Raw genomic sequence first — 72,089 nt, forward strand, 5'->3', positions numbered from 1 at the left:
TGATCTTAATCAGAAATGCTCTTTCCAATACGGCTAGTTTTTCTTGGCCCTGATCTGGAAAGAAATGCTCCTTGGGTAGGAACTTCTGTCTTTCCCCAGATCTCCTTCTTAGTCCCAGCATACGTTCAGGTGAAAAGGACAGTGGCCTAACTTTGCTTAAACCCCTTATAGTTAGTTATTGCTTTCCAACCAGTGAGTTGGGGCTTCTTGGTAGGTCCCAATGTTTTATTTGATCAAATAACAAGAATTTTCTCATTTTCCGTAGCTTATTTTTTTTATTATGGACATGGAAGATGATATTGATTAAAAAGAAAGGAGCAAAATAGCTGGTGTGTATGCACATGTACTAGTACATGTATGCACACATAAGTGCATATAACAATGACTCCACATAAAATTATGAATGATCTCAATCTTTCTTTCCTGAAATTTCTTCCTCCTTTCTGGCATTTTATGGGAACTGGAACCTGGTTCCTTTTGGCTATTGGGTCTTACCACATGGTCCCTGTATCTGGGATTGCCCTCCTGGGACGACAGAACTACAGACTTCATATATTCCTCTGTTTATCTGCTCAGGATTTTACTAATTGAAGTGGGGGAGTAGGGGAGAGATCTCTACTTGGGCATTCCATCCCTCAAATGTAGAAATTTATTTGTATCTAGTTGACTCTGAATAGGGATGCATGTTGTCTGAGAACAAAGATGTGGTCCAGTTTGAAGGAACATTCTCTCTGTTTTCTCTTGTGTCTCAACAAGTTCCAGAGATTAAATTCAATTAACTTAAGCTTTTATTGAGCCTATGGTTCTGTCCTCAAGAAACTCAGTATCAAAGGACTGAGTACACCTAGGAAGCAATGGTACAAGCTACCAGCAGGCTTGCAGGGACCCGCCATGAATGCAGCGAGTAGAAAGAAACTCTGGAGCATTTCCAGATTAGGTATTCAGGAGGCCAGGGAGCTGATTCTCATAGCCTCTGAGAATTGTGAGGACATTATGCACTCAGTCTAGACAGAAGCATTAACCTGAAAATTGCTTCTGAAGATACCAAAGTTAATATAACAGAAAAAAATAGCCAAGAAATGCAAACCTGCCACCCAAGGAATTTGGAAACCCTTATGAAAGTTTCATGGAGAGTGAGGCTCTTGGGAATTTGTATGTAAAGGCTCAGAGTTTAAATATTCCACATAGGGAAAAATGCTGTGTTCAAAATGGTCTATCAGAACACTACGTCAGAAGTAAAAGCTGAGGTATGTTAAAGAAAAGTATGGACAATTTTGAAGGGTGATAATTTTACAAAGCAGAGGCATCTGAAGAAGGTAGAGTTGGGGTCAGGGGCAGAGAAAAAAAACCCCACAATAATAGAGAAAGTCAACTTAACATTCTGCCTTTTAAAAAGAGAAATATGGATCAAAAGTTCAAATCAATGGATTCTGGAGTCAAATGAGAAATGTCAGTAGGAAAGAAAGCTGACTGATAGATGTTCCAATGGGGGTGGCAGGGGAGGAATGACACTGAGCTGTTATGTGCTGCCTCATTCTCTTCTCCCCCAGAGGTAACCCAGCATCTGGCTTCCCCTTGTATCAGTCAAGGTCCAATCAAGAGGTAGAAACACACGGTGATTTTAATCAGGGACGACCTCACAGAGAGTGGTCAGTGTATGCACACAGGGCCCATGATCAGAAGGGTTTACACATGGAATTTATACTGTGGATGCTGCATTTAGATTCTTACTCATTTCACCTTTGAATTTGCATTTTGTGAGTGAAGCCCATTGGGACAGAGCATGTTTCAAGGGCTTAGAGCTTTGGCTCACAGGTGTACTCTCCTGTTGATGCCCCCCTAGACTGGGTTTTCAGCCGCCCTCTGCTCCCAACTCTGGGGCCCTACACCCTGATGGTGAAACTTGCAATCCAGCAAGAAGTTTAGAAAAAAACAACAACATAAATGGATTTTAATTAGTACAGATTTGACTCTTGAAAGAGTTCATCTGAATTTGTCCCTAAAGAACAATTCATTCCAAGGTTCCTACAACTAGAATTTTAGCTTCAAAGATGCACTGCCTCAGCACTTGCTTGTTGAAACGCTGTGAGGTGGTACTCACATTTATACTAATTCATGGTGTCAGTTCCTCTCTGAAATCCATATCGCTTCCCATCTTCAGAAGGGGACTGTGTACCTTCTCCCAAAAGGTGTCACAGCACAAGCTCCATCTCAAGTTGTTAAGTTCAAGTGTATTTCCTTTGTCTGACAAGAAGGTAAGACAGTAGTCACTGGGGGATGGGGTGGGGAGAGGAATTACTCTCCTGAGCATGTGCCACCCCAATTGGTTTGTGTGGGGGCTGCATGTGCGCAAGAGATGAATGTAAGCCATGCCATTTTATGGGAATTTAGCTTTTTTTCTAATAGAGAAATTGTACCGAGGGTCAAATATAATCAATTTTTCAGTGTATTTTTTCATAAAAGGATTCATCCCAAGTAACATTTTATTATAGCTTATTATTATTTCCAAAGATCTTATATAAATTAAAATCTAGGGTTATAAGTGAGATATCAATTAACATAAGAATCAATTTAATGGTAATTTAAATAGCTAACTGTTATAATTTTTGCATAATGAAGTGGCCTCTGGGCTTAAAGTCCTAATCATGTCTAATTAATTTAAAGGATGTTACTTTTTATTATCAGTGAAATTCCTGACAGGTGATAAAACATTTAGGGTTGCCATCACAAACTTTTTACATCAGCTGTGCTGTAAGCTGACAAGCCATAGATCATCCCTCTGAAAATACCTATTTAGGGGGGAGGGGGAGAACCCAACACACTTCAACTATCTCTCTCAAGTAAGGCAACTGCTATATTATCCATGAAAAGGAAAGGGATTCTATTCATTATAATAATAAAAAAAGCTGACATTTTATTTTCATGATTTCAATAGCTGTAATCAACCTTCGCAGGGAATAATTGCAAATTCAGAAAATAATCTTCATAACCTCTTGGGTTTATATGGTAGGGATACTGCCAGAAACATGAATATACTTTCTGCCGTTGATAACAATAAATAAAGGAATAAACAAATAAATCTTGATCTTTTGAGGCTCAGATAGCAAATAAATCTAATAGTAGCTTAGGTAAAGGGCTTGCCATTTCTTTAAAATAGATCAGGTAAGTATCTCCCGTGAAAAGAATGCTCAGTAAAGTAATGCTCCACAATGCAGTCCCTCTCTAAGCCCACCAGCGACAGAATATGATGTAAAGACCAGCCCCTCCCTCCTCATTTCAGGATGGACAGCCTGATATAAAAGCAATTGGACAACTGCTCTTTCCCCACCCCCAGTAGTTGGTCTTGTAAGTGGGCAGTGTCTTAGTGTCCATTGTCTGTTACTCCCACCCACTCTGTGCCATGGACATCTGGGCTCACTCATCATCAGGTCCTTCGGCCACCCCAACCCATTTACCCACCCAGGAGTGCTCTGTGTATAAGGATGAATTCTAGTTGTCATTTTCACTGGATGTTTATTTATAAAGATTGGACCTGTTCGCACATCTGCCTCCCAACTACAGTGGGGATTATGCAGGAGGCAGCTGATTCATGTTTCTCTCTCATTGATGTTCCTGACTCTCTATCCCTCTCCCTTCCTCTCTGTAAAAAATCAATAAAATACTTTTTAAAAAAGAAAATTTCAAGAAGCCACTTAAGAGGAAAAACAGTAGCAACCATAAAGGAAAATAAGGAAGAAAAGTCTTTCAGGCCTCACTCAGATCAGGAGACAATATTTTCCTTGCTAAGAATGGAAAGGATATAAGCTTAAGAATGAAAGTCTATAAAACCTCTTCTATTACAGTATATAGTCCCCAGGAAGGGCATGCAGAGGAAGCCATACAGAATGTTCCACCTGAATTCCTGCAAAGTGGGGGATTTGTGAAACAGCAAGTGAAAAGTAATGAAAAACAACAACAACAAAACAATATTATGTACTAGGCATCTACTTCTGAGCAGTGTCACATGGGTCAAAGTAGGAAGTTTGTTCTTTGCTTTTAGAACTGGACTTTGTACAATTGCATATAAATAAAATCCAGGCGGAAAAGCTTTGTAATCAACAATGGGATTGCATATGCCTAATCTGGGAGCGCATATAACTCCCTTCAGTGGGCCTGCCAATCCTGCATTAATTCAATGCCACAGCCATACCCGGTTTAGCTCAGTGGATAGAGCATCTGCCCGAGGATCGAAAAGTCCTGGGTTGAATTCCAGTTAAGGGTACATACTGTGGTTGCAGGTTCCTCCCCAGCCTGGGCCCTAGTCCAGGCTTGTGCAAAAGACAACCAATGGTTGTGTTTCTCTCACATTGATATTTCTCTCTTTCCCTCTCGCTTCCACTCTCTCTAAGAATCAATGGGAAGACATTCTCGGGTGAGGAATAAAAAAAAAAAATAATAAAGCCAGGGCTGCAGTGTTCCCCAAATGGACTGTTGCAATAGTTTTCTAAATGGGTGGCTTTCAGAAGTTGCTGCATATGAAAGTGAGCTCATGAACTTCAAATTTTCCAATGCCCAGGCTAGCGGATTAACTCCAAATCTCTGGGGATGAGATCCAAGCACAAGTATTTCTTTCAGCTTTCTGGGTTATTACCCAGATGAGCTTGAAAAGCAATGTTCTAAATATTTCCTGGCCTCTAATTTAGTATCCTTCCCTGTGGCCCATCCTCTTCATTATCTCAGAACAATGAAACTCACCTGCAAAAAAAATTCTTTCTAAAGTTCCCCGTTGCCTACAGGAATATTCTCAAAGCGCATTGCAGACCCACAGAATAACTTTAATCTCCTTATGAAAAGGTAGATCCCAGTCCCACTTTCGGGGAAGGGGGGGATTGGAGGAGGGCAATAATTTGCATTTTAAAAAATACATTTTATTGATTTTTTACAGAGAGGAAGGGAGAGGAATAGAATTATAAATATCGATGAGAGAGAATCATTGATCAGCTGCCTCCTGCACACCCCCTACTGGGGATGTGCCAGCAACCAAGGTACATGCCCTTGACCAGAATCGAACCCTGGACCTTTCAGTCCACAGGCTGATGGTCTATCCACTGAGCCAAATTGGTTATGGCAATAATTTGCATTTTTTATGGTCAGACAAGATGCTGCCCATGAATCTTAAATTTGAGAAGGGTGCTCTCTAGGATAAAGGTCAAATCCTTTATCGTGACAAAAAGGTGCTCCATCTTTGGTCTTTGTCTAGCTTTCCAGAGCCTAGTTTGCTGAACCTCTTCCACTTTGCTCTCTTCCCAACAGCCCACATTCCAAGGATTCCAAATTTACGTCTCAACATTTTGCTCCCTTCTCTTAGAACATGCTTAGGTAAGTCACTTAACCAGCCTGAGCCTGTTTTCTCATCTGTAAAATGGGGATTGTAATATGCTTCATTGGGACCTTTTGAAAATCAACTGAAATACTATATTTGAAAATGTCTAGCTCCGGGCCTTGTCCAAAGTAAATGCTTAATACTCATCCGTTCACTAATTCCAGAACTTGTCAATTCTGAGTGTCTAGGCAGAGCTGTGCTTAAATAATGCCAAAGAAGTATCAACTGAGGAGTTATGGCCTGAACCCTGGATGGCAATCCTACTACAGTAGAGTCAGCATATTTGCAAAATGTTGTGGGGGGATGGGTTAAGTTGTCATACTATTAGGATTTCACAGGCCACCCATCAAATGGACTAAAAAATAAAATAATCCCTCAAAAAAATGGGATGCCTGATCTTCTTAGTTCCGAGGCAGCTTATTCAAGAGTGAAGTTTTAAGAATTGAATAAATAACTGCATATATTAAACACTGGGTTAAATTCAGACTCTGGCCTAAAGGTCCTTGCAATCTAAAGGGAACAGCATGCAAAGATGGACACAGGCACAAGGAAGAATTTACAAAATTATTTCTTAGAGCTTTGTTATTTTTCTCTTTATCCAATATTCTTGACTGATAAATGGAAGGAGGAAAAAATAAAAGGCAAGCAGAAATTGGTTCCTGGTCCTTATGTATAGCAAATATTTACAAACACTAATTTGTAATTACGTTTATTGCTTTATATGCACCTAACAAATCACTGAATTTCTTATTAATAATAATGATGATGATAATGAGAGCTGACAGTTATTGAGCATTTAGTCGGTGTTGGGCATTTAGCAAATGCTTTAGTATATGCTCTATACCATAGAGAGAAATATTTTTAGTATTTTCATTTTTTACATGAGACTAGGAAGATGAAGATAAGCTATTTAACTTGTCTAAGGTTCTCTTATACCTGTAGATCCAAGATTTGACATAATGTCTCTTTAGCTCCAAGGCCCAAACTTTTTTTTTTTAAATATATTTTTATTGATTTAGATGAGGGAAAGGGAGAGAGAGAGATAGAAACATCAATGATGAGAGAGAGTAATTGCATGCCTTCCTGCATGCCTCCTACTGCAGATTGAGACTGCAACCAGAGCATGTGCCCTGACTGGGAATCAAACCGTGACCTCCTGGTTCATAGATCCATGCGCAGCCATTGAGCCACACAGACCAGGACCAAGGCCCAAACTTTTGACTACAACAAATCTGTGTTTCCTCTAATCATCTTCTCTCCTGAACAGCAACACTAATTTGGGAAAAAGCAATTACTAATCAATAAGAGTAAATCTCTTCTTTAAGAAGAGGCAACTCAACATAGATCTGCCCACTTTGTGGCGAGGGGTAGTGACCGGCATCACTATGGTTCCAATGTTGGAAGAATCCCAAAGCCTCCAACAGTATGTCACAGTCTGTTCAGAGGAAAGGCAGTTCCCATTCCTCCTTCTGGTATATTCTTACACTGGGTTGAAATGTTGTTTTGGAGCTGCTCAAGAATGGTTCGTTGCAGTCGGTGGCAGCTTGATTTTTCCCCTTAAAAGCTGATGCATCATTCAATAAAACTCTAAAATTCTGCAGGCCCTTTTTATAGAAAGAATGTGAAATTTGTTTGTTTTGTGTTTTTTCAATGAGAAGGCCACAGAACTGGGAATTTTTTAAAATAAACTTATTTCAAAATATTGTGTTTATATTTATTGTTTATTCAAGATACTGTGCTGGGAAGTACAAAGTGACTATGATTTGGCATCACTAAGTAACTTAAAACTTTGGTTAATGACAGAGAAATCCATGTTTATACAACCAACTTTTATACAGATGCTTCTAAGACAATTCTCTGTCTTACAAGGAAGAGAACAATTATTTTTTTTTCTCAGAGAAGGAATTTTTGAAATGGCATAATAACAAAGAAAGCCCTGTAAAATACTAATAGAAAAGATAAAATTTTATTTTGTTTTTAAAATATTGGTGTGGTTGTGTCTTGTAAAGGTGGAAAAGAAGCATTCTGGGCAGAGACAGAATGCATTAGGTTTGTTTTGATGATGCAAGAAACAAAACTGGAAACAATGGGGAGATGCTATCAGGGAACAGGAAGCCAAGGAGAATTGGAACATCATTACTAGCATTAAGACAGAGCTTGATGGTTTCCCACTTGGTAGGAATATTGCAGGGAAAACTCAAACATTGGATGTTTTCTTAGACCAGATAAATTCCTAATATTTGTAAACCTGCATTTATGACTGGATGTTCCATAGTCAGAGGAACTAACAAAAGCCCAAACTTCCAGGGAACACCCAATTTCATGACCCTTAAACTCCTAACATAACATAGTAAACTAAACTTCCAGATTCCCCAAGTTATCATGCTACAAAGTTACACATTAATTGTACCCTCCGGGACAGGACTTCCCTGGTCTCCTTATCATCTACTTCCTTCTGCAAGAGAACAGAAATACTAGCAACTGAGAACCTTCTCAAGTAAGAGCTGGCATCAAAATAAAATTGAAGCACAAAAAAAAAAAAAAGAATGATAAAATCACATAATTCATTCCCATCAGATTCTTCTAAATTTCTATTGATTAGTTTAAAGTTCACATTTTGTAAATTTATGGGCATGGAATAGCCACTGTCTTTGCTTTCTTTTATTGTTAGGCTACTTAGTACAATGCCCACCTTCACTTATAATCTGGGAGCTCATAGTTATTAAAGAATCTGAACACTTGATTTATTATAAGGTGAATTACTGAGAATACTAAGTGGTGCATCATTTTAGCACAGTGAGGATCTTGAATCATTGCACTTCTAAAGGGGACTGATGCTAGAGGAGCATAAGAGGAAGATACTGATCAAGATGCCTCCACCCTCCGTTCAATGTCGGACTAAGTTGCAACCTATTATAGTTTCACTCTGATTCATGATTTGAATTCCTTATTTTTTTTTTATCAATATATTTTATTGATTTTCCACAGAGAGGAAGGGAGAGGGATAGAGAACTTAGAAACGTTGATGAGAGAGAAACATCGACCAGCTGCCTCCTGCACACCCCCCACAGGGGATGTGCCCGCTACCAATGTACATGCCCTTGACTGGAATCGAACCTGGGACCCTCCAGTCCGCAGACTGATGCTCTATCCACTGAGCCAAACCGGTTTCAACTGAATTCCTTATTTTTGTTGAAGCCATGTGAAGCTATACATTTGTAGTACAGCATTTTAATTCATCTTTTCCCCCACTTGTTCCACAACTACTTGACTTGCTCAAAGTCCCATGTGTTTGTTTATTTATTTTTTTTGCTCATCTAAATATGGACAATCATATATTTATATTTTACAAACAACATTTCTGTATAGAAACCCTATTATAATGATTAAAATCAATAAAAATTAAATATAATCTGTAACATTTATTCCTATTTTAATTATAGTTTATTTAAATTTTTACACCTTATATTCTCCCTTGTGTGAGTACCATTAAGAATCAGTGACCCTTCACAGGAAGAGAGAAATAGAAACATCAATGATGAGAGAGAATCATAGATCAGTTGCCTCCTGCACCCCTCACATGGGGGTTCAAGCCTGTAACCTAGGCATGTGCCCTGACCAGCAATCGGACCACGACTTCCTGATTCCTAGGTCAATGCTCAACCACTGAGCCATGCCAGCCAGACTACTTATTACCAAATTTAAAACTCTTTTAACTGTGAAAGGGTAGGATAAAAAAAAAAAATCCTTAGCCTTGTGAACGATGTTTACTAAAGATATTTTAAATATTAAGTTATAGTCTTATTACATTTAAAGAAATTATGTTTTCTTCCCCTTTCCTTAACATTGTACTAGAGTTTTTATTCATTTCGTAAGTAAGAAAAAAAAGTGAGATAGAAATTGATAAAACATTTGATCACATTTCATCATTTTTAGATAGCATAATTATCTAGTTATGTAGAAACGCAACAAAAACTCTAGTTCAATAATTAGAAAAAAATAAAATTCATCAGGATTTCTGTATAAAATATTAATACACTGAAAATTTTTCTTTTTCAGGGCCTTCATATTTGCTGATCTGTCTACCAGGAAGGATCTTTCTCCAAGGTATATGAATAATTTTCTTCCTCAACATATTTATGCTCTTTCCCCTTGTAACCATTATTTTTATTAATAGCATTTATAAATACCCACTGTTGCAAGACATATTTCCCCACTGGATTGAAAGCTCATCTATGAGAAACTCTCAAATATTTATATAAAAGGTATAAGGATATTATTGTGGTATTGTTTTAAATAGTAACAGCTTAGTTGTCCATTCAATGGTTAACTAATAATTAAGTCATGTAATACTCATGTGTTAGAATATCATTCAATAAGAAGATAACTGACATTAGTCAACAAGGGTTCTCAAACCCATAATATTGAGTGGGGGAAAAAATAACACAGCATAGCATTATGTATGGTATGATACTGATTACATATATTTTAAGATACTGACACAAACAGCTCAATAAAATATATTTATGGCAAAGGGTAACTGTGGACTGGATATATACCATCCTCTAGTGAGGAGAAGGGAAGGGACCTTTGGAGGGAAGTGTTAAGGATCTCATTATTACCTCTAATATTTTCATTCTTAAAGATGTTCTGAATCAAACAGAACTAAATGCTAATGTGGATTCATTTTGGGTGTTATGTAGTACTAGAGGCCCAGTGCACGAAATTTGTGCATGGATAGGGTCCTGAGGCCTGGCTAGCAATCAGGGCCAATCTGTGGGGCAATTGGGGGCCCTCCCGCTGGCACCTGCCTTGGCTGGCCTGGGGCCTGTGGTCTGTGGGCGGCTCCTGCATTGAGTGTCTGCCCCCTGGTGGTCAGTGCGTGTCATTGCGCTGGCCATTCTGCCATTTGGTCTATTTGCATATTAGGCTTTTATTATATAGGACTCTGCATCTGTTTGTTTGCCTTGGGGTTTGGTTTGGTAGCAGAGGTGTTTCATTATTGTTGTTTTGTTTTTATTTGTTTGCCTTTCAAATTAATTTTTAAATATGGAAGGCAAACAAAGTAAAGAAAAGGCAGGATAGCAAAGGGAGAATCCTATCTCAGGAAGAAGAGCAGAAAAGTATACACAAGGCAAGGAAGAGAGAATATGGAGAACAGCTTTGGCAGGTAAAAGTCAGTGGACACCTGCATTAAGATATAAATGCTCAGGAACCACATTGAGATCATTTCGGCTACAATTATGATTCCCTTGTAATTAGTAGAATCTTATCTCCCACGTTATCTCAATCCATCAAAACAGGGCAGAATGAAATTCTCTGGACCCTTAATTTTTAGGAATTGACCTGGAGGTCCTAAACACAGGGCACACTATGAAAACCAAGGGCAATTATAAACTGTTTCATGGTTTTAAAGCTTGAGCTTCACAGCCCCAGCGCCCACGGAGTGAGTCTGAGCCTTGTCACATCATGGCTGAGCAATTCTGAGATGGCTTTGCCCCCTCTAAACCTCCATTTCATCATGTAATAATAACATTAGTATTCAAGCTCATTATTGTAGTATTATTATACAGAGGCAATAATAGTTTCCACTTTATGGTATTGTTGTGAAAATTAAATTTGATCATGCTTTTAAAGCTTCTAGCACAGTGCCTTGCTCCAAGGCAATAACGCAATACAACAGCTATTGTTATCATTTCATTGTATTTAGTGAAACCACTGTCCTTTCTTCATGTGACTAACATTAAGCAGGAGACGCTACTGGAAATCCTTTTTGGTCACTTAAATATACCATTAACTTGTATATGCTTACTAATGCTTGTGTGTGAGCGGTGGATTGGGATGCCTGTCCAGAATCCGTATTCCTAAGACTATCTCTTCATCATCACAAATGAGTAATCAATCCACAAGATTGCAAAAATGAGCTGCCAGATCGTAATAAGGTGACTCCACCTCATGGCGACAGCTGACTGGTTGATCGAAGCAGAATAGGGAAGAGTGTGGGCAAAAAGGAAGAAGAATGCAGCAGGCACTCAGAGAACACACACAGAGAACCCAAATTAGTTGGTTTTGAGAACCTGGCCTCAATTCATTTCTTAGGTTCATTCACATTCTTCTGCTTGAGTTATATATGAAACTTTGAATTCCCTACATTAATTCATGTTTTTGCTCTTACTACTCGAGCTGAGTTTTTGTTACTTATGATGCCAAAAGTTCTGGTTAGTATAAATGTGAGTGAAATACAAACATAGCTATTTTCCTCCTTATCCATAGCTAGTATGTAAAAAGGGGATTTGACTCACAACTTAGAAAAAGTGACTGAAAAAAAAATGACATAACTTATTTCCAAAGCTATATTATGCATACATCTCATTGGTTTAAAAATAATTAGCATAAATCTGAAGAAATGGGAGCTTTAGAAGATTCAGAAAATAATCAACGAAGTGAGTGAGGAGTATCGTCACCTCACCCAATTCTGTGTATTTAGACATCATAAAAGAATTTATAAAATAAGACAGAGTTCTTCTAGATGAAAAAAAAAAAAAGGTAACAGAAGTGACATGGCTTGGCCTAAATACAGTTAAATAATACCAAGAGACAGAATGCAAATGAATATATTTTGTGTGTGGAATAGATATGCTGCTAATTGTGTTCACTTATTATCATAGAAATGACATGTTTTCAGCTTTAGTTCTATGCCGCCACAGTTAATAATTGAAACACAAACACATGAAACAGTAATTTAGTAGCAGACTTTGTAATTACAAAAGTATAGTAAGGGTTTATTTTGTAAACATATGTGAAACTCCTTTGTACATGGTGTAATTAACACGAGCATAAAAATATAAGGAATGCTCTAAGGAGAAAAACTCCACCCATATTATCACTAAAGCAATGGGCAAAATAAAAATCATACAAGGCTCCTCCACCCATGTTATTACTAAAGCAATGGTCAAAATAAAAAAACAAAACTCCATGGATCCAAAGGTTTTGTAGAGCTCATGCTTGGGACATATGAACTGGTAAAAAGGTCATGAAAATAGTATGTATGCTTTGAACTGTTCCCTTGATATTTATTTTATTTTTTAAATATATTTTTATTGATTTCAGAGAGGAATGGAGAGGGAGGAAGAGATAGAAACATCAATGATGAGAGAGAGAGAATCATTGATTGGCTGCCTCCTGCACATCCCCTACTGGGCATGTGCCCTTGACTGGTTTTAAACTCAGGACCCTTTGGTCTGCAGGCTGACATTCTACCCACTGAGCCAAACTGGCTAGGGCTTGATGTTTATTTTAGAAATAAAAGCTACACTTTTGTATTTTGAATTGTTTTATTTTAGTGCAACCCTGGTCTGTTTGTTAGCTTTTCCGGTGGATTGGCAGGGCAAATGGCTTAAGTCAGACACTTATTTTAAATTCTTAACCACTAACTATTTGCTTATGGGCAAGGTCCTCACTGTCTGTGAGGCTTGATTTCCTCATCTATGAAGATGGGTGATTAGAAGGATTCCTTTAGATAATGTGTATCTTTAAAACCCCATTACTTTGGTTCTTCAGTAACTGAGACTTGGACTAAGACACTAATGTTCAAAAATGACTATTTTATTATGAGGTGTAGATGGTTCTTCCGGATACCTATATTTGTAGGCTAGATAACTGATAACTATAATACATCCTAGTATTTCACCCTGAAGATTTCCCTTGCCCCTGTGAATTCAGATAGTGAAGCGGCATATTCCATAAAGTTTAACTCTACGAGGCTGTATGCAAAGCATCTTACAGGCCATCTCAATTAGTTTTCAAAACAGCTCCATCAAACAACTATTATCTTCCCCTACTGTATAGATGAAGGTAATAAGGCACAGGAAAGCTAGATACCTTACCATAACCAAACACAGTCACTAATGAGCCTAGAACTTGAAACTAGGTGAGCCAGAAACTGAACAATTGTAAAAATCTATTCTATTGTTTTTATGCTAGTTTTAGTCACATTAATAGCTTATTCATGTGCCAGACCTCTTAAAAACATAAATTTATTCTAACATAAAATATGATCTGAAGTAATGATATTTGTCCTAAAATATAACAAAAGAAAAAAAAAAAAAACCCAGAGAACTTTTCCAGGGAATAATGGGAACTTGAAGATAAAAATTAAAAAGTAGAGCTTAGTATTTGGGTTGCCTTCTCTGTGGCCCAAAGAAGGTGGGGTTCCATTTCTAAACATCAAACCTTCATTTTCGAGCGTCCCAGGTTAATAGCTATGAAGGCAGAGGATGAAATGTAACTCAGGGAGGGCCAGAAACTTGTTTGTCTGCCCAGTAGAGAGTTGGACTCTTCGCTGTCCCTGGGTCAGCCCATTGATCCCCCAAAGACAAGCCTCCTAGCACCAAAGGAATCAAGATAATGCCAGCGGAGGGCCCATACGTGGGTTATCTCAGCTTGAGGACACAAAGAAAAGGCAAACCATCAAAAAAGGTAGATGATTTTTTTCAGCTAATCCAGGCAGAGCACATTATTATTTTTGACAGAGATGAATATTAGCAAAGGAATATTTGGGAAACCTGAAAACCCTTCATTTTCTTTGGTGGGCACATGCACACATTTTAAAGAAATCCCTATCTCCCAGCTCTACGTTTCTGAACACGCTGGACAAAGGGTGCACTCAGATGAAACATCAGTTAGCTTTTGCTTTCATCGGGAATGTGCTTATTAACTGTTGTTCAAATAGTTTGTAGACATAACAGCCCCAGGAGTGAATGTGGCTTTGTATTTACAAGGTAGTCATTTGTTGTTATTTATAGTTCTTTTAATTTCCACCTTTTCACATTTAAATTTTTCTTCCAAAGGTTATGATGAAAATAGGCACTACTTAAGAGGGGGGGAAAATTCCCTTTAATGTGCATGTTTTTCATACAGATTTTCAAGCCCCAGAAAGAATCCAGGGGGTGCCTGATTTATTCCTTTGTCATCTTTATGGACATTTATAATTTGCTCCCTAAGAAAAAACAATCACGGTATCATTATGCAAAACTAAGACACAGCTTCTCTTAGCAGAGGTCATCATTCTAAACAGATGTTCTTCCTTTCATCACCAAATTGCTCCAAATAAGAGAAGTAAAGGGAACTAACATTTATGTAAAATGTTAATAGTACGAAAGTCTCTGCTGGTTAATAGATGTCCATTTTCGTAAGTAATTCTTAAGCTAGTAATGTGGGTATTATTATGGGTTGCTGCATAGCAGAGTGGCTAGGGGATGGCTTTCATGTTGCACACGTTTGGGTTTGCATCTGAACTCTGCCACTTCCCAGCTGTATAACCTTGAACAAGTTACTTACATTCTTTGTGTCTCCATTTATTTTCCTTATTTTTTAAAAAATAGAGAAAGTATTGGCAAACAAATACATGATAACAGCTTACTATAAAAACTAAGTAAAAAAAAGAATCTAGGCAGAACTCTGAACCCAAAGCCCTGATATCCTTATCATTATTACTCTTCTCACTTCTCAGAGGAACAAGCTGAGGCACAGGGGTGTTATTTGAAACTGGGTTTCCCCCCCCAAAAAAAAACACAAAAAACAAAACACAACACTTAATGTTCTTTGTACTGCATTGCAATGGGACAATGGTGACCGAATGAGATCTTGTGAAATTAGATAGGGAAGAACAATGTGTTTCAGATTAGAGGAGAGATATCTTTTATCTGGATATTACCAGGCCATGGACACAATAGTCTCATCTGGACATCATTAAAAATCCTAGAAACTTATTCAGATAGACATGTCTCTAAAAACACTGGATTATAAAAAAATAAAAAAAATAAAAAGAAAAAGAAGTGTACCACAGATGGGTATACTCTGAAAGAAAGCGAAGAGTCAAGGACAGAAATAGCAGTCTTTCCTGGTGCCCTCACAGAACACACATCTATTCTAAGGGAGAGGAAAACATCTCATGTTTTACCAACTCAGGATCAGTCATGGAAATAGCTGGTAGTAGTCTATAGTCCTGCAATATGCCAACATGCAAAAAAAAAAAAAAAAAAAAAAAAGGAATTTAAACATCAATCTGAACGAAGAAGCCAAATCGAGTATTAGACAGTATCATTTCTATGACCTGCACACAATGTATGTCAACTTTCAGATGCCTCTTCCTTCTGCTCTCTCAGCCATCATTAGGGCCAAATAACACGCACTGAGTGAACCTACAAAGAGACTGTTTGGAACTAACAGCAGCATTTATGGAAAGCCTGATGTCGGCTGTTTATTGAGTGAAGAAAAAGAAGTTTTATGTTTTCGAAATGAACACAGACATTTAAAAACTAATCGCATAAACTGTCATCTGGTTATATTTCCAAATGAGAGCGCCACCAGCCCCATTATAGCTCTACCTCTGAAGTTCAACTCAGGCCCACACACACCGATAGCACCCTCTACTGTCCACCAACAGCACTGAAGCAAAGTGCTACCACTTTGCAACCAACCATTCATTCCAAAGTGAGGCTTCAAAATAAGGCGGAAGAGAGTTAAGGAGGAGAGGTGTATGGTAGCCAACCTCCAACATGACCATCAATGACTGCTGTCTCTTGTGTAGTCTTCTCCCCCATTGTACCAAGGTTGGTTTAAGTGATCAATAAAACACATCAGAAATTATGGGTTGTCTTTCTAATACGGAAATATGAATGATAATGTGTCACCCATCTCTTTAATTCATTCTCTCTTCTCTCTTCTCTCTTCTCTCTTCTCTCTTCTCTCTTCTCTCTTCTCTCTCCTCTCTTCTCTCTCCTCTCCTCTCTCCTCTCTCCTCTCTCCTCTCTCCTCTCTCCTCTCTCCTCTCTCCTCTCTCCTCTCTCCTCTCTCCTCTCTCCTCTCTCCTCTCTCCTCTCTCCTCTCTCCTCTCTCCTCTCTCCTCTCTCCTCTCTCCTCTCTCCTCTCTCCTCTCTCCTCTCTCTCTCCTCTCTCCTCTCCTCTCCTCTCTCCTCTCTCCTCTCTCCTCTCTCCTCTCTCCTCTCTCCTCTCTCCTCTCTCCTCTCTCCTCTCTTCTCTCTTCTCTCTCTCTCTCTCTCTCTGACCTGTTCTAGGGAAAGCCATTTTGTGAGCAGCCCTATGGTGGAGCCCACATGGTGAAAGGCAAAAGCCTCATGCCAGTAGCCACAAGAGTGAGCTTGGAAAGGAGGTCCTCCAACCCCACTCAAGCCTTCAGATAATTGCAGCCCCCACTGACCACTTAAACACAACCTCATATCCCCTGAGCCACAAGTACCAGATTAAGACTCTTAGATTGCTGACCCCCCAGAAACTGTGTGAGATAATAAACATTTGTTTTTTAAGATCAGGGATAATTTGTTACATAACACCAGATAACTAAGATAAAGAGGGAAGATGGAGGACCAAGATGATGCAGAGATGATCTGAGGGTAATAATCAAGACAGGAGATTGTAAGAATTATTTGCTTAAGTTTACCCTTTCATTTTTATGAGTGTGTTTGTTTTTGTTTATTTATTTATTCTGGGATGTGCCAAGCTCCTTGGACTTTTACATTATATATTCTGATCTAGATGTTAATATTTGCACTGATTGCTTTCAGATACAGCCTTTCATTAACCTGGGACAAATAATTATAAAGAATATTGACAGTATTAACTATCAGAGAAAAGGGAAGATTTGAGTAGTATGTGCACATGTTTATATATAGGTGTATATACACATTTATACCCATGTACATTGTATGCAGGCTCATAGGAGCATTGTGCTCTTCTCACGTTTAGAAATGAAAAAAGAAATCTGTTTCACAAAGAAACACGAAGCCTTACAGAAATTCCTCCACAGAACCCTAGCACACTTTGAGCCCAATTAGAAATCCCTGCTTAAACATGTACTATTTTCTCTCTGCAAAATCTTGGATGATTTTTATGGGGGAAAAGAAGAGAAAATAACAAGGCTGAAGGGCCATGAGAACTTGGGGCTAGAAGTCCTGAATCTTGGGCACCAACCCCCACTTGATCATTATCGCTGCAGTCCTTGGGCTAGCAGCATCCTCATAGCTCAAATGGAAAAATTAAATAAAATAATCTTAAGTCAAAGGTATATGAATTTTTATGAATGGAGAGGGAAGTGAGGCGACCATGTGGAAAATTAACAAGGAAAAAGTAAATCTTCCTTCTATCGCTGAGAGAAAATTTACCACTTATTGAGGAAAGAAATGTCCCTCTCCCATGGGTTTTCTATGGTATAAGAAACCATGCTACAACCTCCGTATTCTCATTGTAGTGTTTGGTTTAGGGTTTCTCTGTGTGCTCAGCTCTGCAAGGTCCTATGGTGGACATATAAGAAGTATAAGGCACCTTAGCTGGTTTGGCTCAATGGATAGAGCGTTGGCCTATAGACTGAAGGGCCCCAGGTTCTACACCAGTCAAGGGCACATGCCTGGGCTTCGGGCTCAATCCCCAGTAAAATAGCCAATCAATGACTCTCACGTCATTGATGTTTCTATTTCTCCCTCTTCCTTCCTCTCTAATATAGATAGATAGATACCCTGTTTCCCTGAAAATAAGACAGTGTCTTATATTAATTTTTTCTCCCAAAGTTGCACTAGGTCTTATTTTCAGGGGATGTCTTATTTTTCCATGCGCTAGGTCTTATTTTTGGAGGATGTCTTATTTTCGGGGAAACATGGTAGGTAGGTAGGTAGGTAGGTAGATAGATAGATAATTTAAAAAAAAAAAAGAAGAAGAAGTATCAGGCAAGTTTCCTTCACTCAAGGAAATCCCCATCTCATTTGGAAGCCACACCTCCAGAAAGCAATCTGAGAACATGCCAGACTCTCTGTCATTTATTGCCTTGATTCAATAGCAAAGGGGGAATTCTTGGAAGAGATCAGTGGTGACAGCATTCTAGGAAAGGATACCTCTAAAAATCAAGTTGAACTTGGAAAGAGTTAGAAAGAGGATTTTCCAGGTTAACACAGTTCAGTCTTCCTTGCAGTCCTTCTTATGAGAGGCAAAGTCTGTGAAATCGAGAGATGGTCAAGTTCCTCATCACTTTACCGGGAGGTGTAAGAGCATCTTCTGAATTGTCAAGCATTGTAGCTGGTGGCCCTTCACCCTGTGGCTCCCCTCATTCCTGCTTCATCTTTGTTTTTATTCCTCTCTTTCCTTGTTATACATTACTAATAATAGCATCTGTTCCCATGGGTTAACCCATGACAATGTGCTCTCTGTGTTTCATTTAATTCCCCCAAATATCCTATGCTGTCAATTTTATTGTCCTCACTTCACAGATGAGAAAACTTGAGATGCAAAAGCATTAAGGAACTTGCCCCAAGTTACAAAATCAGGAACTTCACATTCCTATCCGACTCCCTAACTCTCCTTCCATTCTGAAAAGGCCTCTGGTCTTGTTTAACTGTGTTCACCCTCTCCCTCCCCATCCTCCTGTTCCAGCAGCGGCCCTGCAGCACACAAACAAGCAGAAACACAGATCCGGCAGCAGAGAAGCTTGAGCAGGAAGAGAAGTCACAGTGGCTGGCATTGAAATGGCAGCCAGAGGTGAAGCTGGTCAGAAGGGAATAAAGGAGGGGAGCTAATTTCAGGTTTTAAGGTGGAGTCGGAAACTGACATCAGCCTCAGATTGCCTCACAGATGGAAACTGTATGAGTGGAAATACTGGCAGAGCTGCCAAGGACCAGAGACCTTTCCCTTTACCCAGGGGGCCCTTGGCTCCTCACAGGAGTAACAGCCTGTGTCAGACCCCCGCGTCACTGGGGCTGCGAATGGGGCCGCCTTCATAATTAGGATTTCCTTAAAAATACTGAACTTTTTTTTTTTTTTTTTTTTTTTTTTTTTTTTTACTATTAAACACTATCTTCAAAATCCTAGGGCAATGTTCCAAGAGCTTTGATTCACCCTGAAATGATTTGGTTCTCAGAATGTTTCAATTTCTGGATTTAGCAACTCTGCGCTGTGGTGCAGAAAAAAAATATATTTTGAAAAATCCTTGAAGCTAAGGGCTCGGAAGAGCCAAGTAGCCAGCTAGAAATTGCAGAATATTTTATTGTATTTCCTGATTCAGCGTCCTGATTTCTCCATGATGAGCATCTAAACAAATACAGGTCAAAAATGTATATAAATTTGATATCAGGATTCAACCTTATTCATATTTACAATTCTTACAGAAAATGAAGCTTCTACGGATGTTTGCTAATTACCATTCCCTGTGTGATTTGTATGATCCGGGTTCTTGCTGTGCATATAAGCTCACCTAGAACAGAGTGTGGCACATACCAAGCACTTAACGACTGTAGTCATTTTTATTATTAAAATAAGAAAGCTTTTATACTCGTTTTTTTGTTTTGTTTTGTTTTTGCATCAGAAAAACATTTATTTGCCCTGACTAAACAACAAAGTAGAAATCTGTTTTTAAAGAAATATAATTCGGAGGGTCACTTTTATTTTTAGTTCTATAATTAACAGATTGAGTTGACATCACTTACTGATTCAAATTTCTCTTCTTCCCCTTTGTCATCGGCTTATAATTGTGGTGTTGTCTCCAACACTCAATAAAACAGCTCTCTTAAAAGGCATCAAAAACTACTTGCAAAATCCAATCTGTGACTCAGTCACAAAATTTAGGTATTAGAAAACACCCCGTTCGTGTTCCCCTCTCACATTGCTCGCAGATAATAAAGACCGGCCACTAACTCCCTCACCAGCACCACCCAATGGTGGGTCAGATAATTCTTAGTTTTGCCTCAAGTCACTTTCTTCAATCTATCTCCCCCGTTCAGTGCCCATTTCCTCTGCCCTTGGAATTCTTATTATCTCTCAGCCAAACCAGTGAAGTTTTTGCCCAACTGGTATGCAGCTCTTTCCCTTCCAGTACATCTTAAGTATTTCCACCAACATGGTATTCCTAAACAGATCAAACCAATGTTTCTCCCTTTTCATCTTTGTTTTTCTTTCTTTCTTTTCTTGATATATATTACTAATAATAGCATCTTTTCCCATGTACTAATCCCTTACAATGTGCTCTCTCTGTTTCATTTAATTCCCCCAAATATCCTATGATGTCAGTTTAATTATCCTCACTTCACAGACGAGAACACTGAGATACAAAAGCATTAAGGAACTTGCCCCAAGTTACACAATCAGGAACTTCACATTCCTATCTGACTCCCTAACTCTCCTTCCACTCTGTTAGATGCCTCTTTTAGTTAGCCTCTTTCACATGCTCCACAATGCCCCACCTGCTCAACCATTGTTTTATTTTTTAAGTATATTTTATTGTTGATGGTATTACAGATATCTCTCATCTTCCCCCCCCCCCTTTCCATTCCCTTCTCCCCCTACTCCCTCCCCCCCACACACAGGTCTTCACTACCCTATCGCCCTTGTCCATGGGCTATGCATATAAGCATGTGAGTTCCCTGGTTTATCTCCTCTCGTCCCCGCAATCTACTTGTTATTTAAATGCCATCATAACACAGCTTTTATGTACCTTTCTAGATTGAACTTGCTAGCTACAGCAATTTTTCTACTGTTCTTAAAAAATTTCCTTACTTGATTACCTTAACGTGTAGGTGGTTTGTTTGTTTGTTTGTTTGTTTGTTTGTTTGTTTGAATCTGTCAGGAAGGGATTCTCAGCTCTCCCCATTTTCCTCCACCTTTTTTCTCAATGTGCATTTTGCTGTTGTTTTTAACTCTACCCTCCTCTTTCAATTCTCTCTCTCTCTCTCTCTCTCTCTCTCTCTCTCTCTCTCTCTTTCTCTCTCGTGCTCCTCTCTCCTTTGCTCTTGCTCTCCCTCCCCCCTAACCCTATAGAACTTCCTTTATTACTACAGTGTTTACCTAGTTTTACAAATAATTTTAAATATGCTTGAGTCTGAGACCATATAATGATGACCCAGAAGGCAAGAACCATGGTGCATTCCTTTCACAGCACTCATTGTTGTGTCTAGCAGTCTATGATTTCATAAATGCTTAGTGAATCGAAATTACCTTATACCATTGTCATTGAAAGTCAAAAATTTCTGTGTAGATAACCCGTTCCATGTTTAAGTATCATTGCATCTGGTAACCTGCCTGTCATCTTTGTTGCTTGTATCCTTAGCAATTAGCACAAAGCTTGCTAAATGATAGACATTTCAATACCCATTGAATAAATGACTGATAGAAGAAATCAATGAATCACTAAAGTGAGAAACTAAGATTAATCACTGAGCAATTTTAAGTAAACATGAATCCTCTCAATTTTACAGTTTAATGTACCTCCTGAATCAGGATTCAATAATTTTCCCAAGTGGTCTAATTAAGAAAAAGATGCTAAAAGAAGTAACCAGAATGGTTCTATTTACTGGTCACCACACGGGAACATCCTAAACTTCCATTGGCAAGTCAACAATGAAGCAACCAGGTGTATTGTGGTCCTTCCGAGTGGTTGAAGCGTGGGTCTCTCAGGAAACAAAGGTGTGTATCAGGGGGCCAGTTTCAGAAACCAATATTTTGGCATCAGTTTGCTGAGGAAAGCGGAAACCCATCCAGCTGTTCTCCTGAGAAGGAAGACCTTTGAGAATAAGTCGAGAGCAAGAATAGAGCATGCAGCCATCTCAAAGCTCCATATATACACCTTCTGGCACGCTTCCCCAAAGCATCTAGTGTAGTGCTCAGCTCAGAGAGATAAAAAATGCTATTGATTATTCGTCTAGCCCACTTCTGTGTGGCCAAGAAAGGTGGGCAGCCATTGGAAAGAATTCAAAAATGCCATTCACTGCCTGAAACTGTAGGACGGACTCCCCTGAGAAACACAGTTGTTAAGTCCACACCTGCCCAGATTCTACCACGGGGAACATTTGAATCACTTCTTATATTTCTTTCGTCTGTTCTCACTGAAGGCATTTCAGTCAGCATAAATGTTTAGGATTAGAAAGATTAGCAGAAATTTCAAAAAGTCCTTCCCTCTGTGGACAGAGTGACATTCACTTTGGAAAATGGAAATTTTGAGATAGAAACATATTAAGGAAGTGATCAAATCGTCAAAATGAAATGAATGAAAACATAGTGGATGATGATTAGGAAAACAAAGTCACTCTTTTGCATGAGTTGTCTCTAACTTAATGCTGTAAATCAGACAGCTCCTACATTTAATGTCTTATCCTTTCAATTTTCAACCACTTGAAAGTCACATATGCACAGGTTGGGACATAATGCCTGAGCATGAGTAATTAAATCATCTTTCTATAATTTTCTTCATTTTATATTCCAAGCAACATTTCATTTAATTTCCTCCCAATAATAAAGACATTTGTTTGCTCCTCTTTCCTTACCTTTTTGTTGTCCTGTTGTTAATCCCACCAGATATTTTTTCATTGATTATTATTATTATTATTATTATTATTACTATTTTAGAGAGAGTGGAAGGCAGAGAGAGATAGAGGAGAGAGAAATACTGATGAGAGAGAGACATGTTGATTGGTTGTCTCCTGCACATGCTCTAACCAGGGCTAGGAATCAAACCTGAAGCCCAGGTGCATGCCTTTGACCTTCCCATGTGCAGGCCAACCCTCTAACCACTGAGAAACACTAGCCAGGACTCTTGCCCTTTTTTAAACAAAGCTTTATTGTTGAAAGTATTATGGATGTCCCCTTCCGCTTTAAACCCCTCCATCCCACAGTCCCTCTCTCCCAGGCCTTCACTGCACTACTGACTATTGTCTGTGTCGTTGGGTTATGCATATGCATATAAATTCTTTGGATTATCTTTTCCTGCCCTCACCCCTTCCCTCTGAGATGCATCAGTCTGTTCCATGCTTCTGTGTCTCTGGATCTATTTTATTCATCAGTTTATTTTGTTCATTAGATTCCACATATAAGTGAGATCATGTGACATTTGTCTTTCTCTGACTGGTTTCTTTTGATTAGCATAATATTCTCCTTTTTAAAAGAAAACCAAAGCTGAAGTAAAATGATTATATTCCTGCCAAACAGGCTAATACTGCAACAAAGTCAAGGTCAAGTCACACATAAATTTTCAACTTAACATACTCACCATTAGAATTTATTTATGAACAAAATCAAGGAGCTGGGCTATCAAGTCACATCCAGCAGCTCCATAAACAGACTCCTAAGAACCTATCCCTTCCTCCCAGGATGTTTTAATTTACCTTTAGCTTTTTGCCTGACTGTTTCCAAGAAGTAGTTTCTCCTTTTCTCATATCAAAATTGTATCTTTCAAAAATTAAGCAACAGATGAATTGGGAAATATTTTAATTTTTGATCTGCTCCATTTTATATCCAGATGAGATATACTCTGATACAGAATTTTGAGACTCTTCACCTCTACAAATAAGATGCTAGCCTAAATGATATCTCTAAGGATTTTTTTTTTCTGCTCTATTAGTACCAAGTCGTATGGTGACTCTAGTAAAAAAGAGCATAATCATAAGAGAAGAAAGATCAATGCAATCCTGAGAAATGTGGGTCAACCTTATGCTTCATGAAATGGATAGGATTTGAGCTAGGTCTGAAGGACTGGTAAAACCGGGAGTAGCAGAACCAGGTGATTCAGGTAAGAGGAAGACATGGTGAGGTTGGGCTTCCCACTGTGGCTTAAGATGGAGAGGTCTGGGAAGATTCCAGCTAGGACAGGAAGAGCACAAAGACAAAACCCTTTACAACAGAGATAGCAAAACACGTATCACCTTTTGTGTAGACTCAGATCTGTTCAGTAGCTGTCAAGAGCCAATATACGGTCTCAGTGATGAATGTGCTATGATCATTTAATAACATCAGCCATGGGTATGGGACGGGAACACAGTCTCCCACCTGCCACTTACAGCATTTGCCACCCTTATGTTGGATGGACCAATGAGGTAACCAGGCTTTAATACCTTTGATAAGGAGGATCTAAAATAAATAAGCAAACTTATTTCATGTAAGCCATTTATTAATTTTATTTGATTAATAAAGGCAGCTATTGAACTGATCTGAGTTTAGCCAAAGGTATATTTTGGGTGACTAAGAAAGAACCCATTAAGAATAGCTTACCCAAAATGACCCATCATCTATTTAAAAAGTTAAAATCATAAATTTTCAGCACATTCATAAAAAGATTTTAAAAAGTCATTGGGAGAGAGGGCCCAGACTGGCATGCTATATTAAAATAGCCATGTTAGTAAACATTCATTTGTTTAGATTTAATATAAAGCATAGGAAATAGATTGTAGAAATAGGGAGGAAGCTGTGCCCCTAAGGTACAATGCTGTTTTATAGTTATGAAAATTTAATTTGACTGCTTTCTCAATAATTGCTCATATTTGTAGCAGCAGCATGCCAGCAAGATAACGGTCAATCAAACGGACATCACCCTGCAAATGCTCTTTAAAAGCCTGCACTGTGTTTCCTGATGGGAGAATGGCACTGCTTCCCATTGTTAAGAGATGCCCAGCTGAAAAGCAGAGTAAGAAATTGGACAGTAGGAAATCTTTACATATTGCCATTTCCCTCCCTCTCTCAAATTAAATTCCTGTTGGGGGCTAAACTAATTTTTTTTTCTTTCTGAAAATGGAAAAATCTGTCACATCATAAACCAAACCTCGACCACAGAATGAATGAGGCTTCTCTCTTTTTTAAAAAAATTATGTTTGTGGTCAGGAAAAAAATTAGGACAGGGTATGAATATGGGCTGGGCAAATATTTCTTCCCTAGGTGAGTGAGGGCTGGCAATCGGCCCCTCAATGTATGAAACATTGCCCTGGGTCCTGGTGGAGGACCAGCAACAGAAAGCTTCCCTCTGTCTCTGTCTTCCTCCGAGCCTCCCCTCATTCCTCTCTTCCTTTTGTTCTCTTCCTCCTCGTTCCATATTTCCCACACTCTTCATGACCGTCGAGAAAATGCCATTAATAACTGGTACAAAGAACCACGCTCGGTGCGTGGAGATAAACTGGGGATGACAAAATATCAACTTCCTGCTGCTCAATTGAAGCCCTATCTGTACAACTGGTAATTACTTTTAATTTAATTAGGACTCCTGGTATTGTTTCTATCTCATAGATTACATTATAACACGCAATGTGTTAGAGCAATAAGACAAATTGAGGCGAGAAAACACAGAAAATATTACCTTTTTTTTGTCTCTAAATAATACCATGGTTTAACTCTTCAAAATGCCCTCAAGTAGCCTCGCGATGAGCTAATTATTATTTTTCAGATTCCTTTGGCTTGAGTAAGCAAAAATCGAACATAATCTAATAAAAAACAAAACAAAAACTACATCCCCTGGGTTTTTGAAAAGGATTTTTTTTTTTAATTCCACACTTTCTCCTTTCCTCTCTCATGCAGAATAAACAAATGATTTATGCTGTTGCACGGTAACACAGAATTCATGGAACTGGAAGGACGATCATTGGCGCTGGAGACAGACTCTGACCTTGACTCTTATATGTGGCTTAGGAAAGGCGCCATTTTTAGGCAGAAACACACTGTAAGCAAGGAAAGGGGGCTCAGTTGAGATCGCAGCTGATTCAGATGAATAGATGGGATCTCTTCCATTGCGGAAGACATGCACTTAATTTCATGTCCATAGGGAGTTCACAAATGGTGAATTACTAAATAACCTCCAATGACTGTCTAGGTAGTTAAATTATAGACATGTTGGTTAGGACTCTGAGATTCATGTTTCCAAATTGCTAAACTATGGAATGCACAGTGAAGCAAGGTGAGGGAGAGAAAGAAACAGACAGAAGGGAAAGAAAGAGAGAGAGGAGAGAGGAGAGAGAGAGAATATGAATATAAAGGCACCAGAGTAAAGACAACTGCCTTTTTGGAAGAATATTCCCCACATTGAGCTTATAATTATTGTCCAAATAAAATGGGAAAGGAATTTGAATGAATGAAAGGTAAAATTTGATTTAAAAAAAAAAAAACACAAACAAAACTACCTCTAGTAATATTTGATCTTCCCATCTCATAAACTAGACCTGGAAATTTAGAAGGTAGATTTACTAGCCTAACAAAAACTTTGGAAATTTCATGACAGCAGAAAACCAATCAACCACCGCCTCAAAAAATAAGTCCCTCTTCTAAACGAGAAGTACATGTTCACAGATAGTCTTAGAACTAAAAGACCTTAGATATTTTGTATAATAACTTAATTTTTCTATATGGTAAAACCAAATTCACAGAAAGAAAATTTACTATATATATATTTTAGCAAGGCTGAGCAAGGACTAAATTCGAAGGACCAAATCTTTATTTTTAATCCAGAATTTATTTCCCTACACAACATCACCATTGCACATTGTTCTAACTAGAATGCAGACTATAGTGAACTACAAAGGCTTAACCAACCTTACACAAAGTTAAATAATACCTATTTTTGTCCTGCTATTTCAAAAGATAAAAACACTAAACTCCACCTGGATGGCTGAGCTGATTATGCCAGTGTCTCTGTTTCTATTGTAGAACAATGCCGCCCTGGCAATCTCGTATCCACAGTCTGGTATAAAAGGGACAGCTGTTGCCCTATTTGCAGCTCAAGAAAATAGCACTGGCAGCCATTTCCTGCAAGACAGGAGACTCTTGGCTAAATGGCAGTGTTCCCTTACAAAAATAGCAAAGCATCATCTGGGCAAATTCAGGAAAGCCTGCGACTTCTACCAAAGTGAAATTGTGCAGCGCTGATGGCCACTCAGTACTGTGTTGGGAAGGAGATCTAGATAAAGGTCAACCTGGATTTAAACAAGATGTGGAGAGTGTTGGGAGCAAAAAATTTGAGTCAATTTCTTAGGCAAGTTATGACATTTTCTTCATCAAACATTCAAATAATTCTCATTAAATATTCAACTATATAATTCTATCTTTTAAAAGTCAATAATATTTTCAAATAGGGCCATCTAGAATACCCCATACTTCTGGGGAAATGTATATAATATTTTACCAAAAGCTGGCATGGGGAGCGGGAGGAAGGATGATGGGAAGAAGTGGGATTAGGGCTAGATTATATTAAAATATTGCTTTTACCAGTAGCGCTCTGTGACTTTGATGCCCCACAGACCTAGGGATAAAATTAATACAACACATGCCCTCATTGAGCAAACAGGCAGCAAGTTGAATAGATAAAGCTGTTGGGAGGGGTCATTATTAATTTTTTTAAAAAATTGTTGCCATAACTGAGAAAGGAGAGTCTCATAGAATATGATTCTAATAAAACGCCATAAAGCTTTATGAAACAAGAACATAATGTTAAAATACATCCTAATTTCTGCATGTGAGATTGTGTACAAGTCAGGCCACGAATTAAAATGGAAGTTTCTGTGTGTTTGTTAGTCGTTAGAAACGCGTAAGGTCTCACCTCCCTTAGGAAAAGGGGGAAATGAGATTTCCCATTGACAAGTCAAGAGTAAAATCAACAATGGAGCGAAGTAGAGATGTGCAAAGTCACTCCAAGAAGAAAAAGTGACAAGCAAGTTAGCAAGCCTGGACCGCATCCTGTTTGGATAAACAAAAAATATCTGCAAAAGAAAATGTCTACTAATAAAGATTCAGTGAGCGAAGAACACATACAAAAGGAGAGTCACGGAGCCAACCTTGGCAGTGCCTTCTTACATACTGTCCAAAAGAAAGGGAGTTTTTGGATGTTCGCATGTTCTCTCCAGATGGGATGCAAGGCCATGGCAAGCCTGAGGATGGATGCATGGAGTTAAGCATCAAAGGATTCAACAGATCTCTGGTCCCAGGAGCAGTATAATTCTTATCCTGAAATAGAAGCATCAGAAGTTATCTTAATTTCCTCACAAATTCAGTTTATCTAACACTACATCTTTATGTTGTTGTTTTTTTCTATCCTCACTAAGTAACCTTCTGATACACATTAGATGTGTTCAGAGAGATAGAAAATCCTGATATGATAAATTAAGTGCTTCTTGTGCATGTGTGACCCTTATATTTCTTCCAGCCTCCCTTTGATCAGAATGATCTGCTTTCCCCATGAGAGTAGAAACCATGGGAAAGCAGGGATTCTGATGAAAAAAAAATGTAGAAGAGCAATGATAGTTTGAGCTACTAAAAACTGTTTGGTGGGAGTAACAATAAGTTCACAATAATTCATATTGCTCAAAAACCTACCTTGGGTCTTTTGTCACCTAACATCAATTATTAGAATCTTAGTGCTGAAATACACCTGTAATCATCTTGTAGCAACCCACCATTCTATATAGAAAACAACTGGCATACCAACCCTTCCCATACAACAGAACTCTGGTCAGTCTATGAACACCCATCAGGGTTCTTCCAGCATCTGGCACTACTACCTTCAAAGCCTGCTTTCCAGACAACCTGAGCCAAAGTTGTGGAAGACAAGACAAGAGGTCCTACAGAAGGGCCTTTGTGTGGAATTGCAGAGGTTCACTTTGACCCTGGCTACCAGGTCAGAACAAAGCATTGACCTGCTCTTTAGCAGGCCAAAGATGCTTCCCTCTGACGGTATTTCCAGTCCGAGAAGATGCCCCTCTTTCTATAATTGCATTCTTGGGATCAACCAACCCCAGAAGTTGAGTTGGAACTTGACTATGGAACCCTGCTATGAACCAGGCGGGGCAAAGCCTGACATCTCAAAGTGACTGGTGGATTGCCAAGGCCGGGCCTGATGAAGACATAGATGGGGAGAAGCGCAGCACCTTTATGGACTGATTCAGCATTTGGAGGGGGAGACAATCTCCCACGGCCGAATTCTCACAAACATACTGCCAAGTCCCAGTGAATGGAGAAGGAATACGATGAACTCAAGAGTACCACCTATAGGAGAAAATAAAACACCCCAAGGGGAAAGTTTTCAGACAGAGGAATATCCAGGAATGAATCTAGATATAACCACAAAAGGAGAATAATATGTAGTCAGACCTTCCAGGAGTATCTGTAGGTGATATTAAGTAATTCAGTTATACCTATACACATAGACTGAATTGCGTCTGTCCTAATGCACTCTTTACTGGATGGAGACTATTGAGAAAAAATAACTGCTGGCATTCATTGCTACAAAGAATGACTATTCCGCTACATTTATGCTTTGTGGTGGCGCAATCTATAGGGCTCTACAGTAGAGAATGCACAATTCCCAACACTGACAGTCCTCCACACCTGTCTACTCTCCATTCTCTATTCCTTCAGAGGACACTCATTCCCCAAATCCACAGCTCTTTCCTCTGGCTTCAGCTTCTCAGTGGCAAGCACCAACTTTCATGATATTCCTTATACCTTTATGTGCAATTTACTTGTTTAGATTGCTTTGTTTTCTTTTTGATTAAGTGGGGCTTAATGGACAAAAGTTACCCATGCCATTGAATCAGTATCACCATGTTAAATCCTACTAAGACATCAGCCTCCAATTCAAGGGGGCCCATAATCTTATCTCACTACTCGAATCATGTTTATTTTCTAATCCTCTGACTAATCTCATAGCCTTCTAAAAAAAAGCTGTGATCGCAAGAAAGGGCCTCTTTTCTCTTTCCACCACCAATCACCACCACGTCTATCTGAGAGTGGCCTTCTTCTCCAGACATCCCACGCCAGCTCACCACTGCACCTGGCTCCCTACTGAACGACACCTACTGGCTTTGCTCATTTGTGATACAGCCAGGCCTCATGGGTATTCGAGTTTGAGGTCCTTGGTCTGTTAGAGCAGTAATTTTCAAGCTGTGCTCCTCTGAAAGCATAGCCAATTGGCCTAAATTTATCACCCTTAATAGAAAAAAAATATTATTCCAAAACATTGTCTTGCTCACATCTCTCTTATGTGAAGGGTAAGAAGTCTTTTTCCACTATAAAAGTTCTCTGCACCCCAGTAGTCTGCATTGCCTGCAATCATCCTATTCTGTGTAGGTTAACAGGGCAGATAATAATGATAATGAAACTGATATAATAACAGCAATAACTAAAATCTGTGGATCCCTTATTATGTGCAAGATCCTGTTCTAAGTGTTTTTTCTTAGTCCTCATGAGACTCACATCATGTATGTACCATAATTATCCATGTTTTCTTAATGAGGAAACTGTATATAAGGTACAATTAAATTGCCTTACAAGTACTAACCTATTGAGCAGGCTACTGGTTATTCATACCCTAAGGAGAATTACTGTAGCCAGATGCTCACTTCTTATCAACAAGTCATGAGGACATTCTGAAAGAAAGGAATTCTTATAGCTGGCAATGGAGAAGAGCCTGGCTCCACCTGGCTCCTAGACTCTAGCCATTTAATTTCAGGGCCCCTAATATGGCAGATTGCTAAAGGGTCTCAATTCTTTACTCTTCCCCTACGTCCATGCCCTTTTGCAATATAGCTTTGCAGCTCCTCCTATTAAAAGGTGAAGTCCAGCCGAAAACTGTTTGGCTCAGTGAATAGCGTGTCGGCCTGCAGACTGAAAGGTCCCAGGTTCAATTCCAGTCAAGGGCATGTATTAGGTCTAGTAATAATTAATGTAGTTTTCTAATACTTTTTTAAATCGAATTTATTTAAACAATACAACAAAATTTAATCAACAATATAGTTGCCATTGTTTTCTACTACTTGTGCCCAATGCTCGGGAAGCATTTTAATCCCTCTGTTGTAAACTTCTTGTGATTTTGATGCGAAAAATTCGGTCAATGCATTTTTGAGGCATTCTTCATTATTAAATTTTTTTCCAAGAAGAAAGTTTTGCAAAGAACGAAACAAATGGTAATCGGAAGGGGCAATATCAGGAGAATATGCAGGTTGAGGGAGAACTTCCCATTCCAACTGGCGCAGTTTTTCAGCAGTGATTCTTGCAGTATGCGGTCGTGCGTTATCGTGGTGAAGAATTACGCCCTTCCGATTAAGCAGCCCGGGTTCTTTTTCTCTTAAAGCTTAGGCTAACCTTTCCAATTGGGCACTATACACTGCACTTGTAATGGTTTGGTTAGATGGTAAAAGTTCATAATGAAGAATTCCTTTAAAATTCCACCAAACACACAACATCACTTTTTTCGCATGCAAGTCAGGTTTTGGCGTGGGCTGCGGAGCCTCATTTTTGTCCAACCATTGAGGCCGCCTTTTCAAATTAATATACAGCACCCATTCTTCATCTCCGGTAACAATTTGCTCTAAAAACTGCAAAGGGTTTTGACGAGAGAGGAGCGAACTGCAAATTGTGACTCTTTGATTACGGTTGTTGTCGGTCAACTCATGAGGAACCCATTTTCCAAACTTTTGGACTTTGCCAAGTGCACGCAATTGATTGGAAATTGTTTTTTGTGAACAATTTAAAGTTGTCGCAAGCTCTTGTTGGGTAATTTGAGGATTTTGCACCAAAAGAGCTTGAAGAGCTTCTTGATCAAAATTGGACACACGGCCTCGACCACTCTTATCATCTAATGAAAAATTTCCCTCGCGAAATTTCTCAAACCAACGCTGGCATTTTCTGGCGCTAACTGCATCTTGACCAAGAGCACTACAGATGTTTTTTGCAGCCTCACTTGCTTTTCTTCCTAATTGGAACTCGTAAAGCATGCAGTGCCGAATATGCTCTTCATCCGCCATCTTCTTAGCCCTAGTTCTGCAACAAAAACCAAACCAAACACAAACTTTTTCAAGCAAAACTTGTTAATTGCACTTCACACGTTCTGTAGATACCACGTGTATGAAGGTTATGTCAATACAAGTCAACGCCAAGCAAGATTTTAAACGAATGTTTAAAAACGACATTAATTATTACTAGACCCGATACCTTGGTTGTGGGAACATCTCCAGTAGGGGGTGTGCAAGAGACAGCTGATCGATGATTCTCCCCAATCGATGTTTCTAACTCTCTATCCCTCTCTCTTCCTCTCTGTAAAAAATCAATAAAATATAAAAAAATCAATCAATCAATCAATGAATAAAAGGTGAAGTCCATTTTCCCACCCACTGAGTTTGAGCTGTTCTTGTGACTTTGGCCAGTACAATGAGGGAGAAGTAATGAAATCAAACTTCTAAACCTACGCCTCAAAAAACCTTGAATGTTTCTGCCTGTTCTCTTGGAAGGCATTCCAGTGTCCTGAGAATAAGGCTGAGCTAAACTTGCTGGATGGAAAGACATGTAACCCCCTCACCATGTAAGGCCATCGTAGTCTGGCCATCCCCAACCAGCCCCATAAACTCACTGCAGACTCTTAAGTAAACTCAGCTGTGATAAGATAAACCTGGCCTGGATTAACAGAACCATACACCAACGGGCAATAATAATGGCTCATTTTCATAAGCCTCTTAGTTTTGGGGTGGTTTGATATAGAGCATTAGAAAGCTAATAAGCTAACAGACAGGTTGCACTGTTTTAGGACCAATACTTACTTACTGTGAGTGGATGGAAATGGGGAGCTACCAACTGTGCTTATGGAAGGACTGTCATCAAATCGCCCTTTAACCAGTGTAGCACCAACCATGGTCCCAGTTATACCTGAGCCTCTCTCTCTGTTGAATTTCCTCTCTTGGAAGACTTCCCAATTACTCTAGTTCTGGGACCTACACTTGTTGTATTCCACAGCTCAGGACTAGACACTGGCCCAGTTATTGGAGTCATGGACTTAAGGACTGGAGCCAAGGCCATCTCAACGCACCATCTGTCCTCTTGGATTTCAGCATATCCTCACCCCTGAAGTCTCTGCTGTAAATTTCCCCACAAAACACAGCCATTTGACCTCGTGGGAGCCAGTGCTTTCCGGACATGCTTGTCGCCTTTATCTTTGTTTTGTAGGCACTGCTCTGCAGCCAGACTGGTCTTTCAATGTGTGTGATACCATAGCAGGAGAGACCAGTTTCCGGAGCAGGTGCCTACTTATTTTTCTTCATCAAATTAAAGGGTCATCCTTAGATGACCAGAGAGAGAGAGAAAAAGCACAAGAAGGAAGGAGACAACAGCTTGTCTCATAGTTTTCCAGAATTCCTTGAGAACCTTGGCTTCTTCATCTCTCTGTGTGCTTAAAGTAAGTCTGCATCCATGTTTTATATTCAACAGTTAAAAATAAAATGGACCAATAGCATCATCTTCTTGTATAAAGGAGAGCATATTTTCTTCCAAAGAGAATCCTATAATATGCCCTCTTTAGGAAAAAAAAAAATCATAGAAAAATAAATCATGGACAAAGGATGGGGAAAGGGGAAATAGAGGAAGATGGTCAAAAGGTACAAGATTCCAGTTATAAGTTATAAGATAAATGAGTACAGGGGATATAATGTACAATATGATTATAACTAAAATTAAAGTGTGGTATTTAGGATAGTGGTTAAGAGAGTAAATCCCAAGCATTTTCTTCTTTTTCTTCTATTGCATCTGTATGAGAAGATGGATGGTAGCTGAACATATTGTGGTAATCATGTGATTTGAAACATCATGTTGTACACCTTAAACGTATACAGTGATGTATGCCAATTATTGTCAATAAAACTGAAAGATATGCAATTCTATTTGATAAATTGAGAAAAATCCACAATATGCTAGAATCCTTTGATGATTTTTTTAAAAATAAAAATGAACTGTAAACAAAAGCAAATGAGAGGGTGGACCTTTAAATCACTTGGAAAGCAGCATATTTTCCTTTCGTTCCTTCAATACAAAGATACATACTTCCTTCCCTTCAGAAACACAATATCTAATAATGAAGGGGGGAAATTGAAAGCTGCCATAAAATTGAATATTTTGTATCTTAATCAAGTTGCCCATCATCTTTTACCAGCAAATAGAAATGAGACCTATTCTACTGAGTGGTTGTCAGGATTAAAGAAAACTGCATATTTGAAAATAAATGCATGTGCCTAGCACATTATAGACACTCAGAAAGTGAGTTTTAAGTACATTTGTAAAGGTCAAGTGCTTACCGCAATGTGATTCGCCAGGGGCAATGCTGGAAGTTAAGACATAAGTGCATTTCCAACTATATTTCAGGCATCTAACTGGGAGCCTTCCCTTGAATACTCATGGTGTCCACCTTGTTTATTACAGCTTGCACCAGTCATGAAATAGTCATAAGATTAGAAGTGCCCCTGCCTTGTCTTAATTCTCTGGCACAGTTTTCATAAACGTGGAGACATATTATGTGGATAATTCTGCAACCTCACACTTTTATAAGTACATTTATAAAACGTAATTAGGAACAGTATATACAGCTTGGCAGGTAGTTACTGAAACAGCTCTATAGTTTCGTGAAATATATTAGATTTGGTACACAAATAATGTAATCATTTAATGGGTCAATTTCAATTACACTTTTCCACTTGGCACCCTGGAAATCGATTTCTTTAACATAGAGACATTAGTCATTTTCATATTCCGACATATATTTCAGTCCCATGAATGGAACCGAGACGAAATTTAATAAATCTTTTCTTCCATTTCAGCCAAACGTCCTCCTCCGTCTGATGGAAATTAATGACAAAGCAGCTTCTAACTATCACAGATGTTGAAAACTTAGGGGGAAAAATACTTTGTTGCATGTTCACAATGTTTTGAAAGGGCTTTGAGATTGTTATTAAAAAACGGTGATGACATTTCTCAAAGGAGGGCCGCATAAGCCTGTGAGCATCTGTCATATGGACTTAGGAAGTGAGAGCTGTGTACTCAATGGCAGGAAACCTTCATTCTCCTCCAGGCACAGCCCTTGGGTGGTGTGGCCGCACCAGGGTATTCACGGTGGCAATCAGGGGCCTAGGTAAAGCATGGCCACCAAAGAGAGAGAGAGATGGATTCTACTTTTTTTCCATTCAGTGTCAGCCTTTCCAAAGCCAAGCACTATTCTTTTCTTTCCTGCTGTTATTTATTTTTTAAAAATATATTTTATTGATTTTTTACAGAGAGGAAGGGAGAGGGATAGAAAGCTAGAAACATCCATGAGAGAGAAACATCTATCAGCTGCCTCCTGCACACCCACCACTGGGGATGTGCCCGCAACCAATGTATAATACATGCCCATGCCCGGAATCGAACCAGGGACCCCTCAGTCCGCAGGCTAACACTCTATCCTCTGAGTCAAACCAGTTTCAGCTCTTTCTTGCTGTTTAAACGGGGCCCCTAGAAACAAGGATAGTAGCTTAAGAAAAGGCGACTTCACATGTGAAATGTGCACAGATTGTATACGCTCCAGCAAGGGGCCGTGCTCCTCATTCGTTTCTATAGAATAGACAGAGAGCGAGGTATTACACAAGGTTCCACATCTAACAACAAAAACAGAAGAGAGTTTACTTTGGCTTTCTTTCCGTTTTTCATCGCCACGGCTGCGTGTGGAAGAGACAGAGGCTTGTTTTTCCTCTCAGCCATGCTCTGACATGGGAGGCTCATGTTCATGAAAGGGGCTTAGTCCAACCGCAGGAAATCATTTGGGGGTAATTACCACTTGGCACTAAAGGGACATTTAACAAGCTCGCCTTTTTCTGCTGTGAGATGAGATTGTCAAGCCTGGCTTTCATGGAAGGCCAAGCGGGTGTTTCCTGATTCGGGCAGGTTTTTACATCGGTTTAGATTCAGATCAGTTGGGTGGCAATTCGGGAGATAAGAAAGGGGTATTGGTAATTTAATCAAGTAGAGAATATTCGATAACCATACACTATTACCCTATATAATAAAGATGTAATATGCAAACTGAATAAGAACCGGATCACGGATCAACAGGAGGCTGGGGTAGCAAGGTACAAGTGGGTGGTGGAGAGCTATAGGAGGGGGCAGGGCAGCAAGCTATGGGGGAGTGAAGGGGGGATTGGGGGCGGAGGGAGCTACAGGAGGCGGCAGCTAGCTACTGGGGAGCTACTGGCGCAGGAATTTGTGTGCAGGGCTACTAGTTTTACAATAACTGGTGAGTCTGACATTATATGGGAATGCCTGCCTTCTCCAAAGAGGAGTAATTATAAAATTGAAAGTAAGAAATTAATGCCTATCAGTTAACCATATGTGTTGGTGTTTATACATGTATTACACACATGCATGAGCACACACGCACACACACACACACACACACACACACAGGCATACATCTTCCTTCTCCATGAATACTGTTTACTAATATGAATCCTTAGCCAAGAGTTTATTTTTCCATAATCCTGCATTTCTTAATACTCCTTCTGTTTGGGTGTAGCTCTTAAGATAAAGCATCAAAGTTGAAGAAGGGCAGGGAATTCTTAAAAGTGGCAGAAAACAGGAGACAGACTCAAAAAAACAAGAACTGAGTAAGAAGATAGAGAGTAGATGGGAACCTGCAAAGGAAGAAAGGGGACGGAGGTGGGTAGGGAGAAAGCCAGCCATGGTTACACAGTTTTCAAATGAACGCAGAACTCCAAGAAATCTCAGAGCTGCATTTTTCTGCAAGTCCAATCCTGAGGATGGCAGAGGCTGAACCTCTGTCATGTCAAGTATTCAAAATCAGATGGAGTTTAGCAAAGACAATGCAGTCCTTTGCTTGCTATTTACCAAGAACAGCTTCGTAAAAAACCCTGAACAATGATTACCAGGGGAAGATATATGCTTATGTAAGCTTGCCTGCTTGTGTCTACGAGGAAATTGTTGTGTCCAAGAGATTTCCTTCCTAGCGTCCACAGCACCCCTCCCTTCCTATCCACTGCACCCCCGATCCAGATACGTGCCTAAGTTCCCTTTCCTTTTCTTTGAAAAATGATGTTTGGGCAACAGAGCTAGTCAGTAATCATTAATGGGTTAAGAGGGTTGGAAACTCATTTGATTTCATAGTTGACTGTTTGCATGACTACAGGTTAAGCCGTGATTAGATTTCCATTTGCACTCCCTCATTTTCAGGCATTTAAAAATAACTCAGCCCTAAAAGTTCTTTCTAAATTGATTGAACTGGAGCTTGCCAATGAGTCATGGATAACCCTCAGCATCAAACACACACACACACACACACACACACACACACACACACCAATACCAACATTGGAGGAGAGGAGGGAGTGTACCAACCCAAAGCTACATTTTTAAAGCATTCTTTGAAAATTCTGAAGGCAAGCTAATAAATGTCAGTTGTGTATAACCATCCCAAGTCATTTTGTAATAACCCAACATAAGCAAGCTAAAACGTTCAACTACTGCACTTGCAAAAGACGTAACACACACACACACACACACACACACACACACACACACACACTCGCACTACAAGTCCTCATGACAGTTGTGTAAGACACATTTAGAGTCAAAATGGGTATTTTGTGACAATCTGGTCTCAGAAAAATCCAAATAAGTTTATAAGACCTGATACAATATCCCTTTCCCCCTCTTTTTTCAGCTGTAAATGCAAGGCTATTCAGGACTTTTGCCAGGCTGCCAATTCACAGCTGTGGAATCACCTGAAAGTGTAAGTGTTTTCAAAGCATTCAGCCAGTGACAGGGGAGTTCAGGAGAGCCCCTGCTGGTGGCATCTCATTAGACCTCCAGGACAATGCAGCTATTTTTCTTTCTGCCCTGGCTCCTCAGCGGAGGAACTGGTCTCTTGACCCATCCTATGACTTCCAGATTCCGATTTCCTAAAGCACTACAGCCTCTTATTATCGCATTTGAAAGACTTAAAAGTATTACTTTTCCTCATGCCAAGGAACACAATGATGCTTTCAAAAAAGTCAAGAACAATGCGAGCCATTGCTGCTTACAGGCATATTCTTTCCATATTCTAGCATTTGGGGGAAGGTCATGTGTTAAATAATTTTCCTTTGGAATGGAGGGGTTAATCCTTACCAAAAGTAAGACCAGTAAAGCTTAGAACAGTAGAGAAAAACTAAACAGGGATTTAGTCTGGTAAAATTTTATGAATTTGACTTCCTCTAATGCATAATTCATGATGCTATGTCCTAAGACAGACCAAATGCATTTGTTGGCTATTGATTAAGAAAAAAATTTTCTATGCAAATTAAAAAAGAAAACAAGATGGGTGGGTATTAGTGGGAATGTACTAAGACTAGTTAGTACTAAGACTAGTTATGAAACTTATGAACACAAGCAACCCTAAAAGCAGCATGCTTCAAACACTGCTACATGTTCAACACTCTGGCACATACTTGAGAATCTATCAAGACAAGGCAAAGGCTGCCTTCAAGGAATTTAAAATCCAATCAACAAGCAAACATGGATACAAATGCTTCTGATATTCAGTTACAGGAAAAACAAATATTAACTGTTGGTTTAAAAGTAGCTATGGCTTGGCCAATGTTGAGTATTGACTCATGTACCTAGAGGTCACTGATTCAATTCCTAGTCAGGGCACATGCCTGGATTGCAGGCTCCATCCCCAGTAGGGGAAGTGCAGGAGGCAGCCAACTGATGATGTTTTTCTCTCATCAATGTTTCTATCTCTCTATTCCTCTCCCTTCTTCTCTCTCTAAAAATCAATTTAAAACATTTTTTTAAAATGTAGCTGCCCTAAACGGTTTGGCTCAGTGGATAGAGCGTTGGCCTGCGAACTGAAGGGTCCCAGGTTTGATTTCAGTCAAGGGCATGTAATTTGATTGCTGGCACATCCCTAATGGAGGGTGTGCAGGAGGCAGCTGAATTGATGTTTCTATCTCTATCTCTTCCTCTCTGTAAAAAAAAAATTAATAAAATATATATTTTTTAATTAAATTAAATTAAAAAATAAAAAATGTAGCTACAATAGAGGTTACCATAGTTTGGGTCTTGAATAAGAAATAATATTGGATTTAAATATATAACATATAACATTAAATCGGTCATATATGTACATGTGTATACACACCATTTCCTATGTGAGACAAATATTATTTAACAACCTATTAATTATTTAATAGAGGTTATTATTTTTCTCAATTTATAGAGGAGGAAACTAAAACTGAGAAAAACATAGGTGGCTTGTCCAACATCACACAGCCATTAGCTGGCAGTGCTGGGATTCAGAGGAGACATTCTGGCTTCATAGTTGGGCTAGTTTTTACCTCAGGCAGAAAGCTCTTGGTTGGTAATTCACTGACATACCCTCTTCTCGGCATATGTAATTCATGGACCTTCTCAGGATATGTAATTCATTGTACTGAGGATTCATGATGATGGCATTTTTGCCATCAGGTAATGTGTTTAAGTAATGTTTACGTCATATTCACTGTTTTTAGAAAGTGGAAAATAGACTGAAAATAGTGCCATTTGTTCATGTTTAGTCTTCCCCCTTTTTATGATATGATGCCTAAAAGAAGGGAAACATGTCTGGCATCAGCTTGACCACATTTTTTTTCTGGCTCTGGTGTTTTTCCATTGTACCCATGAAAATCCAGATTTGCAGTTTCATCATTGGATTGGGAGGTTTTTTTTATTATTCATATTTTATTCCTAGTAGTTAGCACAGTTCTTGGCTCACAGTAGAAGCTCAATAAATACTGATTTGAAATAATGAGTGACATTAGGTGAAAATCCCAGAAAGGTTATCATTCTTAAACTTATTCTTCTGGGGCTTTTTTTTCCACATAAAATGAATGAATACCTCTCAATTATTCAACAGAAATTAAATTCTATAATGTTTAATGAACCAGAATGTACGTCATATCTTGCCAAATGCCTATATCATTTTCCCTATCCTTGGATTTTCTTGGTTATTGCTGACATTTTACCTATTATAATATTCTCAACAAAGAAAACCAAATAGCCAAGCTGCTGTTAATAGCTTTTGAAGTGAATCAATTTATTGTCATAGCAACCAAAATTTACAAAACAGATCAATTAAAAAAGATTTAAATTGAAACTAGGAAGTGGATATTCCTAAGAAAAAAAGAAAAGAAAAAAAGATTAACTATTCTGTTTTTCAAAAAGTAACAAAGACAAGCCTCTTTCTGCCTCTGACAGTTTTTCAAGGTAAAGAAGGCAACCTACCCAGGGTCTAAATTGCATGTAGGAGTTGAGGAAAGGTAAAGAGACAGTAATGTAGGTCCCTGCTCTGCCCCTATGCCCACTTACCTCTCATTTACCCTTCAGCTCTCAAATCACCCTACCGATTTCAGAAAAGTCGCCTGGCCTCCATCCCTCCCTAGGTTCAGAGTGCGCCCCTGGGGAGACCACTCATAGCACTGTGCGTGACCGTCCTTCACACCAATTATTAATTTGCAATCAAGCATGTGCTTTTTGTGATTCCTTGAGTAATGATTGTCTCTCCTCTAGACCATGAGTTCAGCAACTGTGTCTGTCCTCACTGGTATTGTATACACAGAGATTAGCATGGGATCTGGTACATAGAAGATACTCAAAAGAAATAAATGTCCTTAGGCTAGAAGGCTCTATCTCTGGGTGAAATTTTGATTTCTAAAGCTAATATTACTCATCTCCCAGCTGGCCTTTTTGTAGGAACTGGTGACTTCACCATGCTTACGAAAGCAGTCAGTCCATAGTCAGACCCATGAGTCTCATCAATGACACATTCCCATCAGCGTACACCAGAGTGTGAGTAATTCCCTTAATTACCACTCACTCCAGACTCTTCTCTCCACTTAAGAAAGCCTATTGCAACTAAGTGAATGTGAGTGACCTTATTATAAGAGAGAACCTTAGATCTGGTTTAATTTATATGAAAACATAAACCATTTGGAAACATTACTGCTTTACGGAAACAACTCACTCGTGTCACACTGCACAATCGGTGGTCCTGGACAGAGGTGTCAAAATGTCTTAGTGCAGAACAGCAGCACTGACGTGGGCTCTCAGGGTACCCATCGGTAAAGCCAGACCTTCCTTCAGAAAGTGGCTTGAAGTCCACCCTAGTTTACAAACCACCATGCAAGCAAGTACAATACTTGCCTTTTCTTCTAGCAGAAAAACTCCCCTGGAAGGTCACACAATCAGTAACATCACCAAACTTCTTGAGGGACCAAAAATGAAAACAAATGGGTTAACCACCCTTTTATTTATTCTTACATCTCACCTTTGCTGAAAGCTCAATGTCTAGACAGAGTCTAGTGGCTTATTTCAGGTCGTGTGCTCATACTGGTTAGAGAAGGGTAGAGTGACCTAGTTTGTAATCAAACCAAGACTACACAGTGGGTGAAGGAATTCCCAAATGGAAAAAAAAAAAAGATGAATGCTACCAAATTAAAGATACGTGAATGCTACTTTCATCACTGCAAAGTCCAAGCTTGGGCCTAGTCAAATTAAAGAGCTGCTGTTACGAAGGGGAGGACTCGAACATTGCGTGCCTCTGTAGATTTTTCTCTTTACCTGGTCTCTTTGGTCAACTGTGGACTCATGTCTCCTGCCTCTCCTGAGTGAATCGATGAAGGAGGTGTCTAGATTCTAATGTTGTTTTTACCATGACCCTAGTTCTTATACTCCAGACCCATCCAGGGGTACGTAGAGGCTGGCTGGTTTTCACTGTTTCCATTTTCTCCGCTTCCTTCACTAGTCATTGCCACGTGGACAGGCATCCCAGAACTGTGACCTCCCGCTCTCTCTGGTGTTCTGAGCACCCAACAATGCCCAGATTTCCCTGAGAGCTATTCTGTACTGCACAGGATGCCCTGGAACTGACTTCAATGACTATTTGACACACATCTCCACCTCCCCAGAGACTGTGTCTATTGGCAAAGGATCTTTAAACTCAATATTTTTTAAGGTAGATATTGCCAATTGCACCAAAAGTAAGATCCCTTCATAGTGCTTCTGTGCCTACTAATAAAATGCCTGGTGAGCCAACCTGAATAAATTAGCTTCAAATTCAACTTCCCAAACTACACGAGTTATATGCAATTTATCCCATCATGTTATATTTCAGTCTAGTACACTTCAGCCTATTGTTCTATTTGGTCAGGGTCTCTTTGGTCCTGACTCTGTCATCTTTGTATGAAGCCTTTCTTCTAGTTTCTTGTCACCTGAAAATTTGATCAGTCCTGTTAGGTAAAGAAGCTGCCCAGGACAAGACAAAGAGGAAATGCCAGTTACACTATTGTAGACCTCCCTCAGGCTGCTGTTCATCTCTGGCCCCTCTGCTCTGAATACAGCCCTTCCATCAATGTCAGCTCCTCCTAGCCATATTATTATATTTCCTCCTCTTGTCCGCCAGAATATCATGGGAGATTTGCTAAAATTTCCCTGATCATTTCCTATGGCTTCCTAATCATGCCAGGATACTTCCTAATCATAACAATAAGAGGAAGGATGTGAGGTTGTTTTGGTGTGTTTTCTAAGAGATCATTGATTTTGTTTCTGAATGATCATAAATAACACATTTAATAATCCATGTCTGTGTTCCCCAGGCATTGAATCAGACATAGTGGTCTTTAATATGTAGAATTCAAATTCCTCCCTCTTAAAAAATTGGGAAAAGGTCCTGTGTCATTTTTCATCATTCTTTAGAATTCATTCTAGCTGCTTTTGAAATGCTTAGATTGAATCCATGAAAGCTGGGGGAACTGAATTTTTAAAACATCTTGGGCCCAGCTGACATGGCTCATGGTTCGATTCCCCATCAGGGTACATGTCTGGGTTGCAGGTTGCAGATTGGATCCTGGTGTGGGATGTGCAGGAGGCAGCCAATCAGTGATTCTCTCTCATCATTGATGTTTCTATCTCTCTCTTCTTCTCCCTTACTTTCTGAAATCAATATTTGCATTATTATTTACCCACCTCTTAACAGGGATAGTTGTAATGTTTTAGTATAAGGAGCATTCTTTTTAACAACAACAACAACAAAAAAATGGAATAGAAATGGATTGCAGTAGTTGCCTGTCCGCTTTAGCAGTTATCCTCACACAAATTGTCCTGTGGAGAAGACTTGCTCCTGACTGTTGTTTTTCCTCTGAAAATATAGTAGAAACCCATTAATTATGTGACCCAGCTGTGCAGTATCTGGGTGAGGGGTGTGTGTGAGTGTGTGTGTGTGTGTGTGTGTGTGTGTGTGTGTGTGTTACATTTAAATTATCTAAATGTACATTGTTTTGCTTTTCCTTTGATGCTGGGAGAAGGTCTGTTCTTTGACCGTGAATCCCCCTTGGAGTTCTGCAATACTTTCTTGCATAAACCATACCTTTAAAACATAGGCTACCATCTTCAACTTTTGATCCCTTAAAGTGCAATAAAAAATTAAAGCACTGGCAAAATAATCTGTGGGAGGTAATCTTCTAGGTTTTAAAAATTTTCCTAATTTCTTTTGGTTATAATGCAAAGTGATTTATTTTGTTATTATAATATTTTTAGCAACTCACTGTTTTTTTTAAGTTAGCACTTAAACTTTAAGAACTCTTTTTCCAGTCGTGTCATGTGTTTGCCAAATATGTACCTACTACAACACACAAAACTGGCATAAATGGAGAAGAAACATGACTGAATGTTGGCATGCACACAGCTCCCATGTCAGCTTTGCCTGGGCTTCCCAGGCTTGCTAGGAAGAGCCAAGGAACTGTGCGCCTTTGGTGGGCTGTGGTCTTTAGCAGAAATGTTTTTAAAAACAGGATGACATTTAGGTCATCTGGCATGACATTAGGCAGAGATCGGTTAGGAGAGCTTATTCTGTGACTTTCTGAAACCCTCTTAGCCTTCACAAACCTCAGCATCATAGAGCTTTATTGTATAATAATAACAGAATTTTTACAGACTGTTCTCTGCCGTTTCCTTCTGGGCTGTGGATGCTACATTCACTATTTGTTTGCTTATTTATTTGTTCGTTTGTTTGTTTGTTTATTGATTGACTGAGTTTATTGGGATGACATTGGTTAACAAAACCATACAGGTTTTGCCCTAGGGCTGCCACTTCAACCTTCACCCCTCTAAGGGCTTCCCTACATATTTGGACAGATTGGGTAACTCCCCTCAGCAAGCCATTCCTGGGATGGGAGTGGGCAAAGGCAATGTGAACACAAATTACTCTTTTATTTTTTAAGTTAATAACTCAACCTTATATCTCAGGTCTTATATTTCTGTGTATTATAATAGGTGTAAGATTGTCCACACAGTGACGGCTAACAGGCAGTAAAGTTGGCCACTCCAACCCCATCAGCCAATTCTGGCAGGTTCTGTATACATATTCATCAGCCTCCAACACGTCTCCACATTCTAGGTCAGAACAAAATGTGAAGTCCAGTTTCCTGTCTCATTTGTTGATCTTTATGCCCTTTTCCTTCCCTCATGTGATGAGGCAATACTAAACACACACATCCAATTAGCTAGGAAACACACCCAAGCTGTATGCCAGGAACACTGCTAACGCCAGTGGGCAGTCGTTGGACTGCTACCTTGACTGCCCTGTGTTGTATTTTTCTCCCAGTTCAGTGGCAATTGGAAACTTTATCACCAGTTATGTTCTACCTCTCTAATAACGTACCAATATCACCTACCGGTCTGATGTCACCACAGACAACAAAAGAATCCTGCAGGCTCGGCCACAAAGGAACTAAAACTTTCTTTCCCAAGGAAGAAATTAGCATGATCATTTCTCCCATAGTGGTTGTCCCTAAAAACAATTTGTATCCATCTCTTAAGTCAAAATATGTAGCATGTGAAACCATTGGTTCATAAACATATTCACAGAGTATTATATAAGAAAGGGGAAGAGTGAGTTCAGCCTCTTTAAAAGTCTGTAGCAATTCTAAAATTTCATATTTTAAAACAGGAAGAAACAGAGTCTTGGTTGTTAGTTTTGAATATCTTGACAGGCTGATAAAGCTAGAGAAACTTGGGAGCATGTGCTGTAATCTGGTCAACCCAGGTCAGTCTAGACAGCTGTGTGAATTATCTGAGCACTCACATTCAAACCATCTAATTATCTAAATGAGCTGGATAATCTATGCAAGCTCAGGTCCAGTAAGGTGCAGTCTTGGCTGACACACATCCTGGAAATAAAAAAGGAAAGAATAATAATGCCCAAGTTCCCAAAATTAGTGTGGAATATTCTCTGACATTCACTGAGAGGTGGCAGTGGTCAATCCTGTGCTGGACAGGCACTGAGGAAAGCTTTCTAACATTATCCTGGTACTTACAGTATGGCCTTAAAAAAGTGCAGAGGGAGACAGAAATAGGTAAGAAATATTTTTAAGTTCATCTGAATTCTAGCATTTCAGATCAGCCTACTTATAGTGCTGAAGAAATATTTGGTCACACATGCGATTCATTATTGTTTCCTCCGCTCCCGGTTCTATGCACACAAATATGTTTATATTTTTAAACATGTAGAAATCCTTTGGGGGTGAATATTAGACTCTCTGGTAATTCTTTGTATCTGAGGTTTCTATGAAAGATTGGTTAGCACCATTTGGAAAGAAAGAGCCTTTCCTGCGTGCTGCTGTTAAGACCTGTAGTCCTCTTAGATAAGATGCCCTCCTTCGTTAGCTCCCTTCTGCCTTCTAGGTTTATAAAGGCATGAATAGTCTTCATCCTCACTTTAAAATCCATTCAGAATTGCCTTGCATAAAGTAAGGCAACTAAATTTGAAGTTGAAAATAAGACAATTCTTGCAGGGAAAAACCAGTCACTTATCAGTAGAGTTCCATGCAGCGCACTGGAAATTCAGAATTTGGAACACAAATTTAGAATATTAAACATGGCATTATTCATTGCCTGGCACCGAGTCATGCAAGGCAGTTAGCCAAACAAGCTATCTCTCTACTTACAGGTGAAACAACGGTTTGGAGAATCTTAAAAATTTGAAAACATTCATAAATCAAAATAGGAGGTTTTCTAAGGGGGAAGTTAACATTCTGCCAAGTTAAGCAAACTACAGAAGAAAACAAGTCAGCTGCTTACAATGGTTTTTATGACAGACACTTAGAGTCCCTCAAACAATATCAATTAGTGTCTTTAGAACAGACTTCCCAGAGATGATATTTCAATCAGTCTATTTTCTGGATGTAAAGTGCTTTCTTCCATTGTCTCTGACTGCAGAAAATAGGACAATGGGCAGTGTTGCCTATAGTGGCAGAGCTGGGGTTTTGTGTACCTGAACACCTGAACTGATATAAAAATTATAGCCCTTCTGGAACCTCAAATGAAAACTTTTCCCTACCTCCCAGCAGCAGAACTTGTTCATGGGTGGGTGTTTTTCGGCTTCCACATATACTACCTTCTTTACCAAAAATAATTTTTTTGCCTTTTGAGAATCAGCTACCTTCCCCGTGCTTTCTAAGGTTTGGTCAGTCATTGTTATGAGGCCATCACAAGTAAATAAATGAAAATCAAACAAACATAAGGTTCTAAAAAATAGAAAAACGGAAGATAAATTCTTCCTTACCAGGTTAGGCATTGAATTCTCGTTTGTTATAGAAAACCTGGACAGGGAACAAAGCCAAGGAAATTACGTTTACTTACAGTGTAAAGCATTGAGGAAACAGACTAACCAGGAATGTAATGCAGAGAAGCCTCCTGGGTTTGGTTATGGGAGATTTTTAGAAGTTTGGTGCTTGAAAAGATCCAGAGCTGGAGAATTGGGGACCATTAAGCTGTGTGAAGTGCTTTATAAATGAATCCCTTCAGTTTGTTAAAGATGCAAGTAAAAAGTCAAAGTCTTTTGTTTGCATATTTGTTTCTTTGAATGCTCCTTTATGAAGAGTATGCAATTTGTCGCATTGAGTTTTGTTCAGGTTACATCCATACTGGAAGCTAACTCACTCCTGACCAAATAGAGTCACAGTTCTGAATCCTTAGCAGATTGTTCCCAGAATAAGGCACAGAGATTCTCCTTCAATGGCAATATCGACCCAGCTAAATTGTAATGCTTGGAGTTGCCTTTGACCTCATTATTTTAACTTGCCATTTGATGTGGGTTTTGACAGAGAATAGTTGCCAATCTTTTTAGTCTTTCATGGAGATGAAGGTGGTGGCGGCATGTTAGACACACGGTAGCACTCACTTAAAATCTTTCAATAATAGGGATAGAACAGAGCTTTTCTAAATCATCTGGTTAGCACTCCATATGTTCTCTTGTTTTTAAAAAATGAAAAAAAGAGCTGTTAGGTACAGATACAGTGCTTTTTCCTTTTGTGCTTTGGAGGAAATACACATTGGACATTAGCGCAATTGGGCCTTATTCACAATCTCTGCAAGTTGCTGTGTGCTCCAGGATGTAGCCTCCTTTGCTCTTCAGCAGTGATGACAGCAGGCTTGTGTCCACATGATGGATGTCTGTGACCCAGAGCTTCCCTTAACCGGCACCAGCCTGGAGAACAGTTCTCGGGGCCTGCTGCCCTGCAGATCCTGAGACTTCCTTTGCTGTCTTTCTGAGAAGCCCATTTACTTAGGTGGTTTGCATCCCTTTACTTGCCCAATCTCCTCCTCTTTCTTGGTTTATTGCCTTGGTAAAACCTATCCACGCAGTTTTTGTGTTTCTGTATCTAGCTTATTTCACTTAGCATCATGTCCTCCAGGTTCATCCAGGTTGTTGCAAATGTCAGGATTTCCTTCTTTTTTAAGACTCACTAAGATCCCATTAAAAAGACAGGCTCCATTCCTTCGTATTTTCCCAAAGGATTTGAAAGTAGATGTCTACACAAAAATCTGCACATGGATCTTTATAACAGTTTTATAACCTGTCCAGACAGACAGGGGAATATTATCCAGGGTATAAATTGTACTGAGGAGCTACCAAGCCATGAAAAGACACGGAGGAAGCTTAAATGCATATTACTAAGTGATAGAAGCCAATATGAAAAGGCTATATAGTATATGATTCCAACTATATGACATTCTAGAAAAGGCAAAACTAAGGAGACAATAAAAAAATCAGTGATTGCCAGGAGGAAGGGACTGGGAGGCATGTAGAGAGATAGGCAGGGCACAGAGGATTGTTAAGGCAGTGCAAATGCACTAAGATATTACAATAATGGATATATGTTATTATACATTTGTTCATACTTAGAATGTATAATATCAAGAGTGAACTGTAAAATAAACTATGAACTTTGAGTGCTTTTGATGAGTTCATGTAGTTTAATCCTTGGTTAGAAAAAAGGAAGTCAAGCTCATAAAAGCAGAGAGTATAAATAAGTTCTGGAGAGCTGATGTACAAGTGACCACAGTTAATAATACTGTGTTATATACTTGAAATTTGCTAAAGGGCTGATCTTAAATGTGCTTACCACACACACACATAGTAATTATGTGAGGTGAAATATATGTTAAAAAAAATAACTTGATTTTGGTAATCATTTCACAATGGATACATATAATATATTAAATGATCACATTGTATACCTTAACTGTATACCATTTTTATTTGTCAATTATGCCTCACTAAAGGTAGAAATAAGAATTTTTTAAAAGAAATAAATTGTACTGAGGGGCTAAACGTGAGAACTTTGCTTGACTGAATATATTTTCATTCTACATTGATGGTGTTGGTGAGCATAGATTTCTAGACTGGAATCATTGTCCCTCAGATGTTTGTCAATAAGTTTCCAGAGATGTTGAAAGGCCTGAAGTCATTTCTATCCCCACACCTTTCTTTATATGTGACCACATGGCTTACTTATGTGTATGTTTCTCTCTGGAATATATTAGGATTTGCTCTTTATCTCTACTGTTCTGAATTTTGTAGATGCTAGTCATTATTTATTATTTTGATGCTAGACATTATTAATTATTTATTGGTCCCTGCCATGATGGGCATTTTTACTTCATAAAACTTAGATCTAGAAATCATTATCCTTTAGCTCTGGAAAAAAAATTTATATTATTCCTTTGATCATTTCTTTCCCACCATTTCCTTCATTACCTTCTGTAGTAACATCTACTTTTTTAGATATTGAAACTCCTAGCATGAGCTGCTAATTTTCTTCTCCTGTTTTTTGCCTATCGTTTTATGTTTTTAACTTTTGTGCTTTCTTCTGGAAGATTCGCTCAAGTATATTACTCAACCTTTTATTGAATTTTTAATGTTTCTTTTTTAATTTCCAAAAGCTCCCTTTTAATGTCCCAAATCATTCTTACTTTCAGCATCCTGGTTTCATTTCATGTAGTCTGAATCTTCTCTTACCTCTCATGAGGTAATAAATATAGTTTCTTTAAATTTCTTTCACTATCTGTATGGTCTCTGGATACTCTGCCTACCTTTTTCCTTTTGTTTTGGTTGCTGTCTTTTATGCTAGTCTTACCTTGAGACTTTCTTAAAAAAGTAGTAAAATGCTAGTTTGACTATATCTGTGTACATGAATGGTATTTGTCAGATAGTGGGCTTCATTGCAGCAAGGGAAACTTGAGAGGATGGTACCCTCCAAACTGCCAGCGTGACAGGGAAATCTTAAATGCCCATTCTTGTGACCCTTTACTCTGGAGTGGGTCAGTTTCCTCGAGAAGATTCCTTCCCTCTCCTGTCTGAGTGGGGAAAGAGAAGCCCTGTGCTCTGGGAGGTGAAAGTGGAAAAGGAGCATGAGAGTTTCTGTGTCCAGTGTGAACCTTTCCCTGAATCCTTCTACTTTCCTGTAGTACCCACCTCCCCCGCCGCTTTGCCTACTGGGGAAGATGTTAGATTCTCTATTGTGTATCCTCTCCAAAAACTACACCTCCCATATTCCTCCTGGGTAGAGGATTGAATGTAAAGGGTTCCATCGTCTCATTGAGTGTAACCAAGCCAGTCCTGAACTCATGCCTCTGTTCGTCCCTTCAAAGGAACCTTTTACCATCAGTCTCTGAGTCTCAGGGGGATATAAAGTTTGTAGCATATTGTCCCTCCCTGACTCTCCACTGTAGCCCTCAAACACTTACCGTAGCTGTCAATTTTTCCTACCCAGCACAGTCGCCTACCATGCGCTCAACTGCTTGCCAACTTCCTTTTTTTTTTTTTTTAACGTGACTCATCTGCTCTCATCTCCTCTCATGATCTTTCCCTTGTGTGTTTATGTCTTCCCTGCCATTTAATGAGATTTGTGGAGAAAGAGCAAATAAACTCACATGCTCAATCTGACATGTTAACCTAGAAATCTATGGTAGCTTTTAAACAAGTCTGCCCCCCAACAAAGTAATAAATACCTACAAAGAGACATGAAGGTTTGAAGTCAAGAGTGAAGTGTTAGTGGTATTGAGGGATGATCAGGTGTAATAGAACTACTTTATGTGGCTCTAACTGATAGCGATGGTGATAACAATGACCTTTAGAGGGGGTAGCGAAGATACAGATGAGAAAATGTTTGTAGAGATGTTACATAAACTCTAACGCCTGCTAATCATTATCACCTCACCATCATCACCCCCATAGGTAGAGACTAAACTGAAAAAAAACTTTCCTGGCTTTTATCGTCAGGAAGCCCACTATCCAGTAGCAAAGACAGTGGCATTTATGTGGCCAAGATAAAAAATAAAGCCAGAATACAAGAGGGGTCATGGTATATAGCCTAGATATCTGAATTTGATCTTACCATGTTTTCCTTCACCTATGGGCCTTCATGTGTGCCAGTTCCTCTTTCAGACCACTCTTCACCACCTCAGTTCACTTTGCTTTACTTAATTTGGGATTAATTTTTCTGTCTCAGTTTATCACTAATACTTATTATAGTAATACTAATCATAGCTAAATTTACCAAGTGCTTACAATGACCACATAGATGCATTATACTATAACTTTACATATATTACCTCATTTACTATTTGGAATTACCGTGTGTGATAGAAATTCCCTTTGTCCCATTTTACAGATAAGAAAACTGAGGCATCATTTGTATGGCACTTTCTCGGGGAATTCCCCAAGGTCTCAGGCTCAACTTTAGCTGTCTCTTCTATAATATGGTAGTTAGGGTATACAATCTGGAGCCAGAATTCTTTGGGGGGGTATACAATCTGAAGCCAGAATGCTTAACCACTCTGTTCTTTGAAATCCCTATCAGAAAAAAAATGTGGGTAATAATAGTTTTCATCTTACATGGTTGTTCTGAAGATTAATACTGAGAAGCAGCTTGAACAGAGCCCTGTGTGCAGTAAAGCAGTGAGTGCAGGCTAGCTATTACTATGCTTCCAGAGCCGCTGGTATATTTCCTAAGACATTTATTACACTGTATCAAAATGGAGTTGTGTTCTCCTTTCAATACATCAGCTCAATATGTCAAACACACAAACACTATTCCCATTATACAAACAACTTGGAAGAAAATTATTTAACAATTGAAATGACGGTGCCACAGGTTCAAGGTCCTAGGTCCAACATAGTAGCCAACACCTATGTAGGAAATGGCCTCTAGATCACTTTCCCCTCCATGATGGGTGTAAGTTGCAACTGCTGCTGCTACCTCTGCTGTGCATGGACAGAGCTGAGCTTCTAACTTCCTGTGTTTCACTTCTCACTTCCCATAGGATTTTGAGTCCCAATAGGGAAATAATCATGTTTGCTTTCTAATGTTGCCTCCTACTACTCAGTACAGTCCTGGAACATAAAAAGTGCTTAGTAAATAGTCCTTGAAAATGGGAACCACGGAATGAATGCTGCTGGGAATTCAATTCCTTTGGGTCAATTTTACATGTGGAGAAGAGTAGGATATTCAATTAACTTCCAGCAGAAACATGGTCATTAGAAGCAGCCAAGGCAGATCTGACAACAGCTCTGATTTGGAATCAGAAGTACAGGCTGTAAGAACAGTGTTCATGATTTCCTGCCATGTGATCCGGGTCAAGTCGATTAATCCCTCTGAGCCTCAGTCACCAAATAGGTTAGTGTGAAATCAAATGAAATCATGTACATGGAAGCATTCTGTAAACTAGCTATGCCTGCAAAGGGTTACTCTGAAAGACTTTTCCCAAGACCACATCAATCTAGAAGTATAGTTGGGTTATTAGTTTAATAAACCTGTCATTCCTCTGGGTGTTTCATGAACTGTTGGCATCCCCACCATCCTAAGTGCCTGCTAGATTCCTTGTTGATGACGAATAAATAGCCATTGTGTGAGTGGAGAAGTGGGGTCAGGAAGCATAGACTACTCGTGTCACTGTGTCCCCAAGTTCCTAGAGGACAAAGAGAATTGGAATGTTCGTTTAGAGTTGCCAAAAGATACATAAAGTCAACAACAGAATCCATACAACAGAAGTAATGACTCTATTTTCACACATGTGCTGGGGCGGGGGTTGGGAATCTCAAACAGCTCAATAAGGGGGAAAGAAAAATACAATGAGTTGCACTTTACATAAAGACCAACCACCACCTTCCCACCAAACAAGTTGATTGGTTGATTCATTATTAATTAAATAATTTATTTTTTCAACTAATATAATAGATATTCACCATTCAGTAGGCCTTATGACCACACTGGCAAGCAAAAATAAATTATATGTCCTATAACTTACAGCCTGAGGAATGTAGTTAGCTAGCCTAGGCCTTTGCTTCTGGGTTGGAATAACCCAAATAGCTTATCTTGAGTGAGTCTTTATTCATGAAAGAAATCATAATGTTTAACAATGGGGGAGGGTGTCCTTTCTATAGAAAATATGAGACAGACATTTATTAGCATACTAGAGGCCTAGTGCAGGAAATTTGTGCACAGGCAGGGTTCTTAGGCCTAGCCAGCAATCAGGGCCAATCAGGGTCTTCCAACTACCAGCCAGTGCCTTCCTGCCAACACACTGACCACCAGGGGGCAGTTCCTGCATTGAGTGTCTTTCCCCTTTCAGTGCATGTCATAGTGACTGGTAGTTCTGGTCGTTCTGGCATTATATTTATATATATAGATATATCTAGTTAGTTATATCATTTATGAAAAGTAAAGTGAGTTATGGAGACAAGGATAAAAATATTTAAGTTAAATATACATCATACAGCCTGGCTGGTGTGGCTCAGTGTTGAGCATCGACCTATGAACCAGGAGGTCACAGTCCTATTCCCGGTCTGGGCAATTACGAATAATGTAGGCTTGGCCCTCAGGCAGTTGATCAATTATTCTCTCTCATCATTGATGTTTCTCTCTCTGTCTCTGTCTCTCTCTCTCTCTCTCTCTCTCTCTCAAATCAATAAAATATTATATATATATATATATATATATATATATATATATATATATACACACACACACACACACACACACACACACACACACAGAAAACTTAAAGGATTTTAAAATTTAAACAATGGAAATAAAAGCCTGGTTTAAAAGTTTTTTTTATGTAGAAAATGACCTTACTATAGGAGAAATGTGTTCCCCAACTAAGGTAGAATTTCTCAGCATTGAATGACAATGAACTGTAATGGGCAACCCAGGAATTTGAGAGAATCTCATTTCCAGGAGATCCATGGATCAGACATCCAGTGCTTCATGACAGAAGCATAAGTAAAACATCTCTCCCTGTACTTTTCAGCTTATAGATAAGTGAGAGGCCAATTACAATAGATGGCAATTAATTCTGTTTAGAAAAAAAATGAATTTGTTTTGAACCTATTTATTCTTCTGTTGCAAAGATCAGACCAGCTCCTATAAATCACTTCAACATTATTGGACCTTTCACTGTACTGGGTGATGGAAATCTAAAAAAAAAATCTTTTTACCTTCAGTAAATCTGTAGTTTATTGGAGATATAGAGCTAATAGCTATTACCTGGCTAATAATCCCTTACTGTGTACTAGGCATTGTGTTAAATATTTTAAAGTCTGCTTTTATTTAATTTTTACAACAATCCTGAGTTCTATATATCATTTTGTTACACAAATACAATAACACAGAGCCTTTGAGAGATTGACTAAATCACCAAGGGCCCACACACAGCCAAAACATGGAGCCAGAATTCAAATCCAGTCAAATCCAGGACATCCATGTTCACCCCTGAAAAGTACTGACATGCACACATGCAGGTGAGTACATCCACACAAATACACATGTCCACATGTGTACAACATGCACAATTCTTTCTTCAAACAGTTATTAGATGTTACCTAAATTATCTCATAACCAAATGTTTATGTAGCTATCTATTTATTTCTAAGATTGCCTCAGCTTGGACAACTGGCTTAATTATTTTTGTGAGGAAGAAAAATGGCAACGTGTAAAACCACAGTGCATGGCCTAATACAAGCATGCTCATTGACGTTGAGGGTTTCATTTCCTCTTCTTTGCCACCCAGAAGTAAGTCAGGATGGAAGAGGTATAATTCCAGGGGAGACGGAAAGCACATCCTTTTCTTACTTCTCTGTCTCTTCTTTTCTTTCTATTCTTAAAATACTCTCTTCTGTGGTTCTCCGCACACTCTCCTCAGGTGGGTTCAGAAGGTCCCAAGAGCTGCCAACACTTCTCCTCCAAGTAAGAAACTTGTGCAAAAGGCCAGCTGCTACCCAGAGGGATGTGACAGATGGCAGGATCAACGTGCCGAGCGCGGATGGCTCACCCACGTGGAGAGGCATCAGGGAGCTGGAAGCGGAGCTCTGGAAATGATTCCTGGCCCGAGTCCGCTTCTCATATTGACAATTCCACACCCTCCTAATCTGTGAATGTTGGAGGTTGAAGAGCCCAGATGCATGCTTTTTTTTCTTCTTTTCTTTTCCTAAAAGAGAAAATTTGTTTGAGTTTTCCAGAGCCACCATTTCATTGGGGACATTCTCCTTATTGCACGGTACACTATTTGCTAGCATCCACCGATGGCTAACTCACAGTCTTATAAATGGTAACCCTAGAGTAACGTCTTCAAAATGATTACCAGGGGCTCTTCAATAACCACAGGGCAGCCAAAGCTAAGAGGGCACGTGGGATGGCATGCCTGGGATGGCATGCACATGGGATGACATGGGCTGAGGTTACAGCCAGTGTTTTGCAACTGGCCTGATGGAGGATGGCAAGGCAGAGGGGTCAGACATCATAGCTTAGATAAAGATAATAAATATCGTTTGTGGTTTTCCTTCCTCTCAAGAGCCACCAGGCAATGCCAGGCAAGCAGCTTTTCTCTCAGATACCACTGTTGGGTGGGAAAGCCCTGCAAAGCAGTGGGTGAGGCTTTACAACTAACCTTCACCTTCAAATAACAGAAACTGCAGGAAGTGCCAACCCCCTTATCTTCATAGGTTGTTTAGGTTAACATGAGCATGATGCCAAGTTACTAGATGAAAGGTGTTTACTGCGTAGAGAGCAGGAATTTTCTTTATCTATTCCTTTCTTGATAGCGAGATGCTGACTACGATGGTTGTGCCTTACCCAGACATTGTACCCTGTCTCCAGACACTCTGATTCAGCAAATCTGAAGTGTCTCTTGGTCATAAAGGGACCAGCAGGAAAACAAGGAGCTAAACACCTCCAGGGTAGCAGCTGGAAATTTGTGTCAAGATAAAGAGGACTTATGTAAAATTTTAAAACCTTGTTATTTGGCCGAAACCAAATCAGTGGATAGAGCGTCAGCCTGCGGACTGGAAGGTCCCAGGTTAGATTCCAGTCAAGGGCATGTACCTTGGTTGTGGGCACATCCCCAGTAGGGGGTGTGCAAGAGGCAGCTGATTGATAATTCTCTCTCATTGATGTTTCTAACCCTCTCTCTTCCTCTCTGTAAAAAAATCAATAAAATATATTAAAACAAAGCAAAACAAAACAAAAACAAACCTTGTTATTGAAGAATCATCACAACAGGCCCTTGGAGGTGCCTTTTCCCAAAGTAGAGGTGACGGTGAGCCGAAGCCATGTACTGTACACACGTGGGCAGATTTTAGTAACATATGTTTGAAGAAGCCTGGAAAGGTTACAGCACAACTCATGGACGTGGAAACATTTTGCTTGTAGTAGATTTTTATGCTCAGCTAAGGGGCCTCCAAGTGGATTGAGCCCACACCTTTGGCAACAGTATAATTATTCTCCTCAAGGGTTTTCAGATCCTCATGTGCATAGAAACATCTGGTGAATTTGACAAACTGCAGGTTCTGGGGCCTCGCCCCCAGACACTCTGATTCAGCAAATCTGAAGTGGGGGCCAAGAATCTGCATCTTGATGAGCCTCCCGGGTGAATCGGATGCAAAGGTCCTGAAACCAAGCCAAGAACGAGTGCTGATGGGGCCAAGTGCCAATCTAAAGCTTGCACTCTCCTTTCTGGTTATAGATAGGACTACACTGTACTGTCATCATGGGTCGGTCTTGCTGGAAGTGGGAAAGACAAAGAAAGAAGGAACATGGAGAAAAGAGAAAGAGGGATGTCGTATGTGGGGTTCCTCAGAGGCTGAGGCTGAGACAAGAATCCATGTGCAGTGATTTTGAAGGGAGTGTTCTCAGGAGAAAGGGGGTGAGGGAAACCCGTCAGGAGAGAAGGAACTAATCAGGGAGGGGGTCCCACTGCAGTCTAGCTCCGGCATGATTCCACAAGGAGCTCCATAGCGAGAATCACACCACAGAACTGGTACCTTCTTGAGGCCAGGGATCAGCACTTTGTTTGCTCTTATCTAAGTCAGTCCTTGGCTGTGGGCCAGCCGTGGAGGTGGGGTGCACACTCCCAGCACCTCTGGTGTGGTTTCTTCCAGTAGCGAATACACTGGAGGAAGAAGCAGCTGTGAGCTTACCCAGCCAACACGCTCAGCAGCTGGAGGAAGGAAGCATCCGCCCAATTAAAGACACTTTGGTGGAGCACCAACAACACCAGCTACAGGGAGGAATAGAAGTGAGGGAAAGAGAGGAAGAATCTTTAGCAGTTCTCAGCTAAGGATGAGCCAAACAAACAAAAGTTCTGATGTTTCAGTCAATGACCTGAATGGTGCTAACCAGCCAGCAAGCCACTTCCTGTGGCAAATTCCACTGAGTGTCCACATGTTTCTGCATGCCTGCTCATCCACAGATTTGATGCTAGTGTCTAGAGAGCTGCCTCTGCAGCAAGCTATGTTCATGAGACTCCAGGGTACAAAGGCACAAGGGAGACAAGACCACAGGCAAAATTATAGAAGCTTAGAATCCAACAACTGAGCAGCCTAACCATTCCTCCCCAATGCACAGGCTGTTGTATTCAATTTTGTGCCATCTTCAAAATCTATCGAACATACATTTTCACTGCATTTAAACTAAAAAACATCAGCCTTGACCTGTGTGAGGCTCAGTGGTTAAAGCATCAGCCTAAGAACCGAAGGGTCTCAGGTTCGATTCCAGTCAAGGGCATGTACCTGGTTTGCAAGTTTTCCACCTCGGTTGGGGTGTGTATAGGAGGCAACCAAATAATGTGGCTCTCTCCCATAGATGTTTCTCTCTCTTCTCTCTCCCCCTTCTCCTCCCTTCTACTCTCTTCAAAATCAATGGGGGGAAAATCCTCCAGGAAGGATTAACAACAACAACAAAAAATACAGTCCATCAATCATGGCTACTGATTTAATCAAGTTTTCAAAACTCTGTATAGGATAAACCCAAGCAAGTCACATTTCCTATCTTATTCAAAAATTGCATAAATTTTTTTTCCATTTCTTCTGAAATTAAAGATGCCAATTACTATCCCATTTCTATCCCTTCAATGGCCTTATTTTAGAAGGAAATTAATTAGATAATATTTGTGAGTCAATATCTTTGCCCAGTGTCACTACTTTTTAAACATGTATTAATAAAGTGTGTGTGTGATCATTGATTCCAAAAGCATTGTCAAGGTTGCATAGTATTTTACTGAATAATTCAAATTTTAGAAATTTCATCCCCCCCCCCCCTTTTAAAAGTAAGCCATGTACCCGCTTGCAGTGCTTTGATGAGTCTCAATCGCCATGACTTTAAAATAGCATCGAGAGTAACACTAGGGCAGTGGTCGGCAAACTCATTAGTCAACAGAGCCACATATCAATCAACAGTACAACAATTGAAATTTCTTTTGAGAACCAAATTTTTTAAATGTAAACTTCTCCTAACATCACTTCTTCAAAATAGACTCGCCCAGGCCATGGTATTTTGTGGAAGAGCCACACTCAAGAGGCCAAAGAGCTGCATGTGGCTCGAGAGCTGCAGTTTGCCGACCAGGGCACTAGGGTATTCTCTGCATGATCCCCCAGTACCTCACAATGTAATTCATCTGAGCCTTTACTCATGTAAAGCTAATAGATGTTTCTTTACAATTTATTTGTTCATCTAACCGGAACCTCTATATCTTCCTTAACGATCTGTGTTCTAACCTGTCCGGCTTAAAGTTAATCTTCCTTGCTGGTAAACATATAATCAAAATAGGGTCCATGCAATTTGTCTATTACCTTGGGTAAATGTCCATTGTAGCACATACACACAGACCCACTTAGTTGTTTCTCATGCTCCTTGCTATCCAGAAAGCTACAAGCCCCTTTGGATATTCAACTGTTACGGAAGCTTTCAATTTTACGCTGGACTTTAGCCTTCCTGATATTATTCTCCAGACCCGCTTCCCTCTCCTGTGTGCATAGTGGCCAGTACCTCCCTTCATCCGTTCTATAGACTCCCTTACAGTAGGTGACTTTATCAGAAGACTTCTTTTTGGCTGCATTGCTAACGTCATATACGACATTTCTGCTTCCTTATGCTCATTTGTGATTAAATTGTTGGAAATTCTACTTTGAAAGATTCCCTCTTGAGCCACATGAACTTTTGACTTAACTGACGATGGAATGAGGCTTGCCCTTGTTATAAACTCTAAGCAATGTATTTTCTAAAGCCTAAGATATGGTAGTGAGTGTCTCCTATGATTTTTTTTTTTTTTAAACGCAAGTATCTCACATGATTTGACTACTTCCTACAAAGAGAGGTCCCTATTGCGTCTCTATCACAAAACAGTCCTTTCATACTTTGGTACAGAATATTGTTTTCTTTCCTTGCTTCTTCATCTTTCTGAGTTGTCAGCAAGTCTAGAATTTATCAGATGCCCTGCCTTTTGTCGAAGAAGACTTCAGCAGACATTCCGACGGGTGTATTTTTCCTTCTCTTCAAGGCCAGTGTTGTAATCTGTACTCGGAAACCTTTATCCATATCCTCTGTCTGGTCTGCTGGCCTGCAGAATACTTCAAGAATAATATCACTTCTAATTCTCTTTTATCTTATCCTCCCCGAGAGGAAAATTTGCAATGTCATTCTTTGTGCAGAAGGGAAAAGAAATTTTAAGTCACAACTGTCACCTGGGTTTCCATGTAGAACTGAAAGTCTGAATGCTCAAAAGAGAGGGAATTTAAAGGCCAGAGAAAAATATATCTTCCGACAAAGCTGGCAAAATGGCCACTTGTCATTTTCTCTAGAATATTCCCCATAGCTAATGACATCACTAGGTTGTACTAAAACATGTGATTATCTATGGAAAATAGAGTTATTTGAATTGTTATGTGTAGGGAAACAAAGTTATTGAGAACAAGAGCTTCGAATATGGTGCTGACTTAACATTGAGTCTATTCATGATGTGCCATTGATAACCTCTCTAAGTCTCAGATGTTCACAGTCATAAAATGGATTTATCACTAAGGCTTATCTCAGAGGATTGCTATGAAATTATTTTTCAAAAGCTGTCCATGGTACCTGGATTTCAATAAATTTATTTATTTAATAATAAAAAAAAAAACACCAATTGCTTAGTATGGACCAAGATATAGTGTAGGCACTGTTATTACAATAATGAACAAGTCTAACAACATTTCTGGCTTCGTCAGGTGCAAACTATAAAGTCATCCATACATAAAACATATAAAAATTATTAACGGGTGGTAAATGCCATGAAGTAAACAAAAACAAATAGCAGCCAGAAATTGACTGTGTATGTGTGGAAGCGGGGGTGGGGGGGGGGGTGTGCGGGGAAAGGAGCTACTTTCAGCTAGAATGATCCGGGAAGACTTGTCTCTGGGAATGAGCAAGCGTGGATGTCAATAAACTGCTTCTCAAAACAATTGTTTCCCTAAAATAGATTCCGGACGAGTGTTTGATCTGGTTTTATATTATCTCATTGGGCATTATCAATTTTTATTTTAAAAGGAACGGATTTCTTTTGATCGTTCTCTGTAAGGCCAATCAATCATTAATATTTTATGCTTTCGCAAAGTGCAAGTTGATGTTATACACATCCATGTTTATCACGAGGAGAACGTGGCTGAATGCCATCTAGACAAATTTGACTCTGGAAAGCATGTGCCTTCCATTATCTGTTAAATACCTCTTTTTATACCCAACCTGCTGACAAAAATGGGAGAGCAAACAAATGGGATGAGTTGCAGTGAGGACACTGGAAGCCAAAAGAGCAGAGCATCTAATTGGAAGAGCACAGGAGAATGTTTAAAATAAGTTTCAGGGTGGCGATAAGGAGGAAGATGATGTTATCTCTTGGATAGGAGAAGCTATTAAAATACACCAGGGTGTTTTCAATCACTTAATCAGAAAGCCCTTTTCCTGAGAACTGTCTCTTGTCCGTGTGCCATGAACAAACATAAATATTTTGGATTTCCTGCATCCTTCACCCTGATAATGGGCTCTTAACTAAAAGTCCTTCCCACCTCAAAGAAAAAGCTAAAAACAATGATAAAGCATGAAAGATACGATGTCTTTTCCAGTTGAATTACTGAATCTCACAAATAGTGTTTAGCTCCTTTTCTAGCTGTTGTTTTTTTTTTCTCTAGGACATTTCATAGGATTTTAGACGTAATATTGGAAGCATTCTGGATTTAGAGCATCCCACAGTGTAAACATGAACACAAGAGCTGAACTTAAGTAAAACAAATAAGCATTTTGGGGCAGTTTCATGGAAATTTCTTTTAAGAAGCCACAATGGTAACCTCTCATTTGCACATAAATTTTCATCTCACATTTCATATTTGAAAATTTCTTAAAGAAATAATTTTATAAGATAATGTTGTGAAATATTGATTCAAGGCTTAAATAATATTTTAAATTCTTAACACCAAAATGAGTAGCTGTGCCTACAGGTTTAACAAAATAATTTCTGCTAAAATCAAAACATTTTTAAAACCCTCTGCTAACAGACCTATTTAGGGTAAAACATTTAAACTATGATATTTTAAAGTTATAATTAAAACATAATTTGGCAGAAAATTCTCTCTTACTGTTATGGGAACAAAGTTTCACGAGATGTGCACATTCTCATAAGATTTTAAATCACATTTTCTGGATCCAAATAAAGATGTGTCAGTCATCTGAATAATAATAAACCAGAAGTTCTCTTTTGTGTTAAGCAAATAAACCAAAACGAAATCTTACTTGCACAAAAGGTGAAATTAAGTTTATGTGACCATATTCATGGGGGGGGGGGGAGGAATCGCTATGAAGTACAATTCAACACATTTTTGCTACTATTATAAGTGACAGATTTCTCCATTATAGCTAGATTTAAATTTATAATTGGAAATGGAAATCCTAGTACTTAAATTGACCCCATCCAGTGTTTTGCTTTGAAGTTTAACCTCAGAATCTGTGCAATAATATCAAGTCGATGATAACCGTTTCAGGGGGAATTGTGGAATAAAAGCCCTCCTGTGGAACTCTGCGTGTGCAGTCCTGATTCTTGTGTACCAGCCTGGCCAGGCTTTACAATATGAATCTAAGACCCCCTATCTGTTTGAGCCTCACGTTACCAAAGCACTCACACACAAATCTGGTTTAATTAAAGGGCCCAGACCAAACAGGAAGGGTCCAATCAATATGAGTAATATTCCCGGCTTCTCTTTTCTAAAACCAAATAGGCTGCTGGAGCGCTTGCTGTGCAGACGAAGCAAGCCACTGAGCGCTGGGTGCTGGGTCCGGTGATAATGCAGGGGTTACAAGGGACAAAAATTACCATTCACATAGGAGAGGAGCTGCTATCCGCTCGCTTATTGACCTCCCCGTGTGCTCACGGAGAAGATGCACCGGTACTCATCATAAGATGAGGAATGGATTTCTCTGGATAGAGCGTTGGAGGAATCTGATGGTCTCATTAGCGAGGTGGCTTCGTGGTCACCTGCCCCGCCGCCCCTCGCTCAGAAAGCCGCTGCTCATCAGCTGTGCTCCCGGGACCTGCCACAGGATGTGGCACCACGTGTGGAGATAATAGCAGTCAAGTGGGCTTGATGTATCTTGCTGCCTTGTTTTTTATTCTCTTTATGGATTCCTATAAAAAATAAAGATGGCCGTGCCTGCTCCAGAGTTTGAAGTTGTTGCAATCGGTGTTATTTACATACGATTTCTTTCTTTCTTTCTTTCTTTCTTTTTTTTTTTTTTTTTTTTTTTGCAGAAGTTGGAGAGTGGGTGGAAACCGGGTGGCAGACAGGGGGGACAAGAGAGGGGGGCTGGAGGGGGTGAGCAGCCTCTGAGCAGCTGCCTTTGGAAGCAAGATTCCAGTAATAAACTGCCTCCAGTGTTTGTATAAAAAAATAAAAAATAAAGAAATAAAGAAATGCCACATCGGGTGAATCACATCAAAATCTCAAGACAATTCCAAGATGAACCAACTCAGAGAGTAAATGACCTCTTCATCTGGGCGATAAAGTTCCAGCCAAAATATTCTCAGGGCCCTGAGACGTGATTCATTAGAAATATGTGCATGGTTGGGGCGCTCCTCTCTCTCTATCTGGCAGAGTCCGGTCTGCACACTGATAAGAAGCAAATGCAAATGTCCTGATAAGAACTGAATGCAAATATTTATGATATGATATTCCCTGGGAATTATGTGCAGATAAAACAAAGTGTATTATTTTCCTGCTTCTCTTTCAGGTTTGCCAAAATGCCCTTTTTCGCTTTTGGAATTTGCATTTCTTCAAAATTGATTCGGCTTGCGTATTATGTTAAGCTATTTGTTTGCTAAGGATGGTAATTAGTTACTGTAATTACAGCAATGACAGTTGCTAAATTGTTTTTAAAGCATTACAGTGGGCCTGTGCCAGAAGATTGCAGTATTTTTTTGGATTTAAGCAGAGGCTGGAAAAACTCCCACTCCAAGGCCAGCATGGGATTTTCAACTACAAAGCTGCTTTTTTCTGATGGGGAAGAAAAAAAAAATTTAAAGTCATTAATTTGCATTGATTGCAAGTGCTAACTTTACATTGAGGGGTATTCACATATCACAGAAATATTAGGGATAGTGGACTTGGGCCTAAGGGAGACGCAGGAGACACCATCGTAAATAAAAGTGAAAGCTGATAGCAGGGGAGAAATGGTGTAACTATTACTTGGAGCCTGTTAATTAAACTTTTTAGCCTGTTTTTAGATAAATTAAAAACAATTAAACATGTTTCTCTGAAAGTCATTCCCCAACTTTTCTGAGCCCGCCTGGTTTAAAATGAGTAATGTGGAAAAACCATAGTTTGGCTATCCTCTAGTTTTTGACATGTGGAAGGTAACAAACAAAGGAGAAAGGTTATTTACCCAAATACTTCTTACAGATTTCGTTGGGGGGAAAAAAGAAAATAATTGAGGAGGAGAGACTTGAGCTATTGTGCATGTCCAAGATGGTTTGCGTGATTTATGTTTTATATCCACTGTGACTCAGAGGTTAAAGGCAGAGAATGTGGTTCCCTGTGCCCTCTTTTGTCCAAAGAATGTCTTCCAATGTTCCTTTCTGAAGTCTAGAAAGTTCAGGTGAGCTCAAACTTTGTGGCCATCCACTTGAAGCCAAGGTAATCCAAAATTTAAATATTTATTTTAAGATTGCAGGGCCTTAGACTCATATTTTCACACTCACAAATGCTTCATAAGTAATTACTACTACCATATTTAAGTATTGAGCTTCTTCTGATAGAGGAGGTTTAGCTATCTATAATAATAAAAGTGTAATATGCTAATTAGACATAATATGCTAAAACGACCTTCTGGACATCATTCTGGATGTCCTTCTGAATGAAGCCATGGAAGCAGAGGCTGAGGCAGAGGTAGTTAGGGGCGATCAGACAGGCAAGCAGGCTAGTGGTTAGGAGCCAGCAGTCCTGGATGAGAGAGAGAGATGTCCAACTGCCCTGCCAGTTTAGGTCCGATTCCACAGGGATCCCTGGGAAATTGGTCCTAAACTGGCAGTTGGACATCCCCTGAGGTGTCCCGGATTGCGAGAGGGTATTGGCCAGGCTGAGGGACTCCCCCTCCCATGCACAAATTTCATGCATGAGGCTTCTAGTAATAATAATAATAATAATAATAATAATAATAATAATAATTTCATGCACGAGGCTTCTAGTAATAATAATAATAATAATAACAACAACAACAACAACAACAGTAGCAGTTAACATTTTTTGAGATCTTTCCACATTCTAGGCACAGTGCCAATGACTCTATATCTACATGCATTCTTCCAACAACTAATGGAGCATTTATTATTATTATTATTATTATTATTATTATTATCTCTGTTTTACAGAAAGAGTTACTGAAGCTCAGAGATGTTAGAACTGGATGTTAGAACTGACTTCTGGTAAAAAAAATGAACATGAGATTCAAATCCAGGCAGCTTGACTTCACAGTCTGTGCTCTTAAGTAGAGAGAATGTGACTCGGTATTTGAAGTGAGCAAATCAATAATATCTTTAAAACCTAGATTTCTTCCTTTTATTTAAAGCTAAACTGAAAGCTAAACCACCTCGTTCAGATGTCAGAAATTGAATTTTCATCCCAAAGCTCGTTCTCCTGATATTTTATTTTATTTACTTATAGATAGAAATATAATTTCTTTAATTATTCCTCCAATTGCACTAGTCCTTGATAAGCAATTTTACTTTTCATCCAAATATATATATTTTTTTCTAGGAATTGCATTTTTATCATTATTCGAAAACTATAAATCCCAGTTTATTTAATATAGTTTATATATTTATAGGAATGTAGACAACTTTGGTAAATGGGCATTTTTTGATATTTTGAAATTGTTTTGAAAATTATCTTATGCTGTGCATATTTACTTATTCCCAAGCTATACTATACAGTTACTTAAGGCATAACCCCAAGTACCTATGCCCAATGTGGGAGGCAAGAATCTCACATGTGCACACACATGGTGGCATAGACCACTGCAGCTTATACAAGCAATAGCTCCAATTAGTGTATTCAGCAATCCTCTTTATGAAGTCACTCCTGATCCACTCTCACCTCCTCCAAGATGGGCATAATCTTTTCAGCCCAGATGATGCTGTACTTTTCCCCTTATTGCATTTAGCACAAGACTGGCGCTTTGCATAAACCTGGCTCGTGGTGTACATGTCTATCTCCTCCACTAGACTAGAAGCTCCTGGAAGTCTAGGATTTTTGCATCTCCTTGATCTAGCACATAGGTTGGCACATAGTAAATGACAAATAAAGACTTATTGAGTAAATAAGACTTACTGAACTCATAAAATTAAAGCGACATACAGCAACAAGCCTCTATTTCTCATGCGAGAGTCTACAGGAAGCTAGGACCCCTCTGTTTCAGGCTGTGAGTCAATTCTGTTTGTAGCAATGGCCCAATTTTGGTCCAGTCTAGACGACAAGCTACCTGGATCATGTTTTTCAAGTGAAGACACATGATTTCTTTTAAGGCCTACATTTATTAACTTTCATACTTTACTTTTATCCCTATTTAATTGTCCAAAGCAAGTCAAGAGCCAAAACTAATATCAATGTGGGGGTGAAAATACACTCTTCCCATGGAGGTATAAAGGGTAAATGGTGGAGAAGGAGTAATTGCTTGCTGAATAATCTCCACAACCAACAAAAGCTCATATAATAAAAGGTAAAGCAGATTACCCTTTCTTTAATGTAAAGCATCTAAAACATTTAAATAAGAAGTAAGAAAGATGGGCAATTTCCTCATTATCAAGACCCTAGAAAACACTTGATAATTTCTTTCAAGAAACTTCACTAACAAAAATGTTCTTTGTGGGGTCAGCATTAACATCATCAGCTACAGCTTGGAGCTTTCCTCATTGCTATCCTTTGAATGTCTGGAGAAGGTCCCACCCCCTTCTTCCATACTTGAAGACCATTCGTCAAGTGTTCCTGTTATTTCTTCGGAGCTGATGTTTCTTTCATCTCACCCTGTATATTTCACAACATTTCACTTGTCAAACCATATCCTACCTTTGTGGCTGTTCTTTCGGACTCTCCCCAACCCATGTGGAGCCAAAAGCTATATAGAAATCTCTTCTTACCATAGATCAATCAAAACTGGAAAGGGAACCTTAATTCCTTAGAAGGAAAATATTGGCAAATTCCCAGCTGAAGAGAAACATATGGGTTCACAGCCCCACTCCCACATTTTCCTAACCCCCATTCCAATCTGCAAACACATCAGGGTCAATTTGACTGAACTGGACGGGATCAAAGAAGAGTTCCGAGGAGTGTGAAGTCAGGCCTCAAATATCAGCTCAGCACAGTTTGGTTACAGAAAGGAAAACATCCCTCCTGGAGTGAGACATCTTTCTTGTCCAGATGTTCAAAGGGTGTTATCCATTACCAAGTTTATGGTACCCGCTCTGGGAGCACAGTTCATTACTTCAGATTTCTTGCCCAGTTTACAAGGAAGGTCTCCTGTCAGCGGCCTAGTGTTGGCCATGGCAGATTCGGTCTTGGTATAAAATAGATCATTACTCTCTCTAGCTACACTTGGTCATAGGGTGACTGTCAAAGCTTTTTAAATTTTCATTGAAGTTTTCAAATTAGGAAGATAATTTATTTTGTATTCTGGAAAGTTAAAATGTAATCACACTTTATTTAATTAACTTGCTTTACCAAATTCCACTAATAAAGTTGATATGTTAGTGTCAACATCAGGGAGGGAGAAAAAAATCAAACTTTAGAACACAATTTAGTAAAATCCATATTGAGAAGTGAAATAAAAGAGCATCTAGAACTCTGACTTATATCAGGAATTCACATACTCAAGTTATAGATCACAAAATGGGGATAACATGGCCTATTAATAAGTCAGCGTTCTCCAGAGAAACAGAGCCAATAGGATGTCTAAATATATGTATAGAGAGATTTGTTTTAAGGAATTGGCTCCTGCAATTGTGAGAGGTAGCAAGCCTGAGGTCTGCAGGGCAGGGTAATAGGCTGGAGACCAGGGGAGAGTTGCTGTTGCAGCTCATATGGAAGGTGGTCTAGAGGTAGAATTCCCCCTTACTCTGGGGATCTCAGTCTTTTTCCCAGGACTGAGGCCTGCTGACGTTATTTAGAGTAAACTGCTTTACTCAAAGCCTACTGATTTTAATGTTAATGTCTTCTTAAAAGATACTTTTACAGTTGCTCCTAGATTACTTTTCCACCAAATAGCTGGGTAGCCTGGCCTAGCCAAGCTGACACCTAAAATTAACCATCACACATTGCATACAATTTTCTGTTCTATCACTTACTCGAACAATAAGCACAACTGAACAGCTACATCCATGCAATCCCCAGGATTCCTGGGAAGCTTGCGAAATCATTCTGAATTATTATTCAAATGTATTGATTCTCAGAAACATCAGAAAACTAGTTGACTTGGAATATCATACCTAAATTGGGTCTCTCCTAAAACCTAAAAAAGAAATTAACACAAACATGCAACAAATTAGGCAAGCATGCTAAAAGAAACTTACCAAGGCCTACCTAAGAAGGATGGATCCATTTTATAAGCAAGATTACATCATATTCAGCAGGAGAAATTTAATTAGCTAGTGAAGTACAAATCGGCAGTGTGTGGACTAGTGAATGCGTAGACCACACATTTCTGTAAGGCTCCTTAAACTAAAAATGGCCATAGACCCTTACTAACCAAGTCATAAATTAGTCAGTCTATTGCCTCATGATAATAGCCTTTCCATGTACCACACTGAGTCTGAGAACCTCAGTCCAAGGAGGGTAACCTATGTATAGGGAAGGGTAACCTATCCTCATACAAAGCTCATTCATGCAAAAGAAGAAATCAAACAGGTAGCATCCTAATTCACTAAGACCTTATTTGACTTTTCCACACAAGGCCAAATGCAAGTCCATAATCAATTGTGTGTGAAATATTGCTCAAAAAGCAATGGTTCTCAACCTTTTTAATGCCATGACCCTTCAATACAGTTCCTCATGTTATGGTGACCCCCAACCATAAAATTATTTTCGTTGCTACTTCATAACTGTAATTTTGCTACTGTTAATGAACTGTAATGTAAATAACTGTGTTTTCCGATGGCCTTAGCAGTAGCAAAATTATAGTTATGACAAGCTCCTCAAAAAGAGCTGAAACAATTCAGGTAGCCTCCTCTTCAGCAAAGAATGTGTCTTATTCATTAAAGAAATCTCAAGATGCTTGAAAGAAGTTGCGATTCCTCTTCATTACAAAAATTCTTGCACTGTTGGATCATTGTGACTTTAATGTATATTCAATCTGAACATCATCCGTTCCCAAAGGGCTGCATTAAATTCCCATAAACAGTAGTTGTAGATATTCATGGCGCTTACAACCAGCACCATGTCACATATTGCTCAGGGGTACCCTCCACTGCCATGGGGCTTGCTGGGCCTGGAGGGCAGCCAGGACTGCTGGAGCTGACATAATTAGGTGCCTTAGCTCTTCAGACAAGGTCCCCTGCCCCTCGTAACGTGTTGTTCAACTTTTACCCATTCAGTTTCCTAACAGTTTTAGGATTTATATGTAGAAATCAGGGATTTCCTGTCATATCGTCCACACTTGTTTTCTATTTTATATGCAAATTTGTAGTAGACTGAATGTTTGTGTCCCCCAAAATTTCATGTGTTGAAATCCTAACTCCCAAAGTTATGGTATTAGGAGGTGGGATCTTGGGAGATGTTTAGTTCACGAGGGTGGAGCCCTCAAGAATTGGCTTGGGCTCCTTGTAAAGAAGTCCCCAACAATTCTCTTATTCTTTCTGCCACATTTGCAGACCATCTATAAACCAGGAAACAGACCCTCATCAAATACCAAATCTGCTGGCATCTTCATCTTACTCTTCCCAGCCTCCAAAAACATAAACGTTTGTGGTTTAAGCCACCCAATCTATCTTATCTTTGTTATAGACTTATTTTTGTATACCATACATGCCTATAGGTATAATATATAAGGATGTGTGTGCATTTAAATGTTTAACAAAAACTTACTGATAGACTGCTATGGTTGAGGTACTTTCTAGGCACGGATAGTCTAGTGATAGATCAAAAATCATAGTCTTACTTCTCATGACTTTAATGTGGGAGAGAGGGAATAAAGCTTAAATTATATTGATATTTAAAATTCTGATAAGGCATCCAATAGAGAAGGAATGAATGCAGAAAATGCATTTAACAGGAGAAGCTAACCTAGCCAGGGGAGTTAGAACAGGTTTCCCTGAGAAAGTGATATGTTGATTCTGTCTTGAAATTTAAAGAACAATTGTCAGGTGATAAAGAAGTCCAGGGGTGGTTCATTCCAGGTGGTCGGAACAGCATATGAAAAACTCATTTGAGAAATACATAAAAGCCCAGTGCATCCTCTAAAGGCTTTTTAAGTCATGGAATAATTTTAGAATTGACCCTAAGTGCACCTGGTATTTATTGGAGGGTTTTAAACTGGTGAGTATCATAGTAAGATCTGCATTCTTAAATGACCATGCTGGCTACTGATGAAGAATGATTTTTTGAGAGAAGCAAAAATGAATACTTGAAGCCAATTAGGAGGCTAATGCAGAAGTTCAGACAAAATTCAGTGATAGCAATAGAAATAAAAAAAATAGAATGGATGTGATATGTATTGTGTTGGTCACATTTCGTAGAACTGAGTAATTCTTGAGTGAGGGTATAATGCAGAGGAAGATGTTAAGTGTGACTCCCTGGATTCTAACCTGAGCAACTGAGATGGAGAACACTGATGAGGATCAATACTAAAAATAATGAGTTTAGCTTTAAAACTGTTCCATTTGAGATGCCTGTGAGATATCCAAGGGGAAGGAAAGACTAATTGGTTAGGGAAATTTCTGGAGGTAGTTGAGAGGCATGAGTTATGATTGTAAATTTGGAAGCCATCAAATAATATATAAAGACATGGAAAAAAGTTAGCTTCTGTTGAGTAGAGTGAGAAGTAATAAGAGTCCAGGGAAATCTCTGTGAAATTCAGGTCAAGACCCACGAAGGTAGGGACAAGGCAGGGGTTAGTGGGGAGGGTACAAGGCAGGTTGGAGGAGGGGGGGGTGGGCAGGAGAGAGTGTGGCGATCCAGAAGCCAAGAGAAGAGTTTTTAAAAGAAGTGCCTATCACATTAAATTATGATGAGAAGGAAGGTAGGGATCGGAGATGGCAGGTGTGTCACCAGATCCCGGTTCCAGGATGGAACCAGCTTCTGGCAACAAAGACCTTTCAGATGACCCCTCTGTGAGAGTTGCTCTCAACTAAAGAGAACCACTTTGCTAAGGTCATACCCTCTTTTCAGGGTAGCCAGGAACTGATGACTGGTGAACATGGACCACTCTGAATGGCCATCTGAGCTCCAAAGCTTTTTTTTTTTTTTACATTATATACTTTTTAAATCACAGTTTGCATTCAATTTTATTTTGCATTAGTTCCAGGTGTACAGCATAATGGTTGGACAATCATATACTTTACAAAGTGTTCCCCATACTCAGTGATTATGATACTATTGATTATATTTTCCGTGCTATATGTTACATCACCATGACTATTTTGTAGCTGCCAATCTGCACTTGGACTGGGGATGATTTTCTCTGGGAAACCCCTCAGAAGCACCATTCATGTATTTGCACTAATAGGCATTCTGGAAATGTATTCCCAGCTTCTCGACTTTGGTCACACTAGCCTCTGCTCAACCTCTCCTCCTGCTTCTCAATCCCTTCAGCTTTTTCACCCAGTCCACACCCACCCTCAGCAACTACCAGTCTGTCTTCTGTATCAATGAGTCTGTTTCTGTTTTGTTTGTTCACTTACATTCCACATGTAAGTAAGTAAAATTATGAGGTATTAGTTTTTCTCTGACTGACTTACCCCATTTAGCATAATACCCTCTAGGTTGGTCCATGCTGTTGCAAATGATTTTATTTATTTAATGATTAAGTAATATCTGATTGTATATATGTAGCATACCTTTTTTATCCACTGGTTTATATATAAATATATATATAATTGATTTTTTGCAGAGAGGAAGGGAGAAGGAGAGAGAGTTAGAAACATTGATGAGAGGAAAACATCAATCAGCTGTCTCCTGCACACCCACTACTGGGGATGTGCCCACAACCAAGGTACATGCCCTTGACTGGAATCAAACCTGGGACCCTTCAGTCTGCAGGCCAACGCCCTATCCACTGAGCCAAACTGGTTAGGCTATCCACTGGTTTATTGATGGGCACTCGAATTGCTTCCAAATGTTGGCTATTGAAAATAACACTTCAATGAACACAGGGGTGCATTTATTCTTTCAAAGTAGTGTTTTGAGTTCCATCAGATACATACCCCAGAATGGAATTGCTGGTTTATAGGGCAATTTCATTTTTAATTTTTGGGGGAACCTCCATGCCATTTTCCACCCTGGCTGCACCAGTCTGGATTCCCCCCAACAGTGCACAAGGATTCCCTTTCTCCACCTCCTCACCAACATTATTGTTTATTGATTTATTGATGATAGTCATTCTAACATGTGTGAGGTGGCATTTCATGTGGTTTCAATTTGTATTTCTCTGATGACTATGATGAGTATATTTTCCTATGTCTATTGGTCATCTGAATGTCCTCTTTGGAGAAGTGTCTGTTTAGGTCCTTTGCCCATTTTCTAATTGGATTGCTTGTTGTTGTTTTGGTGTTGAGTTGTATGAATTCTTTATAAACTTTGGATATTAACCCCTTACCAGATGTATCATTGGCAAAAATGTTCTCCCATTTAGTGGTTTGGTTTTTCATTTTGTTCATAGTTTTCTTTGCTGTGCAAACAATTTTTAATTTTATGTAGTACCATTTGTAGTTTTGTTTTTGTTTTGTTTTTGTTTTTGTTTCCCTTGCCAGAGAAAATATATAAAAAATC

Source organism: Pipistrellus hanaki (assembly GCF_964339955.1).
Source record: "Pipistrellus hanaki genome assembly, chromosome: 17".
Classification (NCBI taxonomy): domain Eukaryota; kingdom Metazoa; phylum Chordata; class Mammalia; order Chiroptera; family Vespertilionidae; genus Pipistrellus; species Pipistrellus hanaki.